General features: G+C 38.0%; 2 protein-coding genes across 3 annotated transcripts; one reads left to right on the top strand and one right to left on the bottom strand.

Annotated features, from left to right (window-relative positions):
• Positions 1-15861: 15861 nt before the first annotated feature.
• MS3_00003439 (uncharacterized protein) lies at positions 15862-43056 on the top strand. 2 transcript variants are annotated; one of them, XM_051211240.1, is made up of 11 exons: positions 15862-16138; positions 19847-20405; positions 23025-23420; positions 24730-25086; positions 26822-27000; positions 28928-29201; positions 29760-30391; positions 31832-32116; positions 33571-33909; positions 34625-34912; positions 40476-41190. In XM_051211240.1, exons 2-11 carry the CDS (start codon positions 19949-19951, stop codon positions 40842-40844), a joined length of 3576 nt encoding a protein of 1191 aa, XP_051071277.1. In that variant the 5' UTR covers positions 15862-16138; positions 19847-19948; the 3' UTR covers positions 40845-41190. The 2 variants fall into 2 exon arrangements, with proteins under 2 accessions (XP_051071277.1, XP_051071276.1); XM_051211239.1 differs by lacking the exons at positions 15862-16138; positions 19847-20405; positions 23025-23420; ... (1 more) ...; positions 26822-27000; positions 40476-41190 and adding an exon at positions 42977-43056 and having other exon boundaries at positions 27508-29201; positions 34625-36037.
• Positions 43057-47066: 4010 nt separating this feature from the next.
• Positions 47067-51716, bottom strand: MS3_00003438 (uncharacterized protein). Its single transcript, XM_012945653.3, has 2 exons — positions 51677-51716; positions 47067-49423 (listed from the first exon to the last, which is right to left on the bottom strand). The coding sequence occupies exon 2, from the start codon at positions 49336-49338 to the stop codon at positions 47320-47322; it is 2019 nt and encodes a 672-aa protein (XP_012801107.2). The 5' UTR covers positions 49339-49423; positions 51677-51716; the 3' UTR covers positions 47067-47319.
• Between the last annotated feature and the right edge of the window lie 20373 nt (positions 51717-72089).

Raw genomic sequence — 72089 nt, 5'->3', positions numbered from 1 at the left:
CCTTTGTTCCTTCTCCAAGATTTTGGAGTCACCTTATAGACAGAGGTTTTCTACCTGGACGTAGTTTTCAAGTTTTCATCTCGCTAAGGTAGCGTGTGCCGCAGTAAATTCACTAGTATCCAACTTGATAGATATCAATCATAAAACCTATAGGGTTCCGAAGCCCTTAGCTGCAACCTCGATGCAATGGGTCGTGATCTAGCACCATATTTTATTTTATAACCACACATAATCACGTACTCTCAGCTCCTTTCCGAATCGCCTCCATTTGTCAGTTGTATGTCCACTCACACCTTGTTAACACTTATTTTCTTTAACCTATTAAATGCTCTTTCTTAACAAATACCTTAATAAAAGAAAATTAGAATGAGTAATCATACCTTAAACATTCATTCATGAATATTGGCTACTCTGCCCCTCGTGTTTTCTTTTACTTGCTCCCTCTTTCAGCCCCCTTGTGATATGGAACGAAAGATTTTATCCTGCACCATCCTCAAAGCCCTAGACATTCCAAAGGGACATAAGGTTGCGACATTTAGAAGCTCCCACCTTCAATGGACCTATCCTTGACCATCAGTTGCACATTCGCAACTCAACTTTCATGAAGCGCGCCAACTATAGTACTGATTAAAACCATCTACATTCATATCTTATAAATTATCAGCCCAGCTGTGTAATTTACTGCAGTGGATATTGTATCATTTGTATCAATTTGATCTTGCCTGTAAACTGGCATGTCTCATGTAACAAACTGTTATTTGAGAATAAATTATTATTATTATTATCTTAATACCATGGTTCACTGCTATCCCCAGAAAAAACTAACTAGAACACTGGTTGGAATCGTTAAGTGACCGGACTACGGACGTAGACTTCTCTATGCTGTACATATTTACCTTTATTTCCTCAATGTAAACGTAGATATACCTGACATACTGATAGACACCAGCCGTTGTTTAGACCAGCTAACCAGAACATGCAGGTTTGACTTCTTCAGTTGTTTTTCGTCAAAGTTTTACACTAACAGAAAGTGGCATTTGGGTGTCAACTATTTGAAGTCTCTTCATACTGTCGATCTACAACCTTCCAAGAAATCTTCGATCCACTTAAGGTGAGGTACGGCAATTACAATTCCACGCATATTTGAACCACGTTTTTCAGATATCAATTACATCAGCGTTTCCCATAATGACAGCATTTATGAGCTCCGCCATTCTACTTAGTAGGCTGAGGGCACTTGAACAGTTTACCTTTAAGTCTGTGATATACTTTTTCTCAGTCACAGTTTTCGAGGCACTCATTTGTTTCTGCTTCTGTCGACTGTCTTTCAACACCATCAACCACCCTCTGATCCGTACAAACATATTTTACGAATGTAAATTTTCCAATATTAGGTTTTTTCCCAGGAGAAGCGAAGGTTACTTTTAAGATACTTGCCTGAGTAATCTCAAAATCCACATGTTGTCCTTTCCTGCAAAAAGTGTGAAAGACAACTCTTTATACTGTTTCCAGGTGTAGCTTGTTTATCAAAGACATGGTTTGGCATAAATTATGTTCGAACCCAGCCTTCGGTTTCTTTCCTGAAGATTCACATAACATGACTGGCCTCTCTGAGAGATTTGTATTTAGAGGCTTCGAAATCTTATTTCCTAAACTCTCCTCATTCTTGGAGTCCGATTGGCAAAAAACCTGCAGGTGTCACCATTCTTCGGGTTGACTTCATTTTGTTGTCTAGTCAAACCTTCTGCAACGTTCAGATTTTGCTAATGCAAGGTCTGTTATGCATTCATATGGGGATCTGTGTAGGGCTCTGCAGCCGAAACTGTCAACTCACATATTTTGAGATTCTCTATATTCTGCTTTTTTGTAAAAATGCCTGCATTTGTGCATTTGTTATCCATTAAGTTATGGAATCTACCTTGATGACTCCATTTAAATCTGATGCGAAATTCATAATGACGCCCGTTGCTCACTCGAGGTCCAAGAGGTGCTCATCTGCCGCTTGCTGTTTATCTTGGAGAATCTTTGTAGCTGTGTTTAGCACAACACTGGACTGGTCATTCAGCAGAAAATATGTGGAACAGAATGGTTTATGCAGAAACCTTGATCATGGCTTGCGATCCCTCTTACATGCACACGGTCTAAGTCTGGTGAACACATTGTGATACCGACTGCTGCAGTTGTCACACTGTTCCATTTTTGATCAGAAAGATGTGGGTCTACCACGACGATGTTTTGTTTGTGACATTTAAGTCGTTCGATCAGCCTACAGAGAGAAGATCACAAAAAGTCTTCATAGGCACGGAAGAAACTAAAAAATGACAAAAGCAAGAAAACTGATTCCTCGAATAAGTATCTCGAAAGCCTTAATAGTAATGGGTACGAACACAAAAGGCTTAAACTTCAATATAGCTGTAACTAAACGTTTAATATAAATATGTATTAGAGAAGCTTCTACGATATAGGACACAACCGAAGCTAAAAAACGCACTTAGAAAAATACTACTGTCATTTTGAGTAGTCTGTGTTATTGGTCGCGACTAAACTGATAACCATAGGAATAACAACGACATTCGTAACACTGTTTCAGTCAGGACATTTTTAAGAGCAATAACAATGACTTAATTTGTGGTTGGTGTGATAAAGATCTCTAGCTAGTAAATTAAACCAGTAGGCTCTGGTAGGCAAGTATACTTTTAGTGGGTTAAAATCCATTCAAATTATACGTGTTTGAAATGGATTTAAAGTGAGAATTTTGATAAATATGATCTGGTACTCTATTGTAATCCACGAATATCCCAATAGACTTGAGAAAAGTAACGAAGTTAGTAATTTTGTTTATTTACATTGCTTCTAGTCTCCAGATTAGTTTATTTAGTCGGGCTTATGAATGTATAATTATGGTCTTCTTCGTTACTAGTACTGCTCTAATAGTAGACGTAGCCCTAAAGTTGTAGATTTGTCATGATGTAACTACCTAATCTATAAGATCTTACATGGAAATCACACAACTGTCTGCACTGATTCACCAATATATGACGAAGCGCACATTCAAGCTGGAGATAGAATCATATTTTTAATATGGATAAAAATTATGTTACGTAAGTATGACCACGTCTGCAAGGCAGAGCCACGCCATCCAATCAGTTGAATTTTACTTGGTTGAATTTATTCTTTTCGCCTTCTCCATTGTTGAGTTTTCCTCCTCGTTAATTGTTGAATATCTGTTCTCCCAGTTGCATCGTTTTCAGCTTTGAGGATTGTGGTTAGGATCCAGCGCCACTACACATTAAAATGAATAGCAATCGATAGCAATTACATCTGGGATCTAAACAAATTCTGGATATGATTTATTATGAAAATGAATCTTGATGATTATTATCCGGTCATTTTATGAAAACTGATGCAGCTTTCAGGCAAATTATTGTTATACTATACATACTTCCCCAGAAATGCTTTCCAGGTATGCCGGCCAACAATAGCGGTCTCACGCGTTATAAGACCTGGCATACGGGTGATGATGATCATCTGTTTTATCTTGATTATCTTTTTAATTAACATTCGTTTTTGAAGCATGCATCTAAGGCATTAAATATGAATTTCGGCAACTGCTATGTATGTATTCTGTTGCTATACCATTTCATCCAAATGGTATTTGCATCCATCTGAAGGCTTTTAGTTGTCGAAAATATTCAGCTCGATGGGTGTTTTCCTTCCAAAGGAAGACAGAATCCTTGATAACCAATTTGTCTGTTCCCCACATCTTCTATAACAAGTGCAGACAGCAGACGTTAAATGGATCTTTGCAGTTTATTGCAGTATGAACAACATTGCCAACTACCGAACTGTTAATTCCAAGTACATTTGAGTAGGTTAACACATTGTAAACATCACTTATCTTTCCTTAACACATTAGTAGACCTACGTCATTTTGTGAATACGGTGAACCGTGGAAGGAAAATATACTTCGAGGTTCTAATTATATAAGACCACAAACAATGCTGCTATTCGACAGGGTGTGCATTTATAATGGAGTAACCCATATGCATGATACAAAACTTGTATAAAACCTGTACCATTTGCGGCTTTTGAAAGACGTCGGCCTGGATGAGTGTTGTCATACTGAGTGCAATGAACTTATTATCAGAAGGAATTGCAATAGCACGTATGGAGGACGAGTATATTATCAAGCGCAACACAACTGCTTCCATCAAAATGGTTCAGATAATCATTGTATGCACTCACCTTAGGGAAACACATAGTTAACTTGGTTACGTGAGCCAAATAGCCACCAGGAAACATGTGTCACAAAAACGAAAACATAATTAAACGAGCATTAAGACAGCTTTCATTTGTGTTTCTTCCTTAAAATTGTGGCAGTTGAGTAGTCATATTGTAACGTTACAGAGCCGAATATTAGTTGGAACCCTTTTACAAATTCGCATACAGTTTTCCCAACCACACTGCTACAATTATAGACAGGTTGAAACCAAATATTTGTCACAAAGAGCATAGTCCTGTAATTAAGGTCTTCCAATGTATCACTTCGGCAAGTGCCTTGTTTTTGGAATCGTGTCCTTGGACTTTGCACTGAATCCCTCCATTTACAGCACTGATACTCAATCCTTAGAAGGGAGCATAATGCCGACCTCATAACATACGGTATGGTTAAGTGGCTGGTAAATGTAGCAGTAACGTCTCACTATAATCTACTGAGTCTTCAGTAATAAGGATATGAGGTTAGTCAAAGTATATTAGTCTTTGCAATTTGTAGTACTATGAAGATTCAATCTCGCCTTGAATGAATCAGCGGAAGGCAAGGATATACCGTGTTTGGATAGAGAATTCAATTTATTCACTAATTGATATGAGAAACGTAATGTGATCTCAGCTTTTGAGCTTTCTTGGAATGTCCTCTCAGATGGTAAGTCCTAAATGAAAGTAAAAGATAAGACATATGAATACCAATGTCATCTTTCAGTTAAGGTAGCCCAGTATTAGATCAACTCGTCAACCACGTAATATCCTTCCTAAAGCCATGTTGTTACCTGGCCGAATTATTATTCTCTTCCACATAGTTTACAATAGCCATCCAAACAAACTTTTCCACTAACTCGATATCTACACTGTTAGACTAACGACCTGATAGTACTAACCGAGTCTCCATATATCCCGCTTTACAAACCGGACTGATTGTTGCATCAATTCAGTCTTTTGGCAGTTTAAACTACTATAAAGACATATCAAACATTCCCGAAGTTCAGCAATTACATCCTCCCGTGCTCTCGTAATCCCAAGATGAGTATCGTCAGAACCGCTGTACTTCTCTGGCTTGTGGTGTTGAAATAATCGTGAGATTGCTGCTTTTTTAATTAACACAGGACCCCTCAACAAACCACCATGATAGCATTTAATTGTTGGTCTTTTCCTGTCGTCGATAGAAAACAATCTGTCAAAATATTCTGAATTTTCGGATTACGCAACGTCACTTCTGGCAAATATCAACGAATTTTCTTGTAACAAACGTGGTGGAGTTCTACACTTCTCTGAGTTCTCCTTTTTTTAAACGAGAACAACCATTTTTTAAGGTTATTTCCACAATCACGACCCATCGTTCTTCGTATGAACATTATTATTATTAATGGCTTTATTCAATATTAATAATAATAATAATTTATTCTCAAATAACAGTTTGTTACATGAGGTATGGCAGTTTACAGGCAAGATCAAATTGTTACAAATGATACAATATCTACTGTAGTAAACTACTAAGTTGAGTTGATAATTTACAAGATATAAATGTAGATGGTTTTGATCAGTATCACAGTTGGCGCGCTTCTTGAAAGTTGCGTTGCAACTAATGGTCAATGATAGATCCATTGATGTTGTGAGCTTCTAGAAATCGCAGCCCTATATCCTTTGGGAATATCTGAGGCTTTAAGGATGGTGCAGGATGAAATCACCCGTTCCATATCTCAAGGCGGCTGAAAGAGGTAGCAAGTAAAAGAAAGGACGAGAAGCAGAGTAGCCAATATTCATGAAAGAATGTTTAAGGTAATGATTACTCAGTCTAATTTTCTTTTATTAGAGTATTTAATAGGCAAGAGCATTTTAATAGGTTGAAGAAAAAAGGTGTGAGCATATGTGAGCAACGACACTGTGACTTTGTGTGAGGACGGACCACTGGTGAGCTAGAGGAAGCTGTAAGAGGCTCAGAAGGAGCCGAAGATATTCCATCCAATCTCTTTTTGGAAGAGTACTCTAGAATTCCTACGTGTAGCTACACAGTTGGACAATGCTAACAACCTCCTGTGTGCTTATTGGAGTACTGTAATGATGATTTCGTTCCTACTAAATACTATAAATACCTGAGAACTTCGTACTATAATTGACACTGTCTGGAATAATATTCCTTTCACTAGGCTTCTGTCTTCTCATTGCGACTTAGAGGTGTTCTGGCGTTCTAGTTCTCAAGTTATACGCGGTATATCAAGAAACAACTACCTAGATATAACACTTTGCAGCACAGTTTGTACTACTTTCTTATTTCTACTTGGTGCACAGTTGAAAGTTCAATTAATTCTCAATAAATTTGCAGGGCGATTTCTGATTTTAAAACTAAGTTATTTCTTTCCACTTTGTGTTACTTGGCCTGACCAAGCCCTTAAAAATTTATTACTCCGGTGCTGTTACAATACTTTTTCTACAATCACATCCCTGGCTAGCACCGATTTCTACACAGCCATACACTGAATGTGAACAAATGGTATTGTTTTATATGAGATAATGTGAATAAATCATATACTTTCATAAAAACTGCATTGTTGTCAAGCCTATCGAAACTGCGCAACAATAAAAGACATCATTATAAGGTTTTTTGTTTTTTCTTCTTTATTGCTGTTTCGGTTAACTTTGACTCTTTTGTTCTAATTTTATCCCGGAGGTAGATTAACAGTGAAGATACTGGGTTCATTCAGGTTTTCAATTGTTTATTATTTTCTGTTGTCAGGTCTATAAGACATCAAATTATTATATTCCAGGAATAAATCAGACTCATGTGAGAAATGGACGGTTATGTCTAGTTTTCACCAGGGATTGAGCAAATATCTATGCGTTACTACATCTTTTACAGAGTTTCAGTCTTTAGGCTGCGGATATTTTTCCAGAGACAGCCGGTATAAATCGATTCAGAAAACTCATTGAAATGTGTGATTTCTTAATTAAAATCACCAAATGTATTGACACTGTAACTTTGAAGAATCGGAGTGAAGTATGGAATGAGACTGATTATCAAAGACAAGCCACAGATGTTTGAAACAATCTAAATTAAACTAATTTAGCTGTTTCATCATTGGAATTTGTGAGATTTCACAAGCAAATACGTACACAGGCTTCTCTATAATAGAAGGGATCACAAAGAATATGTCAGTCACGTGCACAAGAATTGTGTATATTAATACATATTTGTTCAGTTTCATGTATATGTTCACTCTGATAATTTACTAACCGATTATTTACCTCCTTAGCGAACTACTGGCGATTTGGTGAAATCTGTTCCCTTATTAATCGAGCGAAAACAAGTGTAATGTCTGCACAGAACGTGGTTAGATAACCAGCGTCTGCGCGCTTGATCGGAAGTTTGGCGAGACTATAAATTATGGACGAACCAAACAGGTTCCGAACTTTCGTGCGAAATTAATTCAGTTGGCGTTTCCTTATTTTATGTGATGTCAGCTCGTGATCAAAACCCTAAATCTAATTCCTAACCCTAGCCATGAACTGTCAATTGTAACCTTTATTCCCCACACAGGTTTATAACCCTCATTTAGCTCTGGAAAGTAGATGGACATTCCCAAAGTTTCTACAAAGTCGCTCATAGTTCGTCCGTGTATCTTAGTCTCGCCGGAGGTTTACATACATACTGATGTTAACAATCACCAATACAATGCCATAGTATTTTATTTGCATAACTGGGGATGGGATGGTCAACGATGGGACTGCTTTCCGAAATGTACATGCATGTACTACATAATGTTGTTGTATGAATATCTCTTTAACAACTTACGATCACTCATTCCTATTAGTCGTTTGATGAACAAATGTGTCAGAATTAAACAGCTAGTATATATCCTCTATCTGTTAGCGATTATACGTATAGGTAATAAATATCTAAGTCCCACTAATTTTTCAAGTGAATGAAAATTATTTCAAATTCAGTGCATGAATATACTTGCAGAAGTAAAGGTGAAGAAAGGGCTGTTAATTTGCGAATAGAAAACAACTTGAAGCGGAAAACAGATGGAGAATCCGACCTTTGACGAAAGAGCACTTAACAATCGTGAGTCAGTGTTTTTACCGATAATAAACCCAATTGATTTAAAACATCCAGTCCCACTCGTGTATATCAAAACAAAGGCTTGGCAAAACCAGCTTAGTGATGGTGAAGAGTAACCGCCTCATGATTTTTCAGCACTACGATAGTACCGAATTTAACCGAGTGATTTCACACATGAAGTTCAGGGTTGCAGTATTTGATAAGCAGTCTAGACGACTAGTCACGTGAACGCCAACCTGGTGATCGTTACACATCAACGCGAACCAACATCTCTGTGACCCACAACCACACAGTAACAAAAGACTGCTGTAAGAACAATCTGATGGCCATCTAAATGAATTTATGTATAGCTTAAAAATTACAATATTTAACGTCTTGTTATCAAGAATCACGGCTATGGTCAGTGAGAACAATGGATTCTGACGGTGGGGATTCTTTATTACCACTGACAGAACTCACAACTTGTGTACATGTATCGTCTGATGCTTCAAAGCATGAACGGATATGTTACATCTTTATAATCGAAGTATGCCAACGCAGTCAAATTGAAAGTCAGAAATGAAGAGGTTTGAAGGTTTGAAGGACTATTCATATTCTGGGAAGCCCTTAGTCTAAGCTGGATAACGGTTGTCGGAGATGTGTAGCACGGCATGCACATTCGTTATCTTGTGCGGATGCGTGACCGAGAACTTTTAGCAAGAAGTGTCTTTTAAAACTGATGAGGTCACAATTAAATGTCGGAGAGTGACAGAACTATTCATCTTTTGATTTATTTCCAGCTACAAGCTCACCACTTACTGTTCGGACCGGGAATTCAGATTGGTAGTCGCAATATTTAGACATGATGTAAACATTCACCCGGAATGAAGTATACGTAGATGAATGACGTCGCGTCCTTCGTTCAAGTTGTGGTGGTGAGTTATAAGATGAACGTTCTTCGAAGGAATGTTGATCACTATCATCATCTACATCCTGAATATAAGCGTCTGATTCCGACGCCTTGAGTTTACGTCTTTACATACCTGTATGATATATAGAATGTCAGTATAGTGTACAAAGAATTGTCAGTCACAGAAGCCCTAGTACGATTGGAAGTTTTACGCTAACTGTAACAAAAATGCCTTTCGAGCAAAACTTGCACTGGTAATATTGAAGGGAATTTTCGGTCAGTTTGACGGTAAAACATTCCACATAACCGTCAACAGTTTTATTCTTCCCCATTTAGAACACGGAAACATAGTATTTCTGTTGGAGCGATCCAGAAAACTTCTTGCAAAAGTCAAGAAAGGCTCCGGAAACACTAAGAAGCATTTCATCCAATCAGCGTTCACTAGAAGTTTAGCCAGAAACATCAAGAAACTGAAAAGTCACATGTAGAGTTTCTGATCGGCTGATTACTATACTGCTACTATGTTTAGTAGCATTCCAGAATTTTCGTGAAACCCGAGAGCATCTAAAATACTATAAAAACCCTATATTTTTAGTACTAAAATGAACCTTTGGAGTAAAGCGCTTCCCGCATAATTTGCGTACTTTTCTCTCATGTTCAGGTTGCTGCGTAGTTCCAGCTTGTCAGTTACGAGAACAGCTTAGGAATTGAATATAGTGTTCATTTAGCAAGAATTATAAATATCCTCCCTCACTCCAAGAGGACAAGGACACTCTGGAGCGCATCCAAATGCGAGTCACGAAATCAGTTCGGTGACTGAAATTTAAGCCTTATGAAGAGTGCATCCAATCACTAAATCTTTACCCATTAGAGCACAGGCGTCCGGTCATCAAAGAGCCAAGGATTCATAAACGTGCTTCGACCGCCAAACAACAAGGTGCTAAACCTGAAGGCACCGGAAAACCTGGGACGGCAATAACGGTTCGTGATGACTCTTTCATAGTCATGAACTTCAAAGACAACCCTGACCTTCCTCTCAGTTTGCAGGACAAAAATGACAGGATGCTCTGGGGTGAATTGAACAAGAAGCTCGAACTTCCTAGAACAAAGCCTTTGACGGTCACCCGGCTCACTCGAGGAAAGGATTCTAAGCATCTAAATCACCCGAGGCTTCTCCGAGTAACACTTAAGAATGCTACCGACTTAGAGGATGTCTTACTAGCAAGTCACTTGCTGAAATCCGATGGTAACGTAAGAATATCGCCCGACATACCGTATTCTGAGCGCAATCTCATCCCGAACATCCCTAAAGAATCTCGCGAGAAGTTTTTTCGCGGAAGAAACATAATTGTGCAAGGTATACCGGAAAATGCAGACCCTATTCAATCAAATTCTGACATCAGGGAATGGAAATTCACCAAACAGTCCTTGAGGCTCAAACACATACTGACTCAGCATGTGATGAGACTAGCCAAGAAGGACGGTGATCTTAGACCCCGTCTAATGAAGATAACCTTCCCATCTTCCCACATGGCGGTTGCAATTCTGGAAGCATTTCGTACCAACAGACGTCGATTGCCACCTGGAATCCACATGCACCTGGATAGGCCATACGAAGCTAGGACCAAGCACAAAGGCAAGTTGGAGCTGACCATTCCACTTGTGGACTGTCTGGACGATAAAAAAACGTGTAAAGGACAGGGCCTACCACCTCGGCAAACCTCATATAGGTGGGCTACCTGTCCATTCACGTAAGGCTCATACAGACAAACAGGACGAAGCTCATGCGTTCCAAATTGAAAGTATAAACTGCTTATATATGAACGCCGCGAGTCTACTTAACAAATTGGACGAATTACGTGAACTTACCAACGCTAATAAGGCCCGTTTGATAGGAATATCTGAAACCTGAATATCTTCTCAGTTCTCGGACCATGAGTTAGCATTACCTGGGATGTCTTTGTTCCGCAACGACAGAAAGTCAGGAATTGGGGACGGAGTAGCCGTTTACATACGTTCTTGCTTGGTTGTGCACCAAGTTTATAACTTCGGGTTTAACAATCTTGAGGAATCCATATGGTGCTCTGTAAGATTGTCCAGTACTTCGAGGTGTCTAGTCGGAGTCATTTACAGGAAGCCAACTGCCGACATCGAGTATGATAGCCGTATGCTGGAAGGACTATCCCGCTCTACCCGTCTCGGTTTCACACACATCCTGATTCTAGAGGACTTTAATCTCCCTAGAGTCAACTTCGCGGAACACACGTACACTGGAGGCTACAACTCAATTGAAGCTCGGTTCTTCAACCTCATCGATGACTTGGGCTTATATGAAAATGTGAGGTCGGCAACTCGTTGGAGAAACAGTCAGACACCATCGCGCTTAGACTGTGTATTCACAAACGAAGAATTTCTAGTTGACAACCTCTCAATCCTGGCTCTCCTGGGAAAAAGCGATTATGCCGTCATAGCCTTCAGTTTTGTCAGCAAAACTAAGCTAGGATATCCCACCAATAACTTGAGTTGGAATTTTAAACGGTTGAATGTGCCGGCTGAACACGAATGTCTACAGCAGGTGGTTTGGGATGTTCACTCCCATCTCGATGTGGACAGTCATTGAGACTTCTTGCTGCACACGCTCTTACGTGCTACAAACCAATCAGTTCCTCAAACGTTTCCCAAAAACTGCAAGCCACCTACAATAATCAAGAACCGTACCCTTCGCCTGCTAAGCCGCGAAAGGCACTGTTGGGCGGAATACAAACGAACTGACAACGACGGAGCGTACAGGCAATATAAACTGTTATGTCCGAGTGGAGATTAAATTACAGGTAACTCCCGAGGACTATTAATGGACTAATATTCTATAAATATTCTTATTGTATAATTATTCAACAATTACATTACATATATTTATATTCCTCTTATTATAAGCTTTATTTTGACCTATAACTTATTATTGTACGATTTACGGTTCTTAAGTTATGTTCAGCTCATTAACTACTGCCTCCCACATTCACAGCCACTTTTTGGGCTTATTTGTGTACAAATATTATTTCCTATTTTATGGTACGTTGCGGTCTGTGTGATTGGTATATAAACTGAGTATGCTTGAAATAAACGATCTGCTCTGATTCGGAAGCTGGTATCTTGTTCTGGACTCAAGTGGAAGGGCTCGTAGGACATAGGACCAATAAGGACACTAAACTGCCCACACCGGTTGAACGTCATTGGTTGGCCTAGTGTGAAGATTCGTATAAGTCGTATCCGGATTGGTAGATAAGTCGTGTGATCGAAAAGTCAGACATCCAAGGTCATAACAATTGGCGACAGGGATTTTGGCAAAAACAAAATAATTGGGAGACGCAAGGTCATAACATAAACATATCGAGAACATATGCACGAAGGCTATAAGAGAAGATAGGCTTCAGTACAAGACAAAGCTGAGGGACAAATTTGCCTCCAATCCTAAAAGCTTATTCCGTTATGCAGCCTCTCTTCATCAAGCCAAAACAGGAGTTTCTCAACTGGTAGGTCTTAACGGCCCGACCAACAACGATGGCGACGCCGCTAACCTTCTGGCTGAACATTACTCCCAGACATTTCAACCGACTGGCACTAACTTTACTGATGACAGTTTCGTTTGCCATTCCACAAAACTTTCCGAAGTGAACCTAAGCGCTGACTTGGTGTTCCGGTAACTGCAGCACTTAAGACTAGACACTTCTCCTGGCCCGGAAGTGGTCCATTCTGCCATGCTGAGGAAAGCAGCCTCAATCTTGGCAACGCCGCTTGGTGTGATGTTCTCACACTCGCTAAGCCGAGGAAAACTACCGGAAAATTGGAGGCTTGCTCACATCACACCAATTTTCAAAGGAGGTCGACGCAGCGAACCTTCAAGTTATCGGCCGGTGGCTCTTCTGTCATTACCTTCAAAATTCATGGAGTCCCTGATATGCGACGGTTTAAACGACTATCTTCTGTCCTTAAATTTCTTCTCACCCCAACAGCATGGTTTCAGGAAGGGTTACTCTTGTATAACCAACCTGCTGACTGCGGTGGACAGATGGACAAGCATCCTCGATCGCAAAGGAAAGGTTGATATCATTTACCTAGATTTCTCAAAAGCTTTTGATAAGGTTAACCACTTGTGTCTTATCAATAAGCTCAAACGACTAGGTATCAAACCACCTTTAATCGATTGGCTCACTTCATACCTGAAAAATCGACATTTTAAGGTCAGGCTTAATTTCACTTCCTCTCAGGCTATGGAATGTCCTAGTGGGGTCCCTCAGGGCTCGGTACTAGGACCTCTTCTCTTCTTGATCTGCATAAACGATCTTCCTCAACAGGTAACGTCAGACTTATTACTTTTTGCCGACGACGTGAAACTTTGGAGAGAGATACGCAACCAAGACGATATACAGGCACTTCAGGAGGATCTGACTCGACTTCAGAGTTGGGCAGACGATAACGGACTTACATTTAGCACTTCAAAGTGTAAAGTAGTCCATCTGTGACATGTCGCAGACTACAGTTATAACTTAGGAAACTCCTCTCTAGTAGTATCCCAAGTAGGAAAAGATTTAGGAGTCCTGGTGCCCTACGATTTAAAGTCTTATGCTAACTGTGACGAAAATGCCTTTCGAGAAAACCTTGCATTGGTAACATTGAAGCGCATTTTTGGCCAGTTTGACAGAAGAACTTTCCATATAATCTTCAATAGTTTTATCCGTCCCCATTTAGAGTACGGAAACATAGTACTCCCCCCTCACTCCAAAAGGACAAGGTCACTTTGGAGCGTATCCAACGGCGAGCCACGAAATCAGTTCGAGGACTCAAATTTAAACCTTGCGAAGTGCGCCTCCATTCACTTAACCCTTACCCATTAGAGTATAGACGTCTTAGAGGTGATCTTCTGATGGCTTATAGTATTCTTAACACTTCTGGACACCCTCTCAAACACCTACTTAAGCTTAGTTCCAACACTAACCCAAGAGGTAACACCCAAAAACTGGAGACACAACATAGCAGAACGGACTGTAGACACAACTTCTACTCCTTACTTACTTACTAACTTACGCCTGTTACTCCCAATGGAGCATAGGCCGCTGACCAGCATTCTCCAACCCACTCTATCCTGGGCCTTCTTTTCTAGTTCCATCCAATTCTTGTTCATTTTTCTCATGTCTATCTCCATTTCCCGGCGTAATGTGTTCTTTGGTCTTCCTCTTTTCCTTTGACCTTCAGGATTCCATGTGAGAGCTTGTCTTGTGACACAGTTGGGTGCTTTCCTCAATGTGAGTCCTATCCACTTCCAGCGCTTCTTCCTGATTTCTTCCCCCACTGGGATCTGGTTTGTTCTCTCCCACAGTACGTTGTTGCTAATAGTGTCCGGCCAATGGATCTGAAGTATTTTGCGTAGACAGTTGATAATAAACACCTGTATTTTCTGGATGATGGCTTTTGTAGTTCTCCAGGTTTCTGCCCCATACAGTAGAACTGTCTTGACATTTGTATTGAAAATCCTGACCTTGGTGTTGGTTGACAATTGCTTTGAGTTCCAGATGTTCCTCAGTTGTAAATATGCTGCTCTTGCTTTGCCGATCCGCGCCTTCACATCTGCATCAGATCCACCGCATTCATCAATGATGCTGCCCAAATACGTAAAGGTTTTTACATCTTCCAAATCTTCTCCGTCAATTTTGATTGGATTGGTGCATTCTGTGTTGTATCGGAGAATCCTGCTTTTCCCTTTGTGTATATTGAGACCTATTGCTGCTGAGACTGCTGCCACACTGTTCGTCTTCTCCTGCATCTGTTGTTGCGTTTGGGATAGAAGGGCCAGATCGTCTGCGAAGTCTAGATCATCCAACTACATCTTAGATGTCCATTGTATCCCGCGCTTTCCTTCGGACGTTGACGTTTTCATGATCCAGTCGATCACCAGGAGAAAGAGAAAGGGTGAGAGTAAGCAACCTTGCCTAACACCGGAGGTCCGTGGGTGCTGCTTCGATGTTGGGTGGGTTCAGTGGAGCTGGTCGATTCAACAGTTCTTTGAAGTGTTCTACCCACCTGTTTTGTTGCTCTTCAATGTTGATGATTACCTTGCCTTCCTTGCTTTTCACTGGTCGTTCTGGTTTGTGGCGATTTCCAGAGAGTTTCTTTGTCGTGTCATACAATTGTCTCATGTTTCCTTCTCTTGCAGCCTTTTCCGCCGTCGTTGCTAAATCTTCCACACTTCTACTCCTTAAGAGTTTTCAAATGCTGGAATTCGCTGCCGGCCGAGCTAGTCCAAGCGACTTCCCAGGAGTCCTTTAAGAGGCAACTTGATCTATTCTTAAGGGCTAAGGATAGTATCACACTATGATTTACCAATTTCTTTCTTCTCTTTTACCGTTAACATACCTAGGTTCGTGCCTGGAGATATTGGTGATCCACTGCTACTAGACACAGAAGCCTGTTAAGCGAAAACTTCTTTTCCATCCACAACTATCTGAACATTTGACCCTCATGTACTTCTTTTAGGCAGGTCTCATAATTGTCCCAACTGGTAAATCGTCGCGATAACATTATATCGTTGTATATCAGATTTATATCAGGCGCCATTACGATGGTATCACTTCCGTTACTTCAAGGATGGACGTTATCAGACAGTGTGGCTGAACTCAGATCGAATTGAAAAACCTTGAGAATTGTCGAGGTGACGCGCCAATAATTTTACGACAGTTTGACCTTCAGGCGCTCAGTGACCATCGTCAAAAGAGAATACTACTGAATCGTTGATGCGTATTTGCAGTTGGTCATATCCATTGGGCAAGGAAGATTGAGCTATTTTAGCAGGTGCGGTCTAGCTGAAGTCAGTAACAGACCCTCTGTAGATAACTGCAGTTATACATGTATGACCAACACAAGTAAGATTGCTTGTCGTAATAAACAAGAACTCATAAATGACTTTAATTTGTATGTTGATATCACTACACTGTACTTGCTGGTTATCTAAAAACGACTTGGAAATGACCATGAAATTCTTCTGTCATAACCAATGGTAAATATCTAGATCTATCCAACAATTCTCCTACTTTAGAGCCGAAAACTTCGGTTTTATTAGCTTAGTCAAGTTTTTGAGTCTCGTTTACGTACAGTAATTGTTCAGTCGACTTACCATAAAATGTAGCATTGTGCCTTCAGTTTATGAAGCCATATGCTTATCATAGATTACTACATTCCTAATAGTATGTTCTCAGCTTTAAAAAAAAACATTTTTATGGTCGCAAAGTATCAGTGGTTTTGTGTGCTCACGGTTACATTCATTCTGACCACTGAATATGCTGGTTCGTCAGACTAATGGAAGGTGAATGTTCGTAGGTTTTCCTGTGATGTAAAATCTGCTTTATTAAAACAACCAGAGGGTTGATTAGTATAGTTAGTTTCTTGAAATGCTTCTGTAATGTAATATGTACAACCATAATATGATTAATCATCTAAAAAATTTGCAGTCTGAAATAATATGCGTTGATTTATGACGGTGAATTGTGACCTTTAGAAATAAACCATCTTCGTAGGTTATCAGTATTTGTCCATAGGTGTTTTCCATCCGTTGCCTGTATACTTTAGAACTATCGAGTAAGTAACTACGTGTTTAGACTTGGAGCACTAGGTAATTATGGTAAATCGACTGAGATGGTTGGGGGGGTATTATTTATGCGTATCCACCGACTGATTCGGCGCACAATGATAACTGGTGTCGAAATAAGTTTTAAAAAAGCTAGGGGCTGGCAAACCAGAATTGGACATCAGTCCTCAAAGAAATTAGCTATTGGGATGAACTATGCGAGTATGTGCAGACTGTGCGATTGGGGTCCACTTGATTATCGTAACCAATGCTTAGAGACTTTAAGTGACCGTTGCTGCTACCTTGACGTGGTGGTCGGGCTTGCCTATCATGATGAACCAATCAAGTTATACTGGCTGAGACAATTGTTCTTCAAGGTCCTACAATGCCGGGAAGGTTGGTTGAAAGGCGGTGAGACTAAAAGCAGCAAGCCCAAGGTCTGAGGGCAAGTCATACTGCTGACTGTACAGGGGTGTGACGGCAGTAAGATGTTTTCTTTAGACAACCAGTATAACAGCGATGCTACCTTCCCACAAAGAAGGGTGGGGTTAGAAACGGTCGTTCCTAAAAATGCACATCTCACTTTGTCCCACAGATTTCCGTCTCCAGCGGTAAAGTCCCAACAAGTACGAAGCTAACACAAAAATTACCCACAACAAGGTCGTGTTTGACTGACCTCAAGCAGTTGTCCCTTGAACACTGCAGTGACATCCTCAGGTCACTAAAACCACCTCTAACCCAATTTTCTTTTCAGGTACCTCCAGAAGAACCCTTCCATGTTGTGGACAACCGAGAAGTAATAACCGCCGTCATACATCTAACAGCACTCAAGACCACTTTATTCATGGTCAATCTCTGTTCAATTCCTGTTATTCCTCCTACTTCGACTTTCAAATCCAAATTCCCTCTTTTGACTTTCTCCCCAAGTGTCACCATGGCCAACGATTCTAGTGCGCAAAACACTGTCCCAGGTCCACTGGAACCTCGCTTTAAGCTACATATTGAAACCTTCAACGTACGCACTTCATGTCGAACCGGCTGGCAGGCGTCCTTGTCTAAGAATTTAGAATCTCGTACCATTGACGTATGCTGTCTCCGAAACCCACATACAGGACCCTAGTTTGGTGATTCATTTGACCTCACCTCGCCAAAACGGAGAGCCGACATGACGCACTCTCTGTTCATCTGGCGACCCGTTGGTTAGTTCTCGTGGACTGGTGGGTGTATGCATAACACTACTTACAAGGGCAAACCAAGCTCTTAAAAGGGATCCTTGTTAGTAGTCGTCTGTGTGCTATTCGACTAAACGGCTCCGTAACAACTCGGTAGGAGAGGGACACACATCGTTGCCTTTTTGTCTCTTTTGCCTACACTCTCACTGACTGTAGCCCGGATGAAGTGAAAAATGACTTTTACATAAAGATTTCTGAACTTCTTCATAAAGCTAAATGCTCATACAAAGTACTCGTAGCAGGTGGCTTTAATGCCTAGGTATGTAGCTTAAATAAAACGGATAGACATTTAGGTGCGTATTTTAGTATTCTGGCCCAGCTAACAGATAATGGTGATCGTCTGCTGCAGACGATCGTTTATTTTTAGCAAGCACTAATTTTTAGTATAAGGCGAGACACTGACTATCACGGTGGCGACCCCATGTATTAAACCAACGATTGACTCAAATAGACCATATTGCCATCGTTGGAGATGCTCGATAGAAGACTGTCACTCATGCAAGTTGATGCTCCAGGACTGGCCTGATTCAATATCTGAACTTAGGATAGAAAGTGAAGTAGTCGTAGGCGTCGACGACTTCACTTATCTTGGAAGTCTGATCAGCCCTAGTGGATTGGTGTCTGACGAAATCTCTACATGGATTCAGAAAGCTGGTTTGGCTTTTGCAAACTTACGTCACCTATGGTGAAGGCGAGATGTCCGTCTATCAATTAATGGACGAGTACACTGCACAGCAGTTCGTTCTGTTCTACTTAACGGCTGCGAAATGTGGTCATTAAGAGTAGAAGATACTCGTAAGCCACTAGTATTTGATCATAAGTGTCTTAGAAATACTGCCCGCATCTTTTGAGATCGTCAGATAAGTAATAGTGGGGTTAGACGCAGGGTATTAGGGAATGATGGTAAATCACTCAATGAGGTTGTAAATCTTCATCGACTGAGATGGTTGGGTCACGTTTTACGTATTCCTGAACACTGATTACCACTGTGTGCAATGTTGATCAGTGTTGGGGATGGTTGGAAGAAAGTTAGGGGCGGCCAAACCAAAACGTGACATCAGTCCTTGAAGTCACTAACTTCTGGTCTGCGCCATACTGGTAGATGCAGACTACTTGGTTGGGTTCCGCTCGACTATCGTAACCAATGGTTGGAGACTCTTGGTGACATGGCTTAGAATCGATCACAATGGCGTCGGTGTACACACTCTTTGTCTTCCTCTAAACCGTGAGATTAAAACTGCTTTATATCTTACTTTCTACTAACTAATTCTTTCTTCCTGTATTACATATACACAATCTTTCTTTATATATTTCTACTGTTGGAGTAACTGCTTCTATGAATCCGGTGTTCGTCTTGCTGTGTTAATGAGGTATGGTAACTTGGACCGATACATATGTGTGCCTGCGTTGTAGCTGACTGAATGGCAGTCTCGTACGCAACCACGCCATCAGTAGCTTATCACGGTGTGATCAATCTGACTCATTTGAATTGCAAGTGGAGGACTTCAGGTGTGGTGTGTGTTACTGATGATTTTTTAGATATTCTTTCTTCAGTTCTTGAAATTTATTTGGAGGGAAAAACAGATTTCTTGGCGAGTTATTGAACGGAAGGTGGGGCTTTCATGCATCAGAACTACCACTCAGTTTTAGTGTTCTGTTTACTGAGTAGGATAATAGGTGACTTAGTACTAAGCACCTTTTATACCATGTTTTTCTCGTATCCAGCAAATACTGTGACCACACTACTTTTTCTTTCACCTTTATCTCGTTTTTAGTGAGCTAACAACTACAATGCTCTTGCTAAAGATCTTATTTCACTAACATGATATAAATTAATAACGCGAGCTACCAAAGTTCAGTCATATTACATATGCAACATGAGTAAAAGTACTACCCCGTCTGAAGAATTTGGATATCCAAACCTGCCTGTGCGTCAAAAATCGGACCAAGAAAGTATTAGTCAGTGCATCAAAACTCTAAAAAGTCGCAGACCAAATACTTTAGATTTTTCACCTTTAGCTCTTGGAAATCGTGACAGAAACCATAAAACATATGCAAAACGACCAACTGTTTTATCTGTTCATGATTCTTTACAGAAAGCTGTTTGCAGTGCGAGCGCTTATTCTTCATCGGCTATCTCAGATTGTCCAATCAAAAGACCTAACTTTTTACCAATACCTTCACAAGGAAGTAAATATCCAGGTTTTCCAAAACCTAGTGATGGACTCATGCCAGGAAATAGCAAGAATACCATATCTACAGTTAAAGCCCCTTTAAATACTGGAAACATTCATGCTATACATCCTGATTCTATGGGATTGTTTATTAAGAAAAGTAGGTGAATTTCCTGTCACTGCTTTTTTATCGTTGTCTTAAAATATTGACTTATTTCACACAGCAGCTAACCAAATATTTACTTAATTAGTTGTGACAAACTTTAGATTTGCAAGAGTTAAATATGTATTCATTTCTATAGATAAGTCTTTCAGAATTTATTGATCTGAGTCTGTATTTATATGGAAGAAGCAATATATATTCTAGCCTCCCAGTTTTAGTTGAGGTACGTGGTTTGTCAGTTCTGAGTTTCCCTTGATAAATCCGTAGATTGGTTTGATCTACGATATGAATATGAACATAGTAAAACACTCGTCTCAATCAATTACTTTTAGGTTACTTGTTTGGAGTTTTAACACTCCGTTGTGGACCAGAACCATATTGCATTTCAGTATCATGCTAAGCATTGTAGTTGTTAAATCTAGCTAGTTCAGGACTGTCTGTCCAAGACTTCAAAATATTATGGTGTATGTGTTGCTGTACATCTGAAAAAGATAACGGAGGTTTGTCGCTCGTGTGGATGACTTTTGTGGAGTTTCGTTCTCTGAACTGAATGGTTTAATTGTGTTTTGTATCCCCATACCTGAAATTTCAACATTTTCCCAGCAGAACGTTCGTCCACATGGATCGATGTGAGCGAACATACACCATGGCGTTTGATAGCTAATTAGTGTTCATTCTTGTAACTTCAAAGAAAACCGTTTTCGTAAACACGTGAAACTAAATTTTATCTCCTGTCCTTGGAGTGTGCGTAATATATGTTTGGAAATTTTACTTGGTATGGTGCGTGTTCTATCAATGCGACTCACGTGTGTTATTTGCTTACCATCCCGCAAATATTAAATGTAATATTGTCCTCGAGTTTTCATTCTCCGGTCAGATCCATTCGTATTAAATCTTTTATGTTTAATTTTTCACTATTAATAGTATTGTTACCCTCATTCTATTTTTCCTCTCGCAGTGCTTCTTTGAAATATTGTTACGTGACACGGCATACTTTTGTCCCATCCCATATGTTGTTTATGCCTACTTGTTATAAACAAGTGCCTGTCGTTCTGCGAAGCTGCTTATGCCGATGTACTATTATTAGTATTTGAACACAAATGTTGGCACAAAGGGGCACCAAATACATATACCCCACACAAGTCACTTGACTTATATGTGGGTTGTGATACTGCCCGGGTGCCCAGACCGAAGCAAGTGGTCTTCGTAGGGGGGCTGCAACTCGAGCCTCCGACCTATAGGTCTGATCCACAAGGCAGTAGAGCAACGTAAGGAGATGCAACCCTATGGTATCTGGTGACCAACGATTGGTTCATATGCCATTTGTTCCCTCAGGATCCTGGAGCCCATATGCACCATCGGTTTGGAATTAGGGTTTTTCAACTCTCCTAAGTGGATCCTCCATATCCACCAACCAAGTTAAGGCGCTTTTCGTCCTCTCAAGTTCGTAAACAACACCCCCGCCACAAGAAGGTAGTGAGTAAGACTTCCCTGGCAGCGGCCATGTGAGAGCATTTCGAGGAGAGCGGACTCTCCCTACCCTCGACCGTACCAGGGCATGTCGATGCAAAGGAAGTTCAATTTTAAAGGTATGGAGAATCTCAAAGTACTTATCCAAGAACCTTGGAACTTGGTGGTCATAATTCTATGTCAACTACACCGAGCAACTGTCAAAGCTGTTGGAGCTATCTAGGCAACCTTAAAGAAGAAGCTCGGTTTTGGAAAGATGTTCTGTGAGATAGATAGTTTGCCAATATTTATACCTAAAATTGTGGAACATCTAAAAGTTGTTCTTTTTTCACTAGAAATTTCACCTTTAACATTTTGTGATCTTTTCTTGTTAACACCAACTCGCCTAAGAAATGTGAAATCTGTGTTCTCTTACTCTACAAAACAACAAGCCCACGTAACGTGATCAGATTCTTTCTAAGAATCGACTAGATTTTACAAGGAATCATGGTAAATTAAATTTATCATCTAAAATTAAGATGTTGGTTTAATGGTCTTCATAATGGGTAAATGTAGCATATGTAAAGGGTATTAGGCAATTAATAATAATAATATAATCATATATTCGTGATATCCAAAATGAGTAGATATTTGGATTTCTGACGTTTCATGACTTGATATAGATCACTTCTCCAGAGTAAACAACTTAATAATTTGGTTATTAATTTACTCTGAAGAAGCGAATTAGATCAAGTCACGAGACGTTAGAAATCCTAATGTCTACTCATATGAACACCGCAAAAATATAATTATTTTATGATTATTAACGTTCTGTCCAATGCTCAATTTATTTGATACTTTCGAGTTCAATCTTTGCATTGATGCCTACTACGTAATCAATCTGTTGAATCTCAATCATTGACATTCTACACTCCGTTAACTTTGGTAAGCCCTAGGAAGATTATAATATGAAGATGTACCCATCCCGTGTAGCAGGATTTGTAGGGATTCTCGATGTTCAAGTTACTAGTCTAGTCCGCCAGTATTTTCGTGTCAATTTAATTCGACTTTTTCGTCTTGTAGTATACTTGTATTTTTAAGTTGCTTCATATTCAGTTGCTCATTTTTGCAACAAAACTAACGTCTAGTGTTTACTTTGATTTTCAGACACACAGTTGTTAAAATATCATACCTGCCGAACTTCACTAAGATGTCGACCAAATAAATGTGGCCACATGTCTACTAAGAATTTTATAGCATGGTCGCGGAACAATACACAGTTATACAGTGTGCTTTGTTTTGACAAATTCCGTATCATTCATAAGAGATTACACTGTCCATATTTTTCTACTTGTAACAATCTTAAAAGGCGTGCATTTAATCATTCATCTTATGTTTTTGGTGGTTCTAGCTACCTTCCACATTCACAAACGTTTCCTAGTTTACTGTCTTTTCGCAGATGTTGTTCTTATACTTTTACCAAACATATGAATTTTACCTCTTCGGATATTCGAACTAGTTCCATTCGCTTGTGTCCACGATACTGTAGAAGGACCAATAACTGTAAGTTATACTAATCATATATATTTACCTTAGGGATAATGAATATCATTCTGAGCACTAAAGTAAGTTGTCAGATGTATTCACACTTGCACAGTAGTGAGGATATTATGGTATTGAATCGCATGTTAAGGAGTATCTTAATGATAAAAGTACTTGATTCTATAAAACTGAAACCCATTACTTGATTTCATTTGAGCTGTTTGGGGTGCGAATCTTTTCCTGTGTACTGGATTAAATGAGTTATTTGAAAAATTCGTTTCCCTTATTTAAGGAGACGTAGGATAGTTTTTTTCGTGTAGTTAACCTTGGGTAGTACTAGAAACGTTTTGACGAACACAGTCTGCAAATTCGTCTGCCTATACTTCGATCTGGAAAATTCAACTAATTTGGATTCACAGTAATATCAACTGACTCAGAACATGTGGTAGAGGGGTTTTTGCCGGTTATTTAAGGTATTCTTGGAGGAAAGAAAAATCTTTTAATCATTGTTTATTGACGAGTGATCAAAAATTATGTCAGCATATCATAATACATTTGGCTTAAAATGTACTGACAATTGTATGTGCTACCTAAATTTTTTGTCCGAATTTTTGTTTTAAGCCTAGCCTAAATTCACAATAAAATAATGAGCTCTATAACCACTATAGTAAAAGTAAAAGAATTCTCTAATATTCTTTGTGTATTCCATCATACTTAATACAATTCGACTTACTGTTTACATAAAATAGGCCTAGTCTTTATGGTCATGTCCACCAGTAAATAGATATTCAAGTGCTTGATACCGTTTTCCTATTCCTAAGATGATTTTAATTACCGAATAAAAGTCGTTTAATAAACCTCTGATAATCAGAATACAGTGGCAAGTTGGTTAATTCCAACCTCGGACTTAAGCTTTATGTGAATTGATGTAGTTTATCAATATCCATAAAACATTAGTTCTGCCGTTTGTGTAACTTTTTCACTGCTTATTGTTTAACACACCAGGCTGTTTTATTTTAATCAACTGTGATTAAAAATCTAATTATAATTGTTGCTGATATTGGTGCAATCTTATATTGTATTAAACTATTCTCTGTAATATTTGATTACGTTGAAAATTAACCTGATCATCTGTTGTCTACTTTCCAAATTATTCGCGGTCATCTTTTACAGTACACTGTTAAATGTATAAATTATTAACAATTTATAGTCTAATGTAAAATAATATTTGTCTTCTAAAATAATTTTGTCATTTCAGTTTACTTATATTTTTGTTCCAAACATTAAAACCCATTATTAATAGTAAACTAGTGACTTTTGTTTTTAACAGCCGTTGGTACTGTAACTTTCGGAAAACCCAGTGAAACAATCGAAGTTCCAGTTTTTAACTCAACGAACTTACCCGAAGTCTATGACATACTAATGAAATCAAGTAAAAAGCTTGGTGAGCCCACTAACAAACCGCATATCGAGAAAGTTACACTACCCAATACTATATCTAACGATAAAAATGTGCAGACCATAAATATTAATATTAATGATGCAAATCACGTCTTTCAACTGCGGATCGATTCTTCGCTAACAAATACTAGCCTTGACGGCAAACAGTTGCATACTACCAAAAAACTACAACAAATCCAACCTAACGGAGATATTTGGCCTCCTCTGGTAATCAGTTTCCATCCAGGTAAAAATACTTGTTGTCTTTTAGAAAAATATTTACTTCTATAGATATGAATTCTACTTAACGTGATCGTATATATGATATGCTGTCATGTATATAATACGTAGCAAATTGCAATTCATTAACTCTCAATTGTTATATTTGTTTATAACAATAATTTTATTGAGTAGCGTATGTCTATTACTCATTAAAAACTCACAAAACAATTTTCATATTACTCCAAATGTATATAGTTTCACGGAATATTCATAATTACATCTGTCATTTTTAGGAATTTTATCTTTAAATCTAGGAAGAATTTTTTCTTGTAAATAGTAAATACAAGCATAAGTTTATACTACCATCCACTTCGCAATAGGGAGAGTATAATACTCAAATCATGTAGCAGAGTATCCATATGAAAAAAACTAGGTCACGGTAGTTTTTGTACTGTTCGTATGATCTGACCCATGGTACCTTCTATGCATTTTATGGTATGAGTCAAAGTTTCTTCATACTTTTGATTATTATATTACTAAGTACTAAAGATCTTTCTATAGGACTCTATTCAGATGATCAACTACTTTCCCATGCTGTTAATTCAAACCATTTCACCATCCGGCCCAAGTGATTTACAGGTACTGTTGTCTTTTCATCTGTTGGAATGAACTATTAAACGACTAATAGCTTTCTAGATCTTATAGATATTTAGTCGTTCACCGAAACGAGAAGTAACTTCACTGTTAATTGTCGTTATGGTTTTCTCCCGCTTTCGTAATGGGTTGTTTACGTAGGTCGGTGTTGTATTGTGTATGTTAGTGTTTTTTATAATTAAACGTTTCGTGATTTTGCTTACATAAATGATAATAATTCGACAAACTCAAGTACTGTATTTACTAACGTTCGATGGGCTGTGCAAACTTCTCCAGTTTTCAAAACTAACACTTAGAAAACCAGCAAAGTAACTTGTATTATTCAAATTTAAGAACTCATGTGGTTTGATACATAAAATACAAGACTAAAATGCGCCATAATTAATGAATTCCAATACGGGCATAACCAGGACACTTATGGGACAAGTCTGAGTACCAGCTTTATGACTAAATAAAGGCAATTTATAGAGGGGAGAATGTGTAGGAACAGTTATATGGCAGTATAAAAATAACACAAACAAGTTGTTATATATATATATAATTTCCCCCAAACGTTGCCTCTAGTGTAAGTGACTTTTTAAACATGGCGAATTTCAGACAAGCCTTAGGACGATCGCAAATAGTGGTAGTGCTTAGGATTAAATATCCATCAGACTGGAGGTCAACATGATATGACTTCTAGATGATTGCATAGAAAGATTGTTTTAAATTCCATTGGTTGAAACCGTCCTGTATTCGAGTTTCCAGCTAAATTACTTTTTGATGTTTTGCCTACATTTGGTTAACAGGCGATTGCAATGTGTTAATAGCCGTAACAGTAAGCTTGCCGGATAAACCTAGTTTCAGCCTAGCCTCCAAAGTTTTGTTGCTAGGATCTAAGGATGATTTAAATATGATTAAACATAACTCCGCGGTTATTGATTTAAATATACCAACGTGGTTCACAAGAAAGGGTATGGCTCATAGATTATATACTATACATAGTATAATGTTTTACTAAGTTCGACCTTGATTAAAAGAAATAAAAGCCAATTTTTTCTTTTCTATCTTTATTATGTAATTATACTCACATTTTTGCTGAGTTTCAATCTGTTTTGATATTTTAGAATTGGTTCTTCAGTTCAATCCTCCCGTTGGACTTTTAATTTCACTTCTTGAGAATACAAACAAAACGTCTGGTGATTTGTATAATAAGAATGTCCACGAACTAACTATTGATTCAGAGAAGGGTTCTTTAGACTCAGTGTCCATGATACCAGTAACACAATCTGAATGCTTATCTAAGGTATTGAAACGTTTATTTAAATCCCTTTTTCTGGTTGATTTTAATCGAGAAAAAAGTTCTGTCTCATATTTTTCTCACTGCAGAGCTAAATCTATGGCTAAAAGTTATCACCCTTTAAAAAGGCAAAGAATTTAAAGATCTTTTTATATGAAGGCTTCTAGTAGTTAACTAGATTTAATAGCATTGTGGATAGAAACTTGCTAATTTACACCTACTGTTCTAGTTACCTAAGAGGTTCTTTTCAATCACCGCCTGACTAGTTGGTAACAAACTATAATTCTTTAAATGGATTCTTCGTTGTTTGCTGTATCCCCTAGGTCACCAACATAGAATTTCAAGACGACCAAAGCTGTTTTCTATTTAAAATGAACTGCTGATATGGGATAGATATACAAACAGATTCATATTATATGTCTTATATATATATATATATATATATATATATATATATATATATATATATATTCATGTTCCCGCTAGTTACTCTCGTGTACAATATCAAAAGCACAAATAGGCGATTTGAGTACTGCAGTTGGTAATGTCTCAACTAAACAGGACATCATGGCTGTGAAAATATCCGATAACGAATATGATGTGATTTCTGTGATTATCTATTTATTTTTTCTACATAGATAGAAAATAGTCGTAACTTAGGATTTCGCACAAAATTGCTTCAGTCCAGGTTTTCATACTTCGTAACAGCACAACAAGTCATTTCATCTGAAGTACTAGATTCCAGTGAAATCGAATTTTCAACCGGTACGGTTCACGTTACTAGCTCTTCGGTTTACTGTACGTCAATTAAACTACTAGTAAATAAAATCTGTTATCATAAATTTGTTTTAAGTTATGTTTCCTTCGACTTCTTTTGAAAGTTTTGATTCTTAAAATCGTCATAATTTATGTAAATATTGCAATTTTGCTTTACCATATTATTTCTCTAGCCTTTAACTTTGAAGTTTAGTTCAGAAATTACTAGCGGTGTGAGGTCTTCCTTTCTCATTTTTTGCAAATAACAAGTACAATTTGACATGGCATTATTATCCTGGAGTTGATCTACATTATTTTTTAAAAAATAAGGTTTATCACCAAACGCACTTTTGTCCTTTCGTTTCACATGTGTGAATGAAGTTGTTAAGAATTTATTAGCAGAGATTGTGACCTATACCTAAATAAGAGGAAAAAATTTAACTGACTTTGAATGTGTAAGGATGGTTTTAAAGGTGCAGTTTCTGTTTTATAACCTAGAGAGTCAATCGCTAGTTTGGGATTTATAATGATTCGTGGTTGTGTCTCAGTGATAGACTATGTTAGTGGAATTTAGATTGGATTAAAGCACGTTCCGTGAAGGACACTCTGATTGGCTATTTCTTAAGCAATCCGCGTTAACGGATACTTGGAGAAGACTAGAATCTTCTCACGTAAAAGCTATAAATATACTGGCTTTTTTCTTATTGTAATCCTTACACTTCCATCTATCCTTGTCATCTGGAATATAATTTCTTTCTTGTTCAATCGTATTCTGATTTGAGGACTTGTCGAGTGAATCGGTGTCCAAAAATACTAAGTAATAGGAATAGCTGGGTCGTAATAAAGGGAATAGATTCATCGAAGGTTTTATTTTTGATCAGTTCACAATAGGCATGTGTGGGACTTACCATTAATTTTCTTTGACCTCCTGATATTTAACCATGTGATAATCATGAATTACTTTGGTATGTACAGGAGATATCACTGTTTAGTTGATTGTGTGAATTTTCATTAACTTTCATATTTACATAAATTTAATTACCAATGAGTAGCAGTTTTACTGGTCATATAAATTTTGTTACTATTACAACAAATTATTTTCACATTCATCCTTTCATCTATATAATTCAGTTTAATTGTAATCGTTATCAAGAATTTTGCCTAAAATTTTCCTTAGTCAGATAATGTGTCTCCTGGTATAACAATAGCTCTCACTCGGAATCTCCATATTCGTGTTCATTCAACTGAATTAAATTGCTGTTTAAAGCAATCAGCTTGGTGTTTCTCATCGAGTGGCTTTTATCAGTTTGGTCAAGAAGAAATTGTAATTCTGTTACGTAGACGTTTTGATGAAAAACTACCACCCATGGAGATATTTTATCAATACTGGCTTATATATCAAGCTTTAGTGAATTATGCTGAGAAACAAGTTAAAAGTGATGTTAATTTTGGTAAGTATCAAATGGTTTTCCACCGTTTGTATTGCTGGTATTCTGTATACTGATGATGCGTGCCTGTAATTTTTTACGTAGTTCTTATTCCACAAATCGACATTAGCGAAATAAAAGTTTCTATGTTTCTCTTGTAACGTATTACTAGTAATCGTTCATTACCCCAGCATTGATAGTCTTTATAAACCTATGCATTAGCTCGGAATGAGGAATTTAGTCTCCCTTCCTGAAATAACTGTCTACTGAATTACCTTGCCACACTCCGTATATGCAACAACTATTTTTCGTATTATATACATAACCCTAATTGCACGTTCTTATTCAAGGCAGAAAGAAAACCTCACTGAATTTAGTAAGCCTTCAATGCACTTTGGTATTATAGGGTATGATCTCATTGTATATCAAAGGACATCAAACAGGTATAACTGGATATACGTTTATTCAGAGAATGTTTTATACCATATCACATTTTTTAACATTTCCTTTTACATAAATTTTTCATCTACAATATTTTCCAGTTTCGTTACTCCTCCTATTCATTTGTCTTTCTTCACTTAGAATCATTCAACTCTCAAACGTATAATAGACCGTTCGGTTCAGCACCATTTCGTTCACATGATTGTTTCTTTGAAAAACTTTACTTTGCAAATGATCGTTGTTCTAGTTCACCCTGTACTGACTCAGATATGACGAATGGTTACTATTGGCTTAATTCCAGATCTTTAACAAGTAGTAATTATGGAAGTAGCAATCCATATGGATTCGTATTTTTCCATCCAACTCACCAATGTTTATTAGGCCTACATCTACCAAATCCACCGTTCTTAATCGCTCTACTAGTGCATATACAAGAAGCACCTTGGGCATATCATCTACCGAGTAGAATTTTATTGAATCTAGGCAAAATGTCACATTATTATCCAACTACTTTGTTATCCGACCGTGATCGCAAGATTTTATTTGATTGTAAACTAGACGGAGAAAGCTTCTTACAATTATTCACTAATATAAAACCATTTATCTATCCAGATTTCATGACATTTACACCTAAACAAAGATGTATTCCATTACCAGAATTATTATTTCATATAAATGGATTCTATGCACATTTGAATGTAGTTAAAAGTGAATCGGATACGAATACTACTACACATAATGATGGTGTCGAAGATGTAATTGTGGAGCTTCTAGTAAGTCTGAAAAGATTAGTTATCTATGTGATTTCCTAGCTGATCACTGTATTCGTTTTGCCTTTCCTCATTTGTTTGGAATAGTATCTTCAAATATCTGTTTTTAATTGGCACATTTTGCGTGTCTTGACAAGTCAAGTCAACTCTGATTCTTTCTTCATCCTACGATCCGACCCAGCCACATTACACACTTCCTATCTCTGGATTAGCTGTGTGCGAAGTAATAAGATAGAATTTTGTAATGTTAAAGGCTGAATGGGTATTGAAACAGGTCGTGTGTATATATATGATAACAGATCAACGCACATAAAGGTATGCAAGTAATGACCCTGCCCCGATGAATAATCCACTCACAAAACGCTCTCCGACATTTTGATTTCTCATTCACCATTTGTCTTTGAGGAATCATGTAACCTGTCTGGTCTAGTAATAGCATATGGTTCCATTAGGATTGTCCGACATACCGTTCTTCCATATACCTTACCCAGTAAAAAGTATGACCTACTTTATGGCAGTGAAACATGGCCAATAAGAGTAGAGGATATTCGTAGGTTACTAGTATTTGATCATAGGTGTCTTCGAAACATTGCTCGTATATCCTGGGACCATCGAGCAAGTAATGCAGTTGTTAGGAAACGGGTACTAGGTAAGGATGGCAAATCAATTGATGGAGTTTTACTACTTCATCAGTTGAGATGTCTGGGACACGTGTTACGTATGCCCAACCACCGACTGCTCCGGCGTGCAATGTTTTATGGTGTAGGAGTAGGTTGGAAGAAAGATAGGGGCGGCCAGATCAAAACATGGCACAAATCCATGAAGTCACTGATAAGTGGACTGAGCCGTGTTGGTAGGTGTAAACTACCTGGTTGGGGGCCACGAGACGATAGCAATCGATGGTTAGAGACCCTGAATGACATGGCTCAAAATCGTTTGCAATGGCGCAGGTGCATCCACTCTTTGTGTTCTCCCAAATTCTAATCTTTTGAATTCTTCATGTCTCTACCACTACGGGATTTGAATCGACAACTGCATCTCTGTGCTACTGTGTTATGGCAACTCGAACTGATGTACATACATACGCAGTTCTACGTTGTTACTGACTGACTGACTGACTGAAAAAGTGTGATTCGAACAATTTTTGCATCTATCACAGCACTAACTTCACTGTCTGAAATACATTTTCAGTAGAGTCATTTCTATCTATTAATGTTAAGTTTTTAAATTAAAATATCCACCTCAAAGGATACAACCTCTCTCACAATCCTCAGTCTGAGTTAAATTTTTATCCGCTACCCCATATTGATCTTTTAACCGATTGACCAATGGAATTTACTGGGTATTGTTATTATGAATCCCAAACATTCGATGTGATCATCATAATACCTTTGTAGTCATTACTACACAGTTTTTCATTCTTCTTCCTTTTGTCAAATTCAGATACCCATGTCTTCATGTGCTTCTGTGGCTAGGTTTCTAGACTCGAGTGCTATGGAGTCAATGACATTTGCCCTATCAGCCGATTGTAACCCAATGTCCGATTCCCATTTAGTTTGTTCGCAGTCAAAAATACTACATAAAGGGTCTAAAGACAACCACAATAAGTTAATTTGTCAGAATGTGACCAGTTCACAAATGACCTCAAATCTAAATTATTTTACTGACCAAAATTGTTTCCAGACCTTCGAGACTGAGGCTATTTCAATTGAAAATACAAGACTCAAGGTATTCATTATATTTATTGGTTATGCAAAGCTTACAACTGACTACCCATTTCACTCAACTCATCAGTTTTAGTTGTTGAGATTATAGTTCAAGGTCCTGTCACTTTCTAAAACGCGACTTGCTTATGCTTAGTTACTCTTTAACACATATATACAACTATTTATTTATTTAAACACATAAACATTGGTACATAGGCGCACCAAAATATATGTGCGCTACACAATAAGAAAATGACCTGTGACCAACGAGTCCTCAGTGACCACCCAGAGAGAATGTTACCCACGTAAGTTTCTCACTGATGAAACTTTCTACCCTAACGCCAGGTAAATCACTGTTAATGGGAGTCCAGCAGGTGAGTTTTACCTCCACTCTGGCACTAAATGAGACACCAACGCCAGGAAAACTGGACATAAATGCCCTAGAACCTCTGGATAAGCGCAGGTAAAACAAGCTCTCCAAATTGACAGACGGGGAACTAATTTGTAGCGCATCGCTGGTGTCTTATACAGGTCTTGGAGATGCAGGAGATATCGGTCTCAATACTTCTAAAAGACATCTAAATCTGCATTTGTGTGAACGTTGAAGCAGTCCGGTTCAAATGGTATACATGGTTTCAGGAAACCTGTATCGGGTATCGCTCTCGGTGGGAATCAATCGTGAATTCAATCGTTCCGCAACTTGAGACTATTTAGACTAGTTAGAACATTCACCGAAGACGAGTTTCTGAGTGTGTTGAAGTGTAAAAGTATGCACGAAATGAATAGAAAGATAAAGTGGCTAAAATAAATCAGCTTGTAATTAGGTATTCGTAAATATCGTTTATATGGATAGCAAGGGGAACCGGAAACACTTCCTTCGTTGGTAAAAATCGTTATATTTGTGTGTGGGCCGGGATACTCTCCAGGCACCCAAACCGAAGCATATGATTTTCTCAAGAGACCTCTCGCCGAACTTTTGACCTAGAGGTCTAATCCAAAAGACAGCGTAGCAATGTTAGCAGATGCCGTCCCATGGTATCTGGTGATCAAGAATGGGTTCATACGCCAGTTGTTCCCTCATGATCTTGGAGTCCATGTCCACCTTTGGTTTGGAATCAGGGATTTCTAACTCCCCTAGGTGGGTCCTCCGTACCCACCAACCCGGTTCAAGCGCCGGACGTTCGCTTTCCGTCCCCTCAAATTTCGTAAACCCTCCACTACGAGAAGGTAGTGAGTAGGACTTCTCTGGCAGTGGCTATATACCCGTAGTCATGTGAGAGCAATTAGAGAGGGATAGCAGGCTCTTTCCACTCTCGTGCGTACCTAGCCATTTATTGAATACGTTAGACCTCATTCGTAATCCAGGTTATCCAAGAACGGTTGCGTAGAAGGCGCCTGTGTTCCCGATTTTGTATTACACGTTATATCGTTGTAGTGCAAAAATTATAAATAAATGTTCAATTTTTTTGTTTATAGGTAACTGGTTTGAGCTTTGTAGCTTTTTCTGGTCACGCCCCATTTTGCAGTGCAATAATCGTCGAGGATGGATTATATATTTCTATGACAAGTTTAAAATTTCATCAGCTTGTCAATAGTTTGAAAAATGGTTACGATTTATCAATTCCTATACGATCAAGTAGTAACATCCAACCATCTACAATAGTAGAACATATCAATGGTGATTTTGGAGACGATATTTCGAATCGCGATCTATTTAACGGAAATGTTGCCTCATCAGTTCACGTAAAGTGGTTTAAAGTGTTTGATTCATTTTTATCAAGTGCTTCATTTAGTACTACCGTCACTCCATGTTGCGTAAGTTTTCAAACTTTACAGTTTAGTGATACATTAATCCTTGTTTCTGAAGAAATCGCTTGATATTTTAGTTTCGTCTTGTCCACTATTTTTTTAAATAAACCCTTTTCTTGTACTGGGAGAAAAATGTAAATCACTTTAATGCTATTCAAGTTATATTGAATAAAACATTTATTGTTTTAGGTTCTGTCATTGCTAGCAGGGTGTTTGGAAAGAGTTTGAACCAAAGACAGCCTATTATTATGGTTAAATTACGATAAAGGGATTTGTAGAACTAGACAGACGAATCGTTTGAAAGGTTCACCAAAGAATTACACAAACCCACTAAAAGATCTTTAGAATGCTGTTTTCCGAGCTACTGCTTGTACAAAAAACCATAACAATTAGTTCTGTTAGGAGATGCCCATCCGAACTGACCAATTTATTTAGTTTAATCGTATCTAAGGTTAGAAGCTGACTTTTCTAAGTTTGATCTATCGCCTAGAACGTGATATTTATCCACCTAAATAAAATGATTCAAACTTAATTTATTTTATCTTTACATTTAGTCAAAACTTGAAAAGTAACTGTGTCAAATATACTATTTGATAACCTTATTGTCATCGGGTCATGTTTAAATTTTTCTTCCATGAGCAGATTATTAAGCTGAATAGCATTTTAATATATTTTAAGTAATATTTCCCTCATTTCCGTAAGTGCTGAATTTATTCTTTAGACTAATTCTGCCGGCATATGGGACTTGGAACCTATTACTACATTCTTAGTGCCAGTTCATTACCAACTATGGCACTGGATACATCTGAATGAAAGTATTATTCCAAGCAGTGAAAGTCAATTAAGTTCTTTATCGACTACCAAATCAAGTGATCCACCGTCTTTACGATTGGCATGGATTCGATTTCATGTGTTAAACGTTGATCAATTGGAATTTATTAGTACATCCTCAAGTAAAACAATAACTTTTGGGCATTTTGCTAATGAAGTAGCTGAATGTGTAATCAAGGTCAGTTTAATCCAAAAAAATTTCAAAACTTTTTTAAGTAAACTGCTTTTCTATCCATTCACTAAAACTTGTTTTAGTGTGCGTTTTTATCTAAGCCAGCTTCAATGCAATATGATCTGCATTCCAAGTTTAGAAATATACTGGTGAAACTCAATCGTTTAAAAGCCTCTTGAGGTTCACTCTAGTTTAACACATACAGAAGCGTCAGTTGTGGAGGAGATGAATGCAGTGGATTGGCCCCAGTTATCCTCGTGCTAGGTTATTTCAGACCGAGACTAATTTATGAACGACGTTTGAGAGATACAAAAGTAACCTTGAGACACCTCAGTGAGTCATTAGGGTTATGAATTAGTATGATGAATCATGATTAAAAGTTAGGATAACAAATATCATAGCTAGGTTTTTCATTATGATCTCATATCAGATAAAATGACAGAATGCTACTTATCAGACAGGACATATGCTCGTGGATTTGTAGCACATGCATTATACAATGTGCAGTATATATGCTGCACCAAGCACTATCCCGTTCAATTAATGGGTGATCACTGGCAGTAGTGCAGCGACTTAGTGAGAGTAAATTATGTATTATCGTTACGGAAAAATGTTACGTTTACATACTAGGAATTGAGTTGCAGCTGTGAAGAAAGGTTAAAGCACTGTTGGGTTTTCGTCACAGTTATATCAGCTATCATTGAAAAACGCCAACGTTAGATAACCGTATTTAAGCAAGGGTTGTGTTAGGATTACGAATGAGGTCTAACGTATTCAATAAATGGCTAGGTACGCACGAGAGTGGAAAGAGCCTGCTATCCCTCTCTAATTGCTCTCACATGACTACGGGTATATAGCCACTGCCAGAGAAGTCCTACTCACTACCTTCTCGTAGTGGAGGGTTTACGAAATTTGAGGGGACGGAAAGCGAACGTCCGGCGCTTGAACCGGGTTGGTGGGTACGGAGGACCCACCTAGGGGAGTTAGAAATCCCTGATTCCAAACCAAAGGTGGACATGGACTCCAAGATCATGAGGGAACAACTGGCGTATGAACCCATTCTTGATCACCAGATACCATGGGACGGCATCTGCTAACATTGCTACGCTGTCTTTTGGATTAGACCTCTAGGTCAAAAGTTCGGCGAGAGGTCTCTTGAGAAAATCATATGCTTCGGTTTGGGTGCCTGGAGAGTATCCCGGCCCACACACAAATATAACGATTTTTACCAACGAAGGAAGTGTTTCCGGTTCCCCTTGCTATCCATATAAACGATATTTACGAATACCTAATTACAAGCTGATTTATTTTAGCCACTTTATCTTTCTATTCATTTCGTGCATACTTTTACACTTCAACACACTCAGAAACTCGTCTTCGGTGAATGTTCTAACTAGTCTAAATAGTCTCAAGTTGCGGAACGATTGAATTCACGATTGATTCCCACCGAGAGCGATACCCGATACAGGTTTCCTGAAACCATGTATACCATTTGAACCGGACTGCTTCAACGTTCACACAAATGCAGATTTAGATGTCTTTTAGAAGTATTGAGACCGATATCTCCTGCATCTCCAAGACCTGTATAAGACACCAGCGATGCGCTACAAATTAGTTCCCCGTCTGTCAATTTGGAGAGCTTGTTTTACCTGCGCTTATCCAGAGGTTCTAGGGCATTTATGTCCAGTTTTCCTGGCGTTGGTGTCTCATTTAGTGCCAGAGTGGAGGTAAAACTCACCTGCTGGACTCCCATTAACAGTGATTTACCTGGCGTTAGGGTAGAAAGTTTCATCAGTGAGAAACTTACGTGGGTAACATTCTCTCTGGGTGGTCACTGAGGACTCGTTGGTCACAGGTCATTTTCTTATTGTGTAGCGCACATATATTTTGGTGCGCCTATGTACCAATGTTTATGTGTTTAAATAAATAAATAGTTGTATATATGTGTTAAAGAGTAACTAAGCATAAGCAAGTCGCGTTTTAGAAAGTGACAGGACCTTGAACTATAATCTCAACAACTAAAACTGATGAGTTGAGTGAAATGGGTAGTCAGTTGTAAGCTTTGCATAACCAATAAATATAATGAATACCTTGAGTCTTGTATTTTCAATTGAAATAGCCTCAGTCTCGAAGGTCTGGAAACAATTTTGGTCAGTAAAATAATTTAGATTTGAGGTCATTTGTGAACTGGTCACATTCTGACAAATTAACTTATTGTGGTTGTCTTTAGACCCTTTATGTAGTATTTTTGACTGCGAACAAACTAAATGGGAATCGGACATTGGGTTACAATCGGCTGATAGGGCAAATGTCATTGACTCCATAGCACTCGAGTCTAGAAACCTAGCCACAGAAGCACATGAAGACATGGGTATCTGAATTTGACAAAAGGAAGAAGAATGAAAAAAACTGTGTAGTAATGACTACAAAGGTATTATGATGATCACATCGAATGTTTGGGATTCATAATAACAATACCCAGTAAATTCCATTGGTCAATCGGTTAAAAGATCAATATGGGGTAGCGGATAAAAATTTAACTCAGACTGAGGATTGTGAGAGAGGTTGTATCCTTTGAGGTGGATATTTTAATTTAAAAACTTAACATTAATAGATAGAAATGACTCTACTGAAAATGTATTTCAGACAGTGAAGTTAGTGCTGTGATAGATGCAAAAATTGTTCGAATCACACTTTTTCAGTCAGTCAGTCAGTCAGTAACAACGTAGAACTGCGTATGTATGTACATCAGTTCGAGTTGCCATAACACAGTAGCACAGAGATGCAGTTGTCGATTCAAATCCCGTAGTGGTAGAGACATGAAGAATTCAAAAGATTAGAATTTGGGAGAACACAAAGAGTGGATGCACCTGCGCCATTGCAAACGATTTTGAGCCATGTCATTCAGGGTCTCTAACCATCGATTGCTATCGTCTCGTGGCCCCCAACCAGGTAGTTTACACCTACCAACACGGCTCAGTCCACTTATCAGTGACTTCATGGATTTGTGCCATGTTTTGATCTGGCCGCCCCTATCTTTCTTCCAACCTACTCCTACACCATAAAACATTGCACGCCGGAGCAGTCGGTGGTTGGGCATACGTAACACGTGTCCCAGACATCTCAACTGATGAAGTAGTAAAACTCCATCAATTGATTTGCCATCCTTACCTAGTACCCGTTTCCTAACAACTGCATTACTTGCTCGATGGTCCCAGGATATACGAGCAATGTTTCGAAGACACCTATGATCAAATACTAGTAACCTACGAATATCCTCTACTCTTATTGGCCATGTTTCACTGCCATAAAGTAGGTCATACTTTTTACTGGGTAAGGTATATGGAAGAACGGTATGTCGGACAATCCTAATGGAACCATATGCTATTACTAGACCAGACAGGTTACATGATTCCTCAAAGACAAATGGTGAATGAGAAATCAAAATGTCGGAGAGCGTTTTGTGAGTGGATTATTCATCGGGGCAGGGTCATTACTTGCATACCTTTATGTGCGTTGATCTGTTATCATATATATACACACGACCTGTTTCAATACCCATTCAGCCTTTAACATTACAAAATTCTATCTTATTACTTCGCGCACAGCTAATCCAGAGATAGGAAGTGTGTAATGTGGCTGGGTCGGATCGTAGGATGAAGAAAGAATCAGAGTTGACTTGACTTGTCAAGACACGCAAAATGTGCCAATTAAAAACAGATATTTGAAGATACTATTCCAAACAAATGAGGAAAGGCAAAACGAATACAGTGATCAGCTAGGAAATCACATAGATAACTAATCTTTTCAGACTTACTAGAAGCTCCACAATTACATCTTCGACACCATCATTATGTGTAGTAGTATTCGTATCCGATTCACTTTTAACTACATTCAAATGTGCATAGAATCCATTTATATGAAATAATAATTCTGGTAATGGAATACATCTTTGTTTAGGTGTAAATGTCATGAAATCTGGATAGATAAATGGTTTTATATTAGTGAATAATTGTAAGAAGCTTTCTCCGTCTAGTTTACAATCAAATAAAATCTTGCGATCACGGTCGGATAACAAAGTAGTTGGATAATAATGTGACATTTTGCCTAGATTCAATAAAATTCTACTCGGTAGATGATATGCCCAAGGTGCTTCTTGTATATGCACTAGTAGAGCGATTAAGAACGGTGGATTTGGTAGATGTAGGCCTAATAAACATTGGTGAGTTGGATGGAAAAATACGAATCCATATGGATTGCTACTTCCATAATTACTACTTGTTAAAGATCTGGAATTAAGCCAATAGTAACCATTCGTCATATCTGAGTCAGTACAGGGTGAACTAGAACAACGATCATTTGCAAAGTAAAGTTTTTCAAAGAAACAATCATGTGAACGAAATGGTGCTGAACCGAACGGTCTGTTATACGTTTGAGACATACGATTCCCATGTGATATCATGCACGTATGATCTATTGATAATTGGTATCCGCAGCTATGGTATGTAGTTTGCACCCTCTGTTATCAATGCATTTTCTCAAGTTAAGTAGTTCACTGAACTTGCACTTTTTGTTATTTATAAGTAGATGAAAGAGCCTGACTATTAGGAACCGCTGCATTTAGTTGATCGTAACACTTATACCTTGATGTGAAAACGAATGGAATTCCCGTTAGAAACTGGTGCAAATAAGATTTCCCGGTTCGATAGAAACACTTGTCCTTACAGAACTGTAACAACATCTTGTAGACCAAAGTGCAATCACTTATTCATTAGATTTTACACCCACTTATTAGAAAAATAGAGGTGAGATATATATGATCACCGTAAAAGTCGCTGAGTATATTACAGCTGAACTGATAGACGGAATAAAGTTCTCATATTGAACGAAATGCACACCTGTGAACTTGGCCAAAATCCATGGTGAACTGATACAAAAATATTAACTTGAATAACGTCATCTTTTTATCCCATCATATCAATAAGTGTTCGATCTACTTTATGTCATTGCATTATTTCTCAGGATTTATCCGTACGTATAACAGTTCATGTATTAAGTTTTTTGTAGAGTTTAAAGTCGATTTGTTTTACATTCTCTATTGTTCCTCACTTGCTTGTGTTATGTGTGGATAACTTATATTTCTTAATGTGCTTTTATTTTACAATAACTGGAATTATGCACCGTACTTCACCTGTATTTCGAATGACCACGAGGTTGTACTCAGAATGCTATGATTATTCTGTTCATGGTATTTAACAGCGTTTCATATGTATTGATAAAATAACTATTTGGGTAAATTACTTTATTCATATGTTTGAAACTCATTAAGTCTTATTACGCATAGGCAGAACTGATGAATTTCAACCTAGTTATCAGGCTCTTAATTCAACATACTCTCATTTTCAGTTAGGAGGTACTTTGCAGATAAAGATGATATTGTGCAATTCATACGTAGTGTATCTGTTTCATTTCTTCAGTTATAAATCAAGGCTTGTATCACTACTACAATAATTTACTTGGGTTTTTCATAGCTTGTCGTGAAATGCTTACGTCTTGATCTATCTTATAGGCGCTTCGACCTTATCTTGGTCATCTCCTAAGCAATAATCGTACACAAATCACACTACGTATTCTGTTGCAACCACCAGATCAGGTTGGCTATCGGATGGGTGCTTCATGTCAGGAGGTATACACACTGCACAATCAACTGGATTCATCAAACGATCTTGAAAATGCCAGCTGTGAGAATTGTGAAGAAATGTATGCTGACGCATTAGACGACATACTGTTGCCTGTATTATCTTCTTGGACTAGTTGCTTAAAAATTGTCGATGTAAATATAAAGGAAATCGAACGCCGCTCACCGAGTACTTCTAATTCTTGTTATCATCTAAATGAAATAATTCAGATGGAATTTGATTTTTGCATTTTAAACTAAAATTATGTCAGCTAGGAAAGTATGTTAGATATAACGTTTGTATCAAACGCTACAAAACAATCTGTACCCAATTATCCGGATCTTTGCTTCTTTTTGTTCGTCCTAGTTTGTTATTTTGTTTAATTGATCCCTCGATTAGGTGACCTCAATAGTTTACTTTTTTAAGTAGCATAATTTATTTGCTACCCTCCTAAACCAGTGCTCCCTATTTTCTCTGTTTATGTACATAGTGATTTACGTGTTGACCTCCATTCATTTGTTGTGATAACTTGTATTTGTGAGTCCTGGTTCCTTATTTTTGTTGTTATCTAACTTCGATTTGAATATCCATGAAATAGTTTATTAGGCGAAATTGTAGATTTTTTCCAGTTGTTTCTTGAGGGGAAGTCGTCTTGCTTTTTTCGAAAACGCTTTCGGGAGATAAGACACAGCATTCGCTTTTCAAATAAATCCAACATCGAGAACAAAGAATATTTGGTTGCTAAACCTCGATCTTAAGATGAGTAAATAATATAGTTTTCAATAAGATTGAATCATTAGATCAGTTCGGACCATCCTGCATATATACATCTAAGTAGTATATATATAGTTTATTTGAATTATGGCTAATCAAAACGTCGCATCTCGTCAAAATATAACGAAAAATGAGAAAAGTTACATTTCTGTTGTCGAATTTCTAAGCAGTGCTTAGTTTCATGTTACCACTATAACACCACTGTACTATGATTACTGTATATCTACATGTCACGCTCATTGCGAATTAGTCACTATTATTATTTGTTCTACTATTTGACCATTCTCAAACATATTCACCATTAGTTCCAACTTTTTACACTTATACTTGACCTGTCAACCTCAACCACTATGTCAGTATATCTTTAATATTTGGATATCTGTAAATCAGGTACTGGAAAATGTCAGTGGAATTTGTTAAAACTCATCGCAAACAGATTTCACAACTTTGACTCAAGTCAACCTGAATTGTCTGTGTATACAAAAATCAGCCAACCGATCGAATCTCGGGTATACTGATTCATAATGATCTTCGCGGCTATCAAGCATCTAAGGACAGCTTAGTTCATTGAGTTCACACCTTATGAAGAGAAAGTTCTCAATTGTTTTCAAACTTTGGCTACCGGACACTAAAGTCGAAGGACTGGAAGTAAATTGGCCTCGGGATGAATAACTACGTCCACGATCATCTACTTAATGTACCTTATACGGGTATATTGCTGTACGCTGGCTGCTTTTACTAAAGAGAAGTCATCATAGCAAAGCTGGCGAATCAATGGAAACTTGGTGTTCTCGATAAAATTGACGCAGATAACGATTCCCTTAATTATCTTGTGATTAACATAGCAAGTAAATGGTTTTTCTTCCCATGTCACATATTTCCACAAGATGTATCGATTAAATCTATGAACAGGCAAAAATCAAAACAAGGACGCTTATATTGGTTGGAGTAGTGTAATCAGCCTACACATAATGTACAGAACACACGAAACTTAGCTCATTTAGGTGAATGTTATTATATGAAAAAGCACTGATTCAACACTGTTTGTTGTTATAGTGAAGGCTCTTTGTCAATCTGTATTCGCCTGAATACCCTTTTAGTGAATTAACTGCGAGTTGGTCTTCTTGAGATGAACATTTTAATGAACTTTCTTAGGAGAATACTTAAATCCACACTCATACCTCAGCGATGAAAGTGGGACAATCCTCTCTTGATGTGCTCTGCAGATCCATTCGAAAATAGGCGTGATAGCAGTTTAAGGCCTCCAAATGCCCTAGTACGGCCGAGGGTGGAGAGAGCCTGCTATCCCTCTCTAATTGCTCTCACATGACTACGGGTATATAGCCACTGCCAGAGAAGTCCTACTCACTACCTTCTCGTAGTGGAGGGTTTACGAAATTTGAGGGGACGGAAAGCGAACGTCCGGCGCTTGAACCGGGTTGGTGGGTACGGAGGACCCACCTAGGGGAGTTAGAAATCCCTGATTCCAAACCAAAGGTGGACATGGACTCCAAGATCATGAGGGAACAACTGGCGTATGAACCCATTCTTGATCACCAGATACCATGGGACGGCATCTGCTAACATTGCTACGCTGTCTTTTGGATTAGACCTCTAGGTCAAAAGTTCGGCGAGAGGTCTCTTGAGAAAACCATATGCTTCGGTTTGGGTGCCTGGAGAGTATCCCGACCCTCACATAAATTGAATGACGGAGTGTAGTGCATATATATTGGCCTTCCTTGTATCAATTTTTTATGTCTAAATAAGTAAAATGAACGGGAGTTGAAATACGCTTCTTGGATATTAGTCTCGGATAAACCTTGTAGTGACATTTACTTTCACAGAGTGGAATAATTTGTTTATTTTATTAGTATTAACCAACAAACTCCGCCTGTAGCTCTATAGAGTTCTTGCCAGTCCTAAGCTCAGGTAAAAGTGGAAGGTTGGGCATGCAGTGAGCACCTCGAGAGCCGTTGTACACTAGTCATCAAGAAAATACCTTACACAAAGAATCCCATTGATCCTGTCCAAAGAATCACGAAAACCACTAAACATATCTGTCATCTGCGTCTGCAACATTGGTCAGCATTGTGCGTCGTGGTAATCGATATTCAGGAATACGTAACACGTGACCCATCTCAATCGATGAAGATTTACAATCTCATTAAATTAGAGGGTATTCGTAGGTTACTAGTATTTGATAAGAAAGAAGGATACCTGACCAAGATACCAGAGAAAGGAGATCTGAACAAGTGTGAGAACTACAAAGGCATTACACTACTATCAGTACCAGTAAAAGTTTCAACAGGGTTCTGTTCAATTGAATGAAAAACTCAGTAGACATCCAACATCGAGATCAACAGGCCGAATTTTGTAAGGACCGATCATTCACAGACCAAATCGCAACAATATGGATCATTTTTGAGCAATCTATAGAATGGGATTCGCCACTATAGATCAGATTTCTTGACGGCGATGGGGGAACCTTTTGAAACCACCCTTGACACTAGAAGAAGAGTAGCTTAGAAGATCGTCAACATCATATGGAACTCATACGATGGGCTGTATTGCAAAGTCGTGCATGGAGGACAACTGATAGATGCATTCCAAGTGAGGAGCGGTGTCAGACAAGGCTGCTTATTCTCGCGCTTTCTTTCTTCTTGTGGTTGACTGACTGGATTATGAAGACCTACATATCTCAGGAGAAGCACGTAATACAATGGACAGTTTAGATGCAAATAGACGATTTGGACTTCGCAGATGATTCAGGTCTTCTATGTCACACGGCAACAGATGTAGATGAAGACGGCCAATGTTACAGCAACGTCTACAGTAGTAGATCTCAACATTCAAATGTGAGAAAGCAAGATTCTGAAATACAACCAAATCACACGTGATGGAGAAGCACTGGAATAGGTGGATGCTTTCACGCGACTGAGAAGCATAATTGATGAACAAGGAGGATCTGATGTAGATGAGAAGGCACTGATTGGCAAAACATGGGCAGAATTCTTACAACCGGAGAACGTATGGAACTAAAAATAACTCAGTCGGTTACAACGTAGGAACAAGCACATAAGTGCATCGGTCAAAGTTGCTATATCTCATTAGCGGAACAAGTTAAACACCAAATTCATAGAAGTAATTAGTTCATCAGCCAACATGAATGCAAAAGTTTTCAATACAAAGGTCAAGATAGTCCTATTGTACGGGCCGAAACTTAGAGAACTACTACAACTTTCATCAAAATATATAGGTATTTATAAACAATTGTCTACGCCAGATATTCAATGCCCGTTAGCTGGATACTATCAGCAACAGTCTACTGTAGGAGAGGACAAACCAGCTTTGAGATGAAGATCAATTTTGAAAATGGCGCTGGAGGTGGATAGGACATACATTACGAAAATCATCAAACTGTATCACGAGGCGGGCGTTAACTTGGAATCCTGAAGGGAAGAGGAAAAGAGGCAGGCCAAGGAACATACTGCGCCGGGAACTGTAAGCAGACATCAAAAGAATGAATGACAACTTGAAAGGACTGCCCAAGACAGAGTTCAATCGAGAATCCTGGCGGGTGATCTACGCTCCTTCACGAGGAGTAAGTCTTTAGTAATTAATTAAGAGCTGATAATTGCAATGAGCAACCAAATTTGTCGACCTGTCCAGTCATTGTTCCTTATACATTTTTTGGAAAGCCCCATGCTATTCTTGGTGTTTTAACTTATTTTGCCATATCAAACTGGATAGCAAGGATAACAGTAAATAAGTGGAGGTAAATTACGCAAGTTACTACTTTTTCCTCAACGGCTTAAAAACTCAGTGTAATGAATGAGGCGAAACTGGTCCTAGACGCACATGATTTGTTTTTTTTTAATTGTCCTTAATCGGTCTCATAGTCTTTTTTAACTGTCTCCATTTCTCATTAAACCCAGGTAATAGTCCATTAAATTTAATTCATTACACTCCATACATTTCACCACATTATTATTACATAGTTTAATTCGTTGTTTTTCACACTTTTTAAGTTCACAAATGGAAATGTATAAAAAGTTGACTGGTTAGCTGCAAAATGCTTTATTTCATTGCTCAAATATAATAAACTAAGTTACATTATACAAACATACAAAGGTAGGCTAGGTATCATATCTACTAGTTAGCGACTTATAAATTAGAGCATACTAAGTGTATACATCTACTAATTAGTTAGTATTATGATTCACGTTGTGCTTGTGAGTTGTTCAGCGGCGTTAGATATCCCAACAAACGTTATGTGGAATCGAACTTAACTTTGTTCGTAGAGTTTGCGCATTTATATAAGTATTCATGTCTTGCAAAATATCACAGAACTCCATATTTCATAAGACAATTTTTTTTACGAAAACTCTGTCGCCTTGTATATTTCATTTGCATGAAATATGGCGGCTCTCATAAGAATAACATAGTGAGCTAAACCATCGTCTTATAAGGGATTATTTTAGACGAATGTACTGTGGCCGTATATTTTTAAGTTTAACAGGGTCACATCAGTGAGCTTGACCAGCTTCATAAAGTGAATTGATTTTTTATTAGTTAAACCTACCAAACAATAGCTATGCTAATGAAAACATTTTAGGGTAATACACCATCTCTAAAAAATCCCTAAAATATCATGATCATCAAGTGCGATAAAAATCGACTAGAAGTTGTCTGTGGGGTGAAAAGTTGTTTCGTGGAAAATCGCTTATCGATTTCAGTAATCAACGCCCTTCAGTTGTAGTAACCAGTGAATAGTAATTATCACAAACAATAATCTGCATCTTTAAAGTATGTAATTTTGAAAAATAATCGAAATCATCATCGTAACTAAGTGTAATCCACTTCCTAATTACGATTACGTCTGGAGCAACTTATAAAATGGATTTCAAATTTAATAAATAGCTGAAAGTGTGTAGGACGAACAGGTGGATGGAAAATCGACACTTAGTGAGGACACATTGTCACACATTTTTACAATTTTAGTAAAATTTAAACAATATATTGATTATCTGCAATCAGGATTTTTAAATTGCAGTTTTATGTCCAACTGTATGTCGAAATAACTTAATAGGTGTTCCGATTAGCTTTCCTAGTATTTGAAACAAAGTTGGTGAGTGAGACAATAGTTGGACGCAGTGCCGCCTTTTTGCTGCACAGTATCTCATTCAAAGCACCACGTAGCACCGACGTTCATACAAACACTTTACAGGAAAGATGTACAAGCGTAGTCTTTTTCCATATTCGGCTTTATTTAGGCCCTAATCAGAAGCGTTAAACTACACTAATTTTTAAACAAATAACAACGTCGATACTCCTAATTGGTCTTGTAATACTTAGAGCAAGAACTTAGGGTCCTCAGACCCTAATATTGTTCCTTCCACAACTGGTCGAATATTATACCACCCCACTGAGAACGTCCCTAAAATACCTATGAGAGGTTTTATCATCAAACATCTTAACACTGAATATAGCACTGTTACAAACTCACCAGTAAATGACTATGACTAAATGAGAAGAGATTTACTAATCCTCAATAATTGAACATTGTGTTGTAATGCCCGGGACCTCAGGATTTCGATCCCGTATAAAGTCATCACTGTGCACTTCTGATGAGTCCTGGATTTCTTCTGTTTTGTGATTTCCAACTGTTTGTCTATTGATTTTATTCTAAGATGAAAAATACTTCTAAACTGTAAAAATAAAGGAAGAATGAGTACTTAATAAAAGGATTTATATACAAATATACACACACATCTGAATATCGATGATAATAAACTATTGGTATTTACACACAATTTTCTCTATGGAATGGATAGAAATGCTAAATAAACATTGTATACATGTTCGAAGTGTTAATGCTTGAAAAAAAATATTTGGAACAGGCACGTCAGTATTCATAACATGAGAATCATATATTTGTGGGGAAAAGTTATAGGATGTACATCACGAAGTTAGCGTATTACATTGGCTATCTGAATTTGGTCGCGATGGGATAATGACTTTGAGTTCCAAACCTCGAGTGGGAGACGAACCTTTGGTATCCGGTGAGTTTAATCTATTTGGCGGAGACAAGCTGTCTAAAATCTGATGCACAGAACTAGAGTCTTCAATGCCCTCAGCTTCAATAGTATACGTGCAGTTTCCTGGTTCAGGTTTCATTTGTAACTGAAATTGGTTAAGAGAAATAGATGTTGGCAGAAGCGATGTATTAGATGAATTAGTTGTATGTTGTACCGTAAAATCAGTGCGACAGCTCGAACTGTTGAACGGTCCTGGAGACTGACCTAAACCTTCTCCAATAAAAGACTCATTAAGCGCATTAGCCGACTTGAGTAAGTTCTGAGTTTGTTGGGTGACCGCAGCCTGCAATCCTGATAACGTTTGACCCCGATAATGAAAATGTGTTTTTAAGTGCGATAATACATTACTCAAAACTGGATACCTGTTGCGGGCTATGGAAAAGCGTACGGCTGATGTGCGCTCACGTTTCTCTCTGCAGAGATGACAATAAAATATACCAGTGACACGTTTAAAACCCTCAGGAGTCACTGACAATTCCATTTCCATATCAAAATCTCGACCACGCATAAGGTAAGCGTTAACAAACTGTCGTGATGCTAACCTGATTGCACTAGCTGAAGAATGCTGTTTCAAGCGCTCCAAATTGACTCCTTCATTCTCAAATAATCCATTTCCGTATCCGACTGGAGAGGAACTGATCAAAAAGTTAGAATGAGATGGTATAGCATTTGATGTGATGGCGACAGAAGGCATATTTGACACTGGAATCGTATTACGTGATGAAACAGGAGAGATGCTAGTTCCTGGATGAAGCACAGGATTTGTATCACCAGAGTTACAGCTACTTAAACCAGAGAGTGTCGTTAAACTGTTTTCATCGGGTAAGGAATTAGAAAACAAAGTGATATTATTGTATCCATTTCCACTCACAGCAGCTGCGGCAGCTTGGAGAGCAGCAGCCATGATCACTGCTGGTCCGTCAGAAGGTGGAACACTTGGTTCTGACCTGCGTGAGGGATTCGGGGAATCTGAAAAGTAGGTTTTCGACGTCAAATTTACCACCGATGTTGGAGATGTTGAATCCGAATTTTCCACAAAGTTGCTTGGTAATGGGTCAGCCAAGGTAACAGGCGGTGAAGATGTTGAAGAAATTAAGTGAGACAATGAAGAATCTGTTTGACAACCTATATCACTGAAGCTCTGATCACATGAGTCTGGGACAATTATGAAATCCTCATCAATAGGATTTTGACCCTCTATCGATAACTGAGATCGACGATACCTCCGACGAATTTCGTGTGCAGCCAAAAGAATTCCACAAGCAGCACCTGAGGGTAGTTTAAACTTTAATGGATCATTTGCAAAAATGGGCCCTACGAAATGCTCTCGTAAGGTAATTGACTTCATAATCGAACAAGCATGTCCAACAAACGTCTCAAGCCTCTGTAACTGATGATCATCTAGTCGGGCGACAACATACGGTGTACAAAAGCCTGCCAGTTCAAGACAATGAACCACATATTCTGAGCAGACATAACGTGAGATTAAGTCACGGAATTCCGGATCGAGTTTAGCGAGCTTTAGCGAATCGACGGATTTTTCACCAAAAGTTGAATCACTACGCAGAAAATGTTCAGGATTGCAACTAAGAAGTACATTTTCCTCGTCTGCCGACTCTACAATGTCAACATGATCTTTTAACGATGGAAATTCATATTCTCCATATGTGGGTGCTTCTATATGATTAACTGCATGCACAGGCCCCGATAATGATGATATATGCGACCGCTTGCGACGATGATGTACAGATACTGAAGTACTTGATATATGAATATCCTTTGGTTGGATACTGTTATGTCCATGTTTTTGTTCGTTGTTGATCATATCAGTGTTTAAAGTTTCGTTAACGATGAGGTTCGGTGTCCCAGACGACTGTTCCATATTTGCTTGAACTTTGGAATTTATCCAACGAAAGTCTGTTACAAATATTCCATAGAAGTAGTAAGCCACGTTGCTATTTATGTAACTACAATAAAATGAAGAAAGTCATTTGTACTAAAATTATTGGAATGCTTGGTTTTACGTCTGAGTCAGTTTAATACTTTGAAATGAGAGTTGTGCGAATTTACATACAAGAATGACTTTGACGGGGAACAAACGGTGTACAAACCTATTTCAATCACCGACTACGCAATGATTGTGTCTTGGTGTTGTTCCACTGCTTTGTGCAGTAGACCTTGCAAAGAAGAGTAGAAAGTGATTCTCTGAGAAAATACCCTGCTTTGGATAGGGCCTCCAGGTGTTCGCAGTTCTCAGATAATGAGGAAAGAGCATGAATGACTAAACTACATCTTACATTAATTTCAATATTTGAACTACTAAGCAACTCCACTAAATTGAAGATTTTATTTTGTCCAAGGGGTTTTAGTTTGCTAAACAATTAATCACATGTTTTTTTTAATGAGTATCTCATAAGAATAGTTTTTTTTCATGTAAAGTCACTACCATCGATGTTTGAAACTTAATGTGGGCGGATTTATCTCCACAGAACGAACTACTAGTAGTGGATTGTTATAGTTTAGAGACCTATCCTCAAAACTATGGTGAAAAACTACAAGTTTGTTATCTATACATCGATTTGAAAAGCGTGCCCCACATATGATTATCCTGGACTCAGTGCTGAGATTGGTTAGTCACTGAGCGCCAGAGCATGAGCAGCACCTACCTATTTTGTTCTCATTACGTGGCTTATTTGGTGTGAACTTGAGAAACTTGAGGAAAACTATCCTTTGTAATCCCCACTACATTATCAGATTAGAGTCTGAATACGGTAACTATGGGTCCTATTATGGTCGAATGATCCATTTGTATTGGTTACTTGGAGTTTCCCATTGATGCGTAGGACTGCAATTAGTCCGTTTTCTTTAGGTATATGTGGATCCTGTGAGAATCGCCTCAATATGGCTACTAAGTTACAAGCACTTGAAGCAGAGATGGACGGCAGCTAGCAGTGGGACCTAGGATATGGGTTTCATTTTGTTTAGGACTCGTGAGCTGGGTGTACCCGTATCCCTGAGTCGATGTCCAATTCGGGACTCAAACCCAGTACTGTTCACTTCGAACGCCATCGCGTTATGCACTCAGATTTATGGATAGGGTACAAATTTAACAAACTTTATCTGGCTGACAACGGTCTTGGAAAAATTAACCGTCTATTTAAGGGAAATTACTGAGTTCAAGACTTCATAGGCACAAATCAAATAGTCACAAAACAGCTTTGAGATTAATCCACAAACAAAATACAAAACAGTACGCTGGAGGTAATATATAGGACAAATTCCGGAGACCATAATTTATAGACGAAGCAATTAATCTAAAGATTTCGGGGAGAAATATACTTATCCACATGGCTAAATAGAATTTTTACATTATATCTAGTGTCAATTGGTGATGAAAACCCCAACTCTTATTTCTAACCCCAACTTTTAGATTCCGATCCTATTACCTCAAGCCAATCCATAACCCTCTTTTTAGCCCTAGGGAGTTTATCACTCTGACGTCCCTCATAGTCCATCTAAACATTATAATCTCGCCCGAATTTCTCTATTCATACTAATAATAAATTAACAATTACATAAACTTAGTGATCAAAACTGCTGGAGTACTATCATTTTCAGTGACTGGAGTATAAACCACAAATCAATGTGTCAATGGTGAGTCTGAAAGCCAGTGCCATGTAGTCTAGAGAATCTTTATAGTGTCTAAAAATAAAGGACTGCTTGCTAACAAGCACTTGCCTACGATTGCTAGCGTGAATTAATGGTCTACATACCGCATGTCAGTTATTAGTCTCCTCATAAACTATGATTCTATCGTCTGCGAATGTCTTCAATCAGATATAGCTTTTTCAATCAAGTCACTTGCAGTCAACATTTCCGTGGAATTTGTGTAAATGAATGAGAAGGTTGGTAATCCTGGTAAATCTAAGTGATAAGTAAACAACTAGCTGTAAATTCAGCTAAAATTCAAACTCGGCTGCAAAAATTGGGAATGTCGCATTACCTCCTCAAGGGAGGCAAAAAAAGAGACTTTTGGCGCGTTTCTCCTTTACTTTCCTGTGGGAAAGGCACTTTTATTTGCCCTTATTTGTTTGCTTGTGAGTTTATGGAGGTGTTTTACAAATCAATTACTAGTCTTATGAAAAACGTGAAACGAACGTCATATTTAAAAGTAGGTAGTACAAATACAACATTTAAGTACTTAAAGTACAACAACTAACCACTAAGTCTCTGGTCAAATCCACAACCTCTAGGTCGACCCTTGGCGATTTCCAGTGTCCAATATCTTCGTGATGAGGTAACATACAAATATTATTTGTTCTCAAACATCGACATCTGATAATGTTAGCACACCTTAGGAAGATTGAAAATTCCAGCAATTTTGGAAAATTTGAAGCTCATCATGTACAAATAAAGCAAGATAATAGAAGAGAAGGAAATCAGTGAGTGAAATAGTGAATTGTTCTGCGAAGTCAACCAGAGTTGTGCCCTAAGGATTGCAGTCTATGAGTATGAAGTAATGATCTGTTTAAGACTTCCGAAACAAGAGAACTTTTTATGGATGCAGGGAACTCTAGGTAAGCTGACAGTGAAATCCAAGACATAATCAACATTTGGTAGTGGAGAGATTCCTACCTATCTTTTATTCATAGAAGACTAAATATAAGTCATATAGGAGTGCTTAGTTATTTCAATAGATTCAAAAGTTAGTGTTGGTTCATTCAATAATGCCTTGATGGGCTTGAACGTAGTGTACAAATTGATTTTTCAAATTTTTTGAGGAACAATGGAAATATTTTATGCTCTACGCTCAAGACAAATAAAAACGAAGCGTTTGATTGTCTTGAGAAAGATTCGAAAGCACAGTTATAGCCCTTAATATGAAACATCTCGTGTCAAATTGAGGTACTAGATATCGTAGATGACAGAGTTTACTGCACTACATAAATTTTTATCTTGACTTAAGCGGCGGCAGTTATGTTGTTGAGGACGGATAATAATTTCCTTTTTCATAATTCTGTACTTGATTTCAATTACGGAAAACCATACATTCCAGCACACTCAGTGGTTTCTGGAGGACTTAAGTACTATTTCATGAGTTACTTTAGAAGCACGGGTTTGTTATGAGAAATGTTATTGCACTAAGACACTGGTATTCCTCACTAAATTGTTGTTCAGGCTAAATGTGCCGCAGACACAACAAAAACGCAGTTTGTATCCGAATACAAGGCTTATTTATTACTTAATATATTTAATGTCTCCATTATGAGCTAGTAGCTTTAGGGAGGGCTTGCTTCTTAACGTTAAGTTGTTGTCACGATCTTTTCATTACCGTCCACTCTTAGCTTAGCCTCACAAATACAGAAGACCAAGTTTCAAGAAGTTGGACTGCCGGATTTCCTTTGGGACATATATCTTCCTGTCCCTCCATACTCTTACCTTCACTGTCTTCACATGTTTGGCATTTTGCTGGAGCTAATATTTATTCAGTGACAAAGAGGAGGTAAGGCAGGCTTGTCGATTAAGAATAGTAGAATATTACATAGAAAGTCAGAAACATATTAGGTGATGAGATGACCTAAAGTGCAAGTTAAGATAGAATATGGTTTGAAAATGACGAACAGAAGAAAGTAGTGGTAGTGGATTGGTAGCGAAACAGGTCTAAAATATCCAACTTACTATAATTTATTATTGAGAATGTCATCCTTGATACTGAACCCAAATATCTGTATATTGCTTAAGCTTTAAACTTGATTTCTTTGTCATTTTAAGCATGAACTACTAGTCCCTATCTTGTTTTGATCTAGTACTTGCAATTATCCTCTGGTAGGCTATATATTGAAGGTTTCTCACGAAAATTGTCATTCTGTTATTGGGGCTATCTGCAGTGATAATTTTCAGTTCAAGATCAAAATTTGAATATTCGGAACTTGAGACTTTGATTTTTTCATCAATTGGTCACATGTTGAGAACCTCTTCAAAAAAATACCGAAGTACAAATTTTAGATACAACACTAACGATATAAAAATCATGACAAAATCGGTTGCTGCTATTATAAAAGAAAGGTAAGGCGAGCAGTGAACTGAGAAGACTTTTATTTTTAGTTACTAACCTATCATTAAGGCTGTCATGTAGGAGATACTGGTTTGCTCTGTTAGATCAAATATTTATGTAATGGCCTTAACTAATCCATTCTGGTTGAATCTAATCGAATTACTTTGGTTCTCTGTCACTTTTTGTTTCACGGAAGTCTCCTAACGGTGAGAAAATTTCTGACAGGGCTAAATTACTTCCACTGTTATAGTCAGTTGTAGAGCATTTCTAGAGATCCTTTACTATCGATAGTAAATTTACGCAAGTATTATGCTTTTAAATCATTACAATACGCCTCAAGTGACGGAATTAGACTGCTCTGGTATTATGTGGTGCAAAAGTTGTATAATTTCCTTCTGCACCTCGTATGATAACCGTAGCTTCTCTTAAATTCAGGTTCCTGATCGTCTTTGGTTTAAGTTTTACAACTGCTCTTTTGCCTGACACGTCTGTTAAACCTCTCATTTTTAAATATTTGATAAATGTGAAATGGCTGGCATTTTCGAGCTATTTTCACTCATCTATTGAGTGACTATTGCATGATTCTCTCTAGAACTTTAGTTACAATCATCCGAATATATCTAAATATATCCTCTATGAACACGCTACTGTAGTGAATCCGGACTGACCGCATGCAAAAGCGAAAATCAGAACATGTGAAATCGTCAGTGAAAATGACGCTTCTGTATTCAGCAGTCACTCATGGAGTAGACGGAAAACATTACGTAAATACTCGACGCAACACATATATCGAACGGTCAGAAACAGGCGTACTTCAAATTCACTGGCATCCATCCCATTTCATCATCGATCACTCTTCACCTCAGGTCACAAATCACTTTGAACGGTCATGCTGCATTTTATTTGAAAGAAGCATTGTCCTCTATCTTGTTGTTCCAGTTTCAGGTTGTACATGTGTTCAATGCATGCCTCCATCGTAAAGGCGTCTTATGCCACTGTTTTAGGTTTCTGAACAATGTTAAGCAGCATTGTCAAGATGAACGCATTTTGAATTAGAACTGAGTCACGTTATGTCACACCGATGGGATTTACACCACGATAAATTAACATTCCATGAAAACGTGCTACATATTATGATTTATACCACTGAATACTTTGCCCGGTTTTCAAAAATATCTGATAATATAAGAACGAACTCCACCTGTCACTGAGGGTTCAAGTCACCACATCGGACTTTCGATATGGTGAAAAAGGACAATGAAGAAAAAGTGTTTAGACGATCACAAGAAAACTGTAGTATTATCACAAATCCTGAAATACATTTGGGAGCGGTAGCCGCATGTGAAATTTCTTCAAGTTGAGTCCCAAACTAACTTTTGTTAACGGGACATGCTCAATGCACGATTGCGTTGGTGTATTTTGATTAGCTAATTCTTAACCAGTCAGCGCTAGTCGATACCTGGAAAACACTCTAGAATCTCGTGCAAAAACTATAAATATGCTAACGTCTTTCCTATTGTGCTTCTTACTTCCATCTAACTTTGTTATTTGAAATATAATCTTTTTCTTATTCAACCGTGTTCTGATTTGGGGACTTGTCGAGTGAAATGGCGTCCGAGCATACCAAGCAATAGGAATACCTGGGTTGTAATAAGAGAGGAATATAACGAGGTTTGCACTCTGATTGGTTGTCATCGTCCTTAGTTCGTTAAAGTTCTATGTTCTTGGAAATCATATTTTGCCGATATAGTTTTGCAAACTCGTTTTGTTCTGCTTATCCTACCTCGAATATCGAGTTTTCTCTAGTCCGTCTTCTTCTTTTGTTGGCCGTCTCGTTTCGATGTGTTTTGATCAAATAATCGTGATTGGTTTCAGGAGGGAATGGTCGTATTAGAGTATCTCAATCACATTGTGGCTAGATTTGTAAACATTTTAGGTTCGTGTTGAACGTTAGTAACAAAATATAACAATTGGCGACGGGGATGGTAAAAAAGGTGTTTCTAATAAGTTTGAACGCCTTTTGGAACAACAACACAAAATAATTTAAATGTTATCTAATCCTCAAACCACTAAAAACACAATTATACAAAACTCCGTGCCCAGATATTTGCTCAGTATTAAAGTAAATAATGCATCCGAGTTTAGTTTTGACTCATCACCAAACGTTACTGTTGACACGTTGTTTTGTCTTTACGAAGATATTTAATGTTGATTTTTCAGATCAAGAGGACTTTTAAAAAGTACATATTCTTTTACGGAAACTCGGCGCAGCAGAAAAGTGATAAGTATTGCAACACTACACATATCCAAAGTCCATGTGGAAGAACTTTTGCAGATGCTATCTCCCCACTTAGTCAGCTGTTTGGCAGTCAGTCCACAATTTTTAATTCCCGTTATCGATACGTGAAGCTAGTGATGAATGAAAAGGATGATTGTTCACACATGTTGAAGTAGTGAATCGAGTTTTAGCGACTCAAATTGAAATCACCACCAATAAAGGACTGATAGAGACTTACTCAGTTACTGAAGCCTGTGGTTTTTACTTTTACGAAACACAGTGTACAACAAGTTGTTTTATCTTTATTATACTCCTTTCAGGTATATCTATGTATACTCGGTATATTTTTATTCTATATAACAGGATTCCGGCCTTGAAGATTCGAAACACGTATGATCATATATCCATTTAACTATATGACTGGACCAAAATCTAGCACTTTCAAAACATATATAGTTACACATATTGGAGAACCATACTTAAAAGTTTACGTACTGCCCTTTAAATTGTGTTTCGACGCTATGATCACATACGTTCAGGGACTATTTGTTGAATTCCTACCTCAGCCTTACACTTTCAAAAATACATATTAACACATGATGTAGCATTATACTATAGATGTTTTAGGCCATTTTATATACTATCCCTTATATTGTATTCGGGTACTATAACTCAGTTTTTGTAATCATCTGTTCAACTCGTTGATTTCTCAACATTTTTGGTGAATGTTTTTGCCTTGAAAACTGTTGCGTAGGATGTATCACATTAATTCTAGATGGAAATAATTTTCGTCAGGACTACATGCCGTTATACTCTCAAATTTCATTTAACGCAGGCTTCCAGCATATATATATATATATATATATATACCACACTACTTTCCATCGCTTTATCTTGAATTCAGACAGTTTAATATTTCCTTGGTATATTTGTAGTGGCATTGGACAATAACCACACAATCCTCAAAGCTGAACACGAGACAACTCGGAAAATAGATATTCAATATTTAACGCGGAGAAATACCTAACGATGGAGAAGGCGGGTAGAATGTATCGAATGAATTGAAGTTGATCGAGTGGCATGGATCGACTATGCAGGCGTGGTCCCTACTGAATGTTACCTTATATCTTCTATTCATATTAAAAATAATGTTCTTTCTCTAGCCTAACCTTGTTCTACATTATGTATTGGTAATTGATACGATGTGATAAGTTGTTGTAGACGATAATGTGACTTCCACGCAAGATCTTATAGATTAGGCAGTTATATCATGACAAATGTACAAATTTAGGATTAGGTCTATTATTAGAGCAGTACTAGTATCATAGTAGACCATAATTCTACATATTAACCAATATCTCCAACACCATTTCCACACGTTTAATCGATTCATGCTACCAGATCCATTTGGAAAGAGACAAGCTCATGGTACTTTTCGACATTCCATACATGTTTAGTGCTTTTTAGCTGACATTCATGACAAGTTTCACTGAAACTCTAAGGATGACATTGGAAATTTGCAAGTGGACACGAACATCTTTAATCCGCTTAAGTATCAACTTCAACCTCACCGATATCCCAGATCAGATGAATGGTGCAAATAATTTTCTGTATTGTGTTACTCAGACATGTTTGAAAGAATGATATATTTCGTAATGCAGTTGCATTTGATATACAGTATAGAGATGCTCTAAAAATATCAAGTCTGAGCTTCTTAAAGCCAATAGTGTGACAAGCGCGACACGTGTTTAGACAAGACTAATGTAGGTCACCCCGATATTCCTTCACATAAGAAATTCAAATCCAACACATCTGGACTCTTCAGATTCGATCGTTCAAAAACAGATGGAATGTTGATATTCTTCCAGATGGAACTCTGCATCAACAAAAAGGGTAGAAAAACCAGTTCAAGACCACTGGCATCAAGGTGTCAAACGCCCTCTAATCCCAAAAGTCATAAAATAAATTTTAATACATAGACTTGATAGTCTTCTTCGTCCACCTCTCAAGATCGCCACTATGACTACACCAGATGTTAAAATCAACAACGATCAAGATAAATTTATGCAGTTCCGTTGGCTTCTCGGCCAGTAACGGTAAACACATTACTAATGATAACATAATCACAACTCAATTCTTGTCTTAACCAATCACACGAGTACTCAAAAAAATACCATTTATCATCTACTCCATAAAATGCCCGCACGCGTAATGAAATAATTTATACCAAAACTACGTTTTCTATCAGTTTGATAGATTCCATGGAACGGGACGCAGTTAAGTTGTCTACATTTGCCCGAAAATTAAAACATGTAAATTTGAGAACGACTGTTTCCACGCAATAGATCATACTATTTGGGTTACCGAAAATTTCGGATTAAAAAATTATCTGTTCCTAGAATACATATGCAGACAATCTTGTGGAGATATAAATGACAAGCTTATTTTGTAAATAGTTTTTAATATTATTTGTATTTATTTTGTCAATCTTTCACTGTATGTATATTTATCATTAAATGACTGTATCTGTTGTTTTAGTAAATGACCTTGAACACACTTTCCGTTGTGTTACTGACATAGCGTGACATACTGCTGCTTGCTAACAAATACATTGCTATACACACATACCTTGTTCTACTTTCGCTTGTGATTGAGCTAACTGCATTCTAAATCAAACATTATCTGCATTTATAAACTGTGAGTCGGAATGTATCATACCTAACATTGGTTTACATTATTGGAGAGTCCAACAACCTGAGCGGAATTACCGAACATTTATAATTGTGGATTTTCAGCACCAGACCAATCCGAACACGCATCAACTTGGTGAACTTAAGTAAAGTCCCATTTTTTCTGTTGTATTTTTAACTGTTAACATTATTATTTACTCTTTGTAACTTGGTTAACATTTTTTAGCATTCATATTTGTCTGGTTCACCAAAATTATTTGGTGAGCCTCGAATTCATTATAGACGTTTACTGTTTATATATATATATATATATATTACTCGGCACGCCACTCCGTTTTTGTTTTTCCACTAAACTCATTGATATTGGTAGTCCACCTAACAACCCCCAAAACTCCTCACAACCTGAAGAAAACACTTTAAGCTCCATCAACGCCATCTCAGAGTTAATACTACCAATGTATGGTGTTAATAATCCTAGAATCTGGTTTGCCCAGGTAGAAGCATTATTTTTGGCACGAGGCATACGCTCTCAGGCGACCAAATACGCACACGTTGTCGGAGCACTACCAATAGAGGTGACTACGGAGGTTGACGATCTAATTGATAATGTACCTGAGACGGACCCCTACGACAAAATCAAAGCCGCGGTTATCCACCTTACGTCGCAGTCCGATGAAAAACGCTTACAACAACTGCTTATAGCATACGAATTAGGGGACAAAAGACCTAGCAGTTACTTAGACATATGAAACAGTTAGCTGAACCATACAAGGTAGATTAAGCATTACTTAAATAAATGTGGTTTCAACGATAATCACACAATGTCACCCAAATTCTCACTGTATCGGGGACGTCCGTTAACCTGGATGACCTAGCCGACATGGCAGACAAAATGATGGAGATTTACCTCGACAGTCGGCATTTGAATGCCATACAAACCTCAAGTCGAGATGTTACGAATGCCCCTCTTACCATACATCAACAAATAGCAGATTTAACTCAGCAGTTAGCAGCGTTACAGGCGACTATAGCCACTATCCATACTCGTTCCGCCAGATCGACCTCTAGAAGAGGATCGATATCCCAACATCGCCCTAGATCACTCAAGCGGGCAGCGGATACTTGTTGGTACCACACGACTTTCGGTGAGAAGGCACGCCGTTGCAATAAGCCGTGTAACTTTAAGACAAACAACCCAAACTATCAGGGAAACGAATGGGGCAGACAGTAGTGGCGGCGGCTGTTACTGGCCAACATGTTAGCCGCCTCTTCACGTCAGGGATCATATTTCTGGCTCGGACGTTTTAGTCGACACTGAAGCAGAAATCAGCATCATACCACTCCATCTCTTCCGCGGACAACAGATAAAAAGCAATAAACTGTCCATAATAGCGGCCAACGAATCAATTATCAAAATGTTGCTTACAGGTTTCATCATTCGAACACCATGGATTTCATAGTCGTTGAAGGGTGTACCATTTACCTATAAACGTGTACTTGTATCGATTAATCTTTTCCTAGTCATATCTAATAGCAAGTTGTACGCACTTAGGGAATCGGCTCAGAGGATGGGTCGTTTGACATGAGCAACTATGAAAACCCATGTAAATCTTCTGCGGAGTCTGAAGTCTAATATAAGTGATTGTTCACCGTAAGTTTTGATAATTGATTCGTTGGCCGCTATTATGGACAGTTTATTGCTTTTTATCTGTTGTCCGCGGAAGAGATGGAGTGGTATGATGCTGATTTCTGCTTCAGTGTCGACTAAAACGTCCGAGCCAGAAATATGATCCCTGACGTGAAGAGGCGGCTAACATGTTGGCCAGTAACAGCCGCCGCCACTACTGTCTGCCCCATTCGTTTCCTGATAGTTTGGGTTGTTTGTCTTAAAGTTACACGGCTTATTGCAACGGCGTGCCTTCTCACCGAAAGTCGTGTGGTACCAACAAGTATCCGCTGCCCGCTTGAGTGATCTAGGGCGATGTTGGGATATCGATCCTCTTCTAGAGGTCGATCTGGCGGAACGAGTATGGATAGTGGCTATAGTCGCCTGTAACGCTGCTAACTGCTGAGTTAAATCTGCTATTTGTTGATGTATGGTAAGAGGGGCATTCGTAACATCTCGACTTGAGGTTTGTATGGCATTCAAATGCCGACTGTCGAGGTAAATCTCCATCATTTTGTCTGCCATGTCGGCTAGGTCATCCAGGTTAACGGACGTCCCCGATACAGTGAGAATTTGGGTGACATTGTGTGATTATCGTTGAAACCACATTTATTTAAGTAATGCTTAATCTACCTTGTATGGTTCAGCTAACTGTTTCATATGTCTAAGTAACTGCTAGGGTCTTTTGTCCCCTAATTCGTATGCTATAAGCAGTTGTTGTAAGCGTTTTCATCGGACTGCGACGTAAGGTGGATAACCGCGGCTTTGATTTTGTCGTAGGGGTCCGTCTCAGGTACATTATCAATTAGATCGTCAACCTCCGTAGTCACCTCTATTGGTAGTGCTCCGACAACGTGTGCGTATTTGGTCGCCTGAGAGCGTATGCCTCGTGCCAAAAATAATGCTTCTACCTGGGCAAACCAGATTCTAGGATTATTAACACCATACATTGGTAGTATTAACTCTGAGATGGCGTTGATGGAGCTTAAAGTGTTTTCTTCAGGTTGTGAGGAGTTTTGGGGTTGTTAGGTGGACTACCAATATCAATGAGTTTAGTGGAAAAACAAAAACGGAGTGGCGTGCCGAGTAATATATATATATATATATATAAACAGTAAACGTCTATAATGAATTCGAGGCTCACCAAATAATTTTGGTGAACCAGACAAATATGAATGCTAAAAATGTTAACCAAGTTACAAAGAGTAAATAATAATGTTAACAGTTAAAAATACAACAGAAAAAATGGGACTTTACTTAAGTTCACCAAGTTGATGCGTGTTCGGATTGGTCTGGTGCTGAAAATCCACAATTATAAATGTTCGGTAATTCCGCTCAGGTTGTTGGACTCTCCAATAATGTAAACCAATGTTAGGTATGATACATTCCGACTCACAGTTTATAAATGCAGATAATGTTTGATTTAGAATGCAGTTAGCTCAATCACAAGCGAAAGTAGAACAAGGTATGTGTGTATAGCAATGTATTTGTTAGCAAGCAGCAGTATGTCACGCTATGTCAGTAACACAACGGAAAGTGTGTTCAAGGTCATTTACTAAAACAACAGATACAGTCATTTAATGATAAATATACATACAGTGAAAGATTGACAAAATAAATACAAATAATATTAAAAACTATTTACAAAATAAGCTTGTCATTTATATCTCCACAGCTTATGCAATTATCAACTTCGACGAATTGTTATCAGGCATGTTTTTCATCGTTTTCCTTGAAGCGTACATGCTCGAAATCATCAGAAAAGATTTCAACCTGCTAAACATTACGTTGGCTTCGTCTTTGATAACAGTACTAAAGTAGTATGTTTGATCAACGAAAATGTGAGCACACAAAATATCAAACGCTTGCCATGGGAATCATACTTCACCACAACCAACACATACACTACGCTTTTTATTCTACACTTGACACATTGCTTTAACTGCTCTGTTACTAAGGTCAACCATGTCACTTATAATACTATTAGGAACCAAAATTTTTTTGAAACTTTAGGAAAAATTTGAGAATCTTAGAGGGCTGTAAACACAAGCACTATGACGTGTATACGTTTTAGAGTATACCTAACGCTGCGAATAGAAATGGTCCGTCTCGACATAAGGATTATTTTTCACTATGGAGAATAGGGCTTTAGGCAGCAAAAACCACGACTTGTCAATACTTCAGTTTTTCGAATTTCACTTGAAATCGAATTCACTTGATACAGCTAAATTCTTCATAATTAATAACAACATTGTTGACGACAAGGAGGTGTAAATAATTCAACTACCATCTTCGATGTAACGGTAAAGAAACCTCTATCGGTACTTTTTCAATGTTAAGGTTTGAGAATCTGTTTAAGCGGTCGATAACTGCTTTAAAAAATCCCATGTTGGTGAATCCGATAGGATTCCTGACGCCTTTGATTGACTGCTCTGGAATTTAACTGCATTCGTTCCCCACCACCATTTCCTTGTTTCACTTCCAACCTCACAAAACGCACCAACTTCCATACTGAACATTAGAGTCTTATTGGCACTAACATTCTAGCTTATGAAAAAATATATATATGTAATATGGCCTACAACATGTCAGCTCAATTAAGTAACTTATTGATGTACAGCTCGTAGCATTTGTAACGATTATATCATGCCTGTAAACTGGGATGCTTTATGCAACATATTGTATATACATATGACAATAAATGTATTATTATAATCACTCATGAAGTGTGATGAGAAAGAATTTGCATTATTTCTTTTGAAACTGTCCAGCAAATCCACAGATAATGGGGCCTATCCATCTGTATACAAAAAATCGCAGGTCACTCCCAGATTCTAAACAAGATCAGGTAGAGATATTGCTAAATATAGGCCCATTGAGGTGACATCTGTGAATCCAAGAAATATGGAAAAATCCTCCGGAAACAGTCACTACCATTCTTACATTCTGCCAGCCCAACATGGGTTTATGACTAAACACTTATGCTTCACATCCCACATTGAATTTTCGGTTGAATTATCCTGTTAAGTGATATTGGTCTATTCTGGTATCTCACACAAACTTATTCCGAAAATTTTCTCATTTGTCACATGAGATGTTTTTATAGTTTCGTCAGGATTTTTTAACAGAACGTTAACAAATGTGCTCCACAAGATGACTCGACTGAACTTAAATTCATCTTACAAAGACAAAGAAACTCTCCGGTTGTGATAAAAAGGTGTGAGGAGACAAAATCCAATAGGTAAACACGTAAGATTGAACCCAACTGTTCTATGGGTATCCCAAAAACAGTGAACAGATCCTACCAGATGGTGTCAAGTAACTTGCCGTGAACACATCAAAGTTGCAAAACTGGTGGTAGGCCTAAGTGTTACAACTCTTTTTACACAAAGAATAATAAAAGCTATCAGATTACCGATCACTCCACTCACCTCCTAAAGTCTAAAAACATCAGTAAGCATGGCAATAATAAGTTTCTCACCACACTGTCTACATTCCTCAATGTTACAATTGTGATTACTTTCTGAAAGAGAACTTTCCACATCCTTTGGTTTCAACTCATCTTATAAAAAGGGCTCCCATGTATGCTAACAGTCGTAAATACTTCCAGTTACATACAACAGATGCTTCTCACGCTCACAATAAGGTAAATAGTTATAACAGAGTCTGTGAGATTATCTATCAATAATATTTTGCAAATGACAGTACAGTTCGCAAACAACATGTAACAGACGTTTTGGAACATGGCCCCTACTGGCACATCTGTTGAAGTACACAGCCCAAGTCATCTTACAAACCATATGCGGAACTTGCTTCTTTCGTACAGTTTCGATCAGAAAGTACTCCCACCCCTTCTTCTTGGTTAAATTCTCCAAGCAACTTCACCAGTTCATTTTATATATCCTCTTCTAACTCCAGCTATCAAAATAACGAGTTATCGAAGAATAACCGATCTCTCAATTTAATCGCATATCACAACATCAAGGGCTATGAAAACTTTAGTAGAGATACTCTCACCCATTTTAACTTAGTGGGCCATTTGTTTAATACGTGTCTTACCAGTGCTAGGTCGATCTGTAATAAAAAGACGGATTTATTCTAGTGTCTACCTATCAACCAACCATCACTTCCAATGATATATGAAGCATGGATCAACATTAGTATTTCCAACCTAAGTATATCACTTACTAATAATAGTCAAAATAAAATAAGAATGGTCAATGAGTGTGGACAGACAGACATCCGGACTACGTAATATCAAATATATGGATTCCTTTCTTCTCAATGATGTCTAGTCGAAATCTTGGACTATCAGTAATATTTCCGACCAAAATATATCTCTTGATAACTATTTCCTATATCAAAGTGGTAGATTGAGAGGACGAGGTGGAGGGTGCCTTATTTTCGTCAACCCTTGCTTGAGCTCACTATTAACTGATATGCCTGAACTAAACAAATTTCAGAACACAGTGTGGATTAATTTAGAACCTTCGAATTCCATTTCCTTACGGTTCGGCCGTGTCTAATGCATTAATAGGTGAGATAGCAATATTGTCAGAAGTATTCACACTAGTATCATCCTTTCTATTCACAAACAAGCTTATTTTTGGTGACTTCAACATGCCCAAAACTTTTTGGTTTCTAGTCAAGGCACCAAAACATTATGAATCATTTATTAGATTCTAGAGCTTGAAAAGTGGATTCAGTATGTCAGTAGCCCTACCAGACATCAAAATATCTTCAACATAGTCTTTATAAGTGGACTGATACCCAACACTGTGTATATTGGAAGAACGTTTCCAGGTAGCGATCATAACATTGCCATCTGTAGCCTTAGTATAAAAACCAAAACCGGTAGACGCAAAACTGTAGCACTTCGTGGAAACTTCCACAAGGTCAAATAGAAAAACTTCCAAAATTACCTAAGGAGCACTGAGCGGGGAACTTTCTTTGCTGTAAGCAATAACGACACACTAACTAGTATATTCTACCACAACATCCTAAATATCTTCAAAGAAATCTCACCATTAGAATACCCGAAACCTGAGAAACTGAAAATTGCTGGCACATGAACATAACCTCAGTGGTATCTAAAATGATGAAAAAGTAGTTAAGGCTGTGACAGTTCGACAATTACTTACTAATAATCTCTCCTCGACCTCCCAACATAGGTTTCGTAGATCCAGATAATGTGATACTTTCCGAGTAGACTACCTGAATGACATGAATTTGAAACTAAACAAAAGACTCCCTGTAACAGTCCTAGTCTAAGAACTTAAGAAAGCCCTTGACAAAGTCCCACTAGAAAGGCATCTTGTCAAACTAAAGTCCTTCAAAATCAACAACCCACTGTATTCATGGTTTGCTTCATTCTTGAAAGAACTTAAACAAGTGGTATAGTACAACGACTCAATCTCACTACCTAGACCAATAATTGCTGGAGTGTATTAAGTCCACACGTGTTTCTTATGTATATAGATGATATATGTACATAAATACAAACGCCTGCTACGCCTCATGGAGGAGCATAGACCACCCACTAGCAATACCCATCCAACACCACCCTGGGCAAATCTTTCCAGTTGCTATTCATCCTTTTCATGTCTGTTTCTATTTCTCGAATTAATGTGTTCATTGACCTTCTTTGTTTCCGTTTCCTTTCACGATTCCAAGTTAGCGCTCACCTCGTGATGCAATTCGGTGATTTCCATAATGTATGTCCTACCCATTTCCAATGTCTTTTCCTAATTTCCTCTTCAACTCGAAGCTGGTTTGTCCCCTCTCACAGTAGACCGACAGACACTGAGTATCTTGTGTAGACAACTGTTTAGAAATACTTGTACCTTTTTGATGATGGTAGTAGTAGTTCTCCAAGTTTCAGCCCCGTACGGTATCTTGACGTTCGTATTGAAAATTCTGACTTTGATGTTGGTTGACAGTTGTTTTGAGTTCCATATGTCCTTCAATTGCAAGAATGCGGCACTTGCTTTACCAATCCTCCCATTTACGTCTGCATCCGTCTCTCCTTGTCCATCGATGATGCATCCCAAGTAAAACGACGTGTGTAACACCATAACATTTTGGAGACCATACTTATACGTTGATGACCTCAAAATAATTTACAGCTTCAAGCATGGAGCTCTAGGTGAAAATGTATCCCAAATTCAGAGTGACCTCAGTAACCTAACTATCTGGTTTGCTTAATTCTTGACAGAACTTAAACAAGTGGTGTAATACAACGACTCACTCTCACTACCTAGACCAATAACTATTGTGTGCTCTTGCTATGTACGGTGATTTCAGTAGGGCTGATCCATTCAAGGATTCTTCAAAGTGTTCTGCCCACTTGTCCTGCTGTCGTTGTATCTCAGTGATTGACTTTCCTTGTTTGCTCCTGACTGGTTGCTCTGGTGTTTAATTTTCCCCGACTAGTTTCTTCGTTGTGTCACATAGTTGTCTCATTCCCTTCTCTTTCAGCTTTGAACTTTGTCGTTGCCAGATCTTCTACGTATGTCTACTTGTCGGCTCTAATGCTCATCTTTACTTGCTTGTTTGCTTCTGTGTATTCGGTTTTCTCTTGGCTTCCTCTACGCCAGTTCAACAGTTGTCAATTGTGTGCCCTTGTTCTTCCTTTCTTGCCTTAGTTTCAATAGAGATCCATTCCTTACGATGAAGCTTCTCGAGGCTTAGCACCGCCTGACACATTGAAGTGAGCGCTTTCTTGATCCCTTTCGAGTTTTTCCCATGGTACTTACCTCTTCTTTGAATAGATCCTGTAACGCTTGGAACTATCTTAAATTGGTTGAGATATAATAATAATACTGTATTATCAAATAACAGTCTGCTACATGAGGCAGTCCGGTTTGCAGGTAAGGTCTTGATGGTGTAGAAGTTTGTGCTGATGATGTCATTCAAAAGAACGATGAAAGGTCCACGACTATGCCGTCCGGCTCAGAAAACAACACTCCATCAAAATCATCCACCTGAGCTACAAATCTTCTCTACCGTCTCAACTGTAAGATCAAATTGTTACAAAGGATGCAGTCTTCACTATATAAGGTTACTCAGTTAGGCACTTCGGTCATAGAATTATAGGGAATAGCACTTCTCACATATGAATGTAAATAATATCAGTAATACTCGTATTGTAAATATAACAGTTGGTGCGCTTTATGGAGGTTGCTTTGCGACGCGCAATTGATGGTCGATAGTAAATTCACGTAAAGTTGAGAGCTTCTAGAAACCGTGACATTATAGTCCTGTGGAACTTCTGCGGCATTATTGATGGGGCAGGACGAAATCGAGCGTTCCATATGTGTTTTCAGAGGCATATCACGAGGGAGTTGATAAAGAAGGTAAGAAAATGAAAGGACGAGAAGAAAAGCAGGCAATGTTCATGCCTACTGAAATTGAATCATTTGTCGTGAAATAGTGAAGGTGTGATTACTTGGTTTAGTTATATATTTTTAAGATACTTTTTAGGCAAGAGCATTCTAATAGGCTAAAAACCTTTTACGCTTGTTAACAAGCGTAAATTTGGCATGAATAGATAAAGAACTGCATGAATGGCGGTGGTTAAAAAATAAGCTGAAAGTATAGTGTTAAGTCCAAGTTTTTGCTCGTTCCCGTTGTTGAAGTACGGTATATCGATCTATTTGCAATTTACGAACCCAAATTAACAATAGAACCAAACTCCGATTTCGGTACCAAAGTTTATTCGCAATCCACAAATAGTCGACCCAAATGTCGTTCTAACAGCAACAATTATAACAATTACGAAACGAACCTTCAGTTTTGTAGGTTCCCAGAACAAAAACTCCCAAATACTAAACCAAAGCGAAACCAAATGTCCAAAAGTAATGATATAAACTAACAAGTTCAGAATTTGAGTAGAACAAATACATCTAAACACAGTAAAATTAATAATATACAATAAAAAGGTTTTAATGAGCCGAATGTCTCTAGTTCTCCCGTAACATATAGGATTATGTGAAGTTTTAAAACATTACTGAAAATAGTATCCTGATACAAAAATGGTTATCACTCCTTTAAGTAGAAGCTATTTCAGCCCATTCTTTCCTGATTTTATAGAGTCATGAACAGGCTTCGTTTTTAGCAAAATGTCAAATTTGCTCGTAATAGGGTTACTAGTTAGGAAGTGAAACTATTTCAGCGTCACAAGCACAACTGAAGAGGTATTTTGCATAATAAACTAGCACTAATACCATTGGTTCGTGACATCCCACTAGAACATAAGGAGCCGTAATCAATCAAAATGTTCTGCCATACGGACATAGGCGGATCAAAAATATCTCATTACCATCAGTTTTGCTGGTTTGTAACGCCACCCTCCCTCCTTATGTGATGTTAGGTTCTTTCACGTTTGTGGTAAGTATGAATATTGCTTTAATCTAAGCTCCTTGTTAGAATACACTCACAAGAATTTAAGACATTATGAGCTTCTTGTGATCCGCCATGGTTGATGAGCACCCATGAGATTATTGGGTTATCTGTCTACTTGTAATAGGAAAAAAAGGACATGACACTTAGGAAGGATAATACACTTTTACTTATTAGAACTATTCAGAATCTGAAAGTGAGGAGTAGGAGCATAAGTGCATAACTAATAATCGGTGAACAGTACGAGAGGGTAAACCATGCATTCTATCATTTGGTTATAATCATACTAATGGCAATTGCAGTCCGTTAAATTCGTGATCGGCATTGATATTAGGCGGTCCATAGTAAAGTGCCTCATTGGTTGGCGAAAGTTCAGGGAATATTTGAAGCTCTACAGTCTCAGATAAAAGGGTTGTTAGTATTTTGAACTTGGTGACAGTGTCACAGTTACGGACAGGTATTGACAACCTGTTCCATAATAAACTATACCACACTGTAAAAAACTCACAACGCATTTGTTCCTGGTGTTTTACGGTGAGTAGTGTATATGCGTTGTTTCTAAGTCTATAGTCTGGGTCATGGATCATATTTTGGTAGGAGGTTAGAAACGAGAGTTCACATATTGCTTTGTAGTGAAATATTAAATTGTTCATTATCTTACGGTGCTATAAAGCTCAAGAGAGGTGCTTACATCTATCTGTGTAGTCGAGAGTGGAGTCACTTCCTAACAATTTGGGGTGTGAGGCGCGTTTGAACATCTACTCCTATCTTGCCTGTGGTATTCACATTTGAGGAGATGAAAAAGCAATATTCAAGGGAGGGTCGTGTACATATTTTGTCAAAGGTAATCTTAGCTTCTGTTATGACGAAATAGGTCATTATAAAGCCAATTAACCAACTAGATTTAGAAATCATAAACGAGGCATTTTCTTCAAACAATAGGCTTCCTGTGTAAGTAATACCTAGATCGTGAACTGATCTCAGTGTTTGAACTTTACTTTTACTTAAGAGAGATTGTAAATCATAGGGACGTTTTTCGAAACACAAGATCCCACACTTGTTGAGGTTAAATGGTGATTGTCATTTCTCTCTCCAGATAGGTTATTGAGGTCACTCTGAATTTGGGATACATTTTCACCTAGAGCTCCATGCTTGAAGCTGTAAATTATTTTGAGGTCATCAACGTATAAGTATGGTCTCCAAAATGTTACGGTGTTACACACGTCGTTTTACTTGGGATGCATCATCGATGGACAAGGAGAGACGGATGCAGACGTAAATGGGAGGATTGGTAAAGCAAGTGCCGCATTCTTGCAATTGAAGGACATATGGAACTCAAAACAACTGTCAACCAACATCAAAGTCAGAATTTTCAATACGAACGTCAAGATACCGTACGGGGCTGAAACTTGGAGAACTACTACTACCATCATCAAAAAGGTACAAGTATTTCTAAACAGTTGTCTACACAAGATACTCAGTGTCTGTCGGTCTACTGTGAGAGGGGACAAACCAGCTTCGAGTTGAAGAGGAAATTAGGAAAAGACATTGGAAATGGGTAGGACATACATTATGGAAATCACCGAATTGCATCACGAGGTGAGCGCTAACTTGGAATCGTGAAAGGAAACGGAAACAAAGAAGGTCAATGAACACATTAATTCGAGAAATAGAAACAGACATGAAAAGGATGAATAGCAACTGGAAAGAATTGCCTAGGTCTGTTTTGGCTGTAGAATGCTCGTGTTCATCCCATGCTACTTTTCCAACTATAATATTCAAAAGTGGTTTTGAGCAGCTCAACCTATTATCTTTTTTATATTGCTTAACGTGATTGTGATTATTCGATAAATTATTTTATGATTCATCAAACCACTGGTATTCTTCAAGCTTCGTTGTATAGGACGTTTTTTATTGGTTTATATGCTGAAGAGTTGCAAAACATGTCTGCTTCACAATAATTGACATCCATGACTCAAACTTTAGCCGAACAGGTCCTGGTTGTGCTGCTGAAAAAATCACCAGTTACAGGATTAAATGCACAATCACCACTGGTAAGTGTGTAATTAAATATTCAGAATCTAGATGTTTTTGATATGAAGTATTTAATTTGTTATTTCAGAACATAGTGTCAGTAAGGCTTTATAACCGTTTAGCGACTTGATAAGAAACTTATTTTTAAAGAAAGCGTCATCACATGGTCAGCATTAATTCAGAAAGTGATGCAAATAATGGTAAGAAAGCAACGTCTTCAGAAATTTTGTAGATATTCGTCGCTCTATCGAATCATTACCAAGAATAGTTGGCTTCCTCGTCCTGTAATATATACAGAGATTAGGCGGGGCCTACCAGTGATTCAAAATAGGTCTTTGATACGTTTGCTGAGATTATGGGAAGTACGTCCTTTGCACAAACTTTCATTGGATCGTAACCACAATCCTCATAGCTGAACATGAAATAACTAGGAAAGTAGATATTTAACATTTAAAGCGGTGAAAAACCGAACAATGGAAGAAGCGGAAAAACGAATTCAGCTAATCGGGTGGCATGGCTCAGCCTTGCAGGCGTGGTCTTTCTTGTGTGACCTATCTGTTTTATTCATATTAACTATATTGTTCTACCTCCAGCCTAAATGTGTTCTCCATCATATATTGGTGATTGTTGCGACACGATGAGTCGGTGTAGACAATGATATGACTTCCACTTAAGATCTTCGAGATTATACAGTTACATCATGACAAATCTACAATTTCGGGGTTACGTCTGTTACTGGAGCAGTACTAATAACGAAGTCGACCATAATTGTACAGTACAAGTAAGGACAGTCAGTACAACGCAGAGACATGCCATCAATATATTATCTTATTTTCACTCTCGCTCAAGACTTTTCGTTAAGAACTAAATGTGACGAAGAATAGTGTCCTTGCTTATGACCTTCAACCGCTGGTCAAGGCATACATACGTTGCATAATGCAGACGGAATATAATGAACAGCATTGTTTGTCTCATGTTTACTGTATAGCTTAAACTATTATTTAAGAGTGACTTCACAACTGGACAGAGGGTTTGTAGTATATTTAGCAGGAAGTTAGTATTGATATATTAATAAAATATATATTCCAGCCTAGGAAGGAACACTCCACTGTTTCAGGTATGGTTTGTCTACATTATGCCTCCCAAGTGTGGTTGCTAAATAAATGAAATAATTAAAAATAAAAGCAGTACATTATGGCACAAGTCTCAGAGCGTTAATGTTTAGGTTATGTCTTAGTATTGCGCTGAATTCGGAAATGGCATCGCGTCCACATTGCACAACAGGTTCAAACTCGGCACTATTGTGTTAGAATTCTAGTCGTGCTATGCACTTATGCCATACAACTTTTAAATTTACAGCTGAGTTTAAGTAAATTTATAAAGCACTTGGTGTGGACTGTACCCTTGAAAAAACACGCTCGTCAACGTTGCTTCAGGAGATGGCTATTCGATAAACACATGCAAGCTGTGACTCCTAAATGGCATGAGGTGGCTCTTGAAAACTTCACTG

Source organism: Schistosoma haematobium, chromosome ZW, assembly GCF_000699445.3.
Source record: "Schistosoma haematobium chromosome ZW, whole genome shotgun sequence".
NCBI lineage: Eukaryota > Metazoa > Platyhelminthes > Trematoda > Strigeidida > Schistosomatidae > Schistosoma > Schistosoma haematobium.
Note: the sequence above shows the minus strand (reverse complement) of the source record. Positions and strands in the feature narration are given on the sequence as shown.

Excerpts from the sequence above, each read along its gene's own strand:
- MS3_00003439 (XM_051211240.1), top strand. The coding sequence starts at position 19,949 with ATGAGTAAAAGTACTACCCCGTCTGAAGAATTTGGATATCCAAACCTG. Across the intron at positions 20,406-23,024 it reads GGGATTGTTTATTAAGAAAA|ACACACAGTTGTTAAAATAT; the intron begins GTAGGTGAATTT and ends TTTGATTTTCAG. Across the intron at positions 25,087-26,821 it reads GGTAATCAGTTTCCATCCAG|AATTGGTTCTTCAGTTCAAT; the intron begins GTAAAAATACTT and ends TTGATATTTTAG.
- MS3_00003438 (XM_012945653.3), bottom strand. The coding sequence starts at position 49,338 with ATGGAACAGTCGTCTGGGACACCGAACCTCATCGTTAACGAAACTTTA.